The following is a 71,071-nucleotide window of genomic DNA, read 5'->3' on the forward strand; positions in this document are numbered from 1 at the left end:
GGGTGAGCCAGAAACTAGCAGCCAGGACCCAGGAGAATGAGACTAGCAGGACACTGCCAAAGACACCAAGAGCTGCCAGCCAGCAAACTGGTGCTGTGGGAACCAACACACGGGCACCGGTCACGACGACGTCCCAAATGAACATGTGTATGTACTCAAGAACGACGCAGGAGCACCAAGGAGCACCGCAAAGCACCAATGAGCTGGCCAGATGTGTGGAGAACCGGGATGACTGGAAGCAACGATGGAGGGCTCGTCTGAGGACGACCTAGAGAGAGATCGTGGCAGGTTGGCGGTCAGTGGCAGGTTGGCGGTCAGTGGCAGGTTGCAGGTCAGTGGCACCTGGAAAATGTGGGCACCGTAAAAACTGTTCAGCTCTGAAGTTGTTAATCAGAGCAGTGGTCAGTCCTCCCCACATCTCAGGTGGCCACTCCTGATTACCACTGAAGTGTGAGGGAAAACAAGAGCAAAGCCCAAGGCATCTTCAACTCAACTTGATTGGTGGCACGCATGCACGCACCCACACGCACACACACACACACACACACGTTATTTAATTAACCCAGGCCTTATTAGAGGCAATTAAAAAAATTAAAAAAAAGGTTGAAACATTGCAATAACACCAATTAAATATCACATGGTTCAATGCCTTGGCAAGTTTAGCTGATGTTATCGTTTGTTTATTTGACAAGACTGTCAATAACATAACAACAATTAGAGCTTGTAACTAAAAGTCGTATAACTCCATTAGTCCATTGGAACAGATTTTACTATTAAGCATTAATGTTGAGCTACAGTCCACCATTTGATGAGATTTAGCCTCTCAGAAGCAAAACTTAGAATATGTTTGTCATCATTGGATGAGATTTTGTCCACAATTCCATGATGTACTGATGTGCTACCATAGTGATAACAGGCAAACCTTGATCAAAAATCACAATTCTTCTACATTCTCCAATTGTGTAACAATAATTTAACTCTCCATTTGGCTTCATTTTACACTCTCAAGAGTTAAAGATCAATAAAGGTTTACCAACTGCTGCTTTTAACAATAACTGAATTGGTCCATTTGGTTTAATTTTACGCTCTCAAGAGTTAAAATACAAGGATCCATTTGGTTTACAAACTCTTTAATAGGGATGTTAATAGTTCATTGATTAATCGTAAGCCGTTAAGAGAATCTTCAATTAAACTGTTAACAATGAATTCTGCGGTTCTATCATTGGGCGGTTTTCTGTGAATGTAATGCTGTGCACAGTCTGCACACGCGTGGCCGAGGCACACACACATGTGGGCGGTTAAAAAAATAAGTCTTGTGTCTGCATTTGATTTGACAGACAAGACAGTGTACTTTACATTTAATTTTATTCCTCATACAATTACAATTTACAATTTAGGCATTTAGCAGACGCTCTTAATCCAGAGCGATTTACAATAATCAAGAACAAAAGCAATACAAAGATGCCATTGCCTGGCCCTGTATCTCAAATGGTAAAAAAAAAGAAAATAAATTAAAAGGTATATTCAGTAATTTCACTTAATTCAAATATCACTTTTTTTTTGTTTTGTTGTGATAATCCTCCCTACTATAGTGTGCGCTGACCATAAGGAGTTCCTCTCTGTCCCCCAGTTAACCCCTGGGGGTAAAAGAAATACCTTAGGTTTCGTTTTTGGGCAGGTGGCCCAGCCTTCATCCAAACAGGATAGAGAGGGGCCTTCCCCCGTAGTGCCGTGCACATCTTGTTACCGGGGCAGACCGGGGGTTTTTCCAAAACACTGAATGCTCCTTTAAGGAATAATATGCCGTTTGTATTATTTCTGTCTATCAGCAAATTGTAGATTTTTATGTTAGACACTGAGGGAAATAAAGATTCTCAGACAAAAACAAAATTATCAACTAACCGGTTAACCGATCGATACGGTTACCCATCATTTAGCTGAGGACCACCTGGAACCACCTCCAAGGACCACTGGTGGTCCCTGGACCACTAGTTGAAAACCACTGCTTTAATCCATTTTGACCTGAGATCAGATTCTAAAAATGTCTTCTACATCCTGACAGTATTCTGAGAAAGCTATGTTTCTATGTCAGTCGATTTTTCAAAAATAGCAGACCCACAATCTGCTATTTTTCAATAGCTAAAGCATATCATAATGCTAACACCAAAATGGGTTAAATTGATCCACTGTACTTAACGGCAAGGTGGTCTGAGAGTCCGTAAATCTGAAAGTTGACAGTGGTTCACAATTTACACCAAGTTGGGTAATAATTCAGTCTGTGAAGTCAGTCACTGAGGCGTTCATCTTCTGGTCCAGTGAATTAAGGCCCATATCTAGAACTTCTTTCCTTTATGCAGCTTGTTCCAGCGCCACATGTTCTCCTTCCTCAGAACTTTCCAGTATTCCCTTGTGTCTGGCTCCAGCTCGTGCAGTTTCTTAGGAGGTCCCAAGTGTATTTGGAAAAGCCTGGGGAGGAAGACAATAGAAGGGGAAGTCAGATAACGTACAGTAAAACTAATCAACGGGAGGTGTATTTAGCCCATTTAGGCCTGACGTCGAAATTAAAACAAAAAAGTCCTAAATCCTGACAGTTTTCTGAAATACTCATATTTCTATGTCAGCTGTGGTGTTCAATATTTCATGTCAAGGACCCCCAGAATTATGTGTATTTGGCCGCCAACCCCACTTTGAAAATATGTTGTTCCAGGGACCCCCCAGAAACAAAGATTTTAGTTAAAAACGCTCACTCTGAAAGAATATACATTCAAAGATTTGTGCCATATGTTCACGATTTTTCAAAAATACCAGACTTATCCTTAGTTAAAGTTAAAGTTTATTTGAAAAACAGCATTGCATAACAATATGAATTATGATGTTTATTACATTTTGAGACACAAGAGCCACACTACAAGCTTGTAGCGCGTGCTATGAGCTTGTAGATCTGCTATTTTTCAATATAAAATAATGCTTAAAACACCAAAAGGGGTTCCCGACCCAGAATGGGTTAGGGATAGAGGTCAAGTGGGCACCTTGGACATCTGGGCACCTCAATGTAAAATTGTAAATATTTGAAAGTAAAGTATACATGATGTGAACATGCAAAACTTTAAAAAAAAGATTAAAAATACTTAAACGGCAACGCCGATTAGCGCCGTTTCGCACACGATTCCGTGGTCTCCTAAAGCTGTTTTATGCATCTTTGAAACATCTCACCAACAATCAAGCGACCGTGCAGGTCTCCGTGAACAGACAGTAGGTAAAGCTGCATCCTATGGAGAGTGGAAAAACCTACGAGGGACCCTAGGGTACCGCCGTCCAAAATTCAGAAAAGGTAACCGAGGGTCCCAAAAGGGGCTAGTGGACTCCTAATATGCCATAGGCTCCTAGTAAATCAGTGTCATACATATTCTTGACATTCATTAATTGGGTCTTATCTCTTATGATCATAATATAAACATTATATTATGTAAAAAATTAAATCAAAAATGTGCCACACGGACAGGACCAAGTCTTTGCCACGGAGACATAGACATTTGTCCATGTATGGACACATTGATGACCCTTGATTGCACCTCTATAGATAGCATAGAAAGAGCATACGATTTGATATAGAGAACATATTCTTACCACTCTGGGTATTCCTCCGGGGGCTTCAACTGAGGGTCTTCTCCGGTCTTAAATATGTTTACTCCACAAGCATAAGATGTGAGCCTCACAGGGTCTTTACACACCTCTGGTCCTGTCTCTTCTTCTTTGACCATGTTGCCTTTCTTTTTGATCACTGCAGAGAGGGGGAGAGAAAAAAACCCCGATATCAGCCAGTGTATATGGAAAGCAAATGGTGGGTTATGCATTGCACCCCCCCCCCCCCCCCATCATCATAGATGCATTTAATCAATTGCGACATTTGCATCATCACTCGATCAAATACATTCATGAATCATGATATATACTGTAATTATATAGTCTTGCTCCAAGGGTGCTCAACAAGGATTTCGTCAATAATGATATTGGCCACCAATCCAAATTCCAAAAGAGATTCGGACATTAATGAATGATCATGGTGGATAAAATGCACACAATACATGTTGTCTATTCTTGTTTGTGGCAATAGTTTGAGTAAGCCATTTCGAGCATGTTTTTCACTAGCCCCTCTCGGAACCCCCTGGGTCAGCCCAATCCGAACCCTTCAGTACCATTGGGTTCTGCTTGTAGGGCTAGTTTTTCACCAGTTTCAAACAACGAGAGCCAAGAGAACATCCATAAAACAATGTCCTTACCAACTTTCTTCGCGTATCCACATGCCTGAATTCTGCATACTCTGCTCATACAAAACCCCGTTGCTGTGTTGGTTGTTTGCAACGCTGTCCGAAATAAACGGTTGTACGCCGACATTGTTACTGTAACGCCTAACAAAATACACAGATAGCATGCGTTAGTTTGCCTTTGACATTCATGGTTTTTACACTTCCTGGTCCTTTATTCCTCTTCGTCGTTATTGTTAAATGCCACTTGTGTCTGATATTGTGTTTGCTGCCCCCTCTGGGTGGGTGGGCCCACTGCAACCTGACTACAACCACAACCAACCCAGTGGGTTCTGGGTTGGGGGGACCTACTGTGTATATAACTCTATGCATACAACAACTTAGGTCTGAGAAAGGCTCTGCGCATGTATAGAACTGGTGTCCGGTAAGAACTTAACCGAGATGTCTAAATCCTCGGACACGATATCTGAGTTGTAAGGCCAAATATCCTGTCTCGCACCGTACATAAGGTGATGGAGTCTCTTACGAGGAGGGTAGTAAAATAATGCTTGCCACTCCTCTGTGGTAATAACTAGTCTACTCTAAGGTTTGACTGTAAGCTTGTCACGATGACAATGCCAGTCCATATATGGCATATATTCTACACTGACCTGATGCACTATATGTCTGTCGTCTCGTCTCCATATATGGAACTGTCGTGAGAGGGATTGAGAGCCTTCGTTGCAGTGGCATATCATGCATATGCCCATTTCCTGTTTGGTTAATTTTCCAATAGCTTTACTGATCTGTGGCCCATTTTCCAACAAAATAACGTAAGTTCTCGAACTGGTTCCGTTCTAGACTCTTGGTGCTTCCACATGAATATTCGTGCGGCCATTCTTTGGTTCCAGTTATGAACCAACTTTAAGGGTCCTGATCTTGATTCAGCATCTGTCAGCAGGGAGTGTTGGGCGGGAGGAGATAAGGACAAAGGTTCTTGTCGAATATAGCAGATCTACAAGAATCAGTATTGACATGTACTGGTATATCCTTTTCTCCGGTTAAATATTTAAAAAAGACAAACCTTTCCACTTTTCTATATACTCTTCCATTGCTGGGCAACATATATTATAGAGGATGAAATGCATGCTTTATTAAATATTAACTAAGCCTTAGTTCACATTATTTAATACATTATTTAATGCATTTCATCTTAGTTACTAAGGTAATATTAAAAGAAAACATAGTCAAAAATGAGACAGTGACACTTTATTAGCAAGACAGTCTAGCACAGGGTCCAGTGCTAACTTCAATGTATACACCGTGCCATACAGGTTACATTACTGTAGCCATGATGTGTGTGTCCATTGTTATTTGTGAGGGAACAGTTTCCTGTAGCGTCCAGAGGCGGCCACACCGATGAGCACCGTGACCATGGCCCAGCCTTCTTCATCTTCAAGGATATCCACCTCCTGCACCGTAGCCTCCTTATACAGCCAACTGTACACGCACACACGCAGACACACGCAGACAAACGCACACACACACACACATGTTTAACAACATGTTATGTCCATAAAAGAGAGCATACTGTATGAGGACACAAATATTAATTAAAGGTGCAGTTACAGGTCATATTCACAAAATCATGGCATGTGTCGCATATCACTCGGTAGTATGGGTATAAGTACTCAGTACTCTAGTAACACCCTCAATTTTAGCAGAGAACATTTATTTAATTTTACCTTCACTATGAGTTCCACTATTCTATCATGAGGTGCTATGTGCATCCCTTTGTAAGTTTGTATGCATAGCAGCCCTTCAAGATGCAAGACAGTGTTTCTGTGGTGTGTTGCAACTGGCAAACAATGGGAACACATGCGCGCACGCACACACGCATACACACGTACACGTACACATACACGTACACACGCACACACACACACACACACACACACACACACACACACACACACACACACACACACACACACACACACACACACACACACACACACACACACACACACACACACACACACACACACACACACACACACACACACACACACACCTTTTGTTGTGAGTGAACTTCAAACCCCAACATCTTCAATAACCTACGCCCCATCTCCAACCTGCCATTCCTTGCAAAAATTCTGGAAAAAACAGTTGCTTCACAGATCCAAGCTCACCTCACCAACAATAACCTCTATGAACAGTTCCAGTCTGGTTTTCGCCCCCGTCACAGCACAGAAACAGCCCTCCTCAAAATCACCAATGACCTCCTGATTGCTGCTGACTCTGGACTAGTATCCATCCTCATCCTCCTGGATCTGAGCGCAGCTTTTGACACCATTTCACACTCCACCCTCCTCGAGCGACTAGCATCAATTGGTATATCCAACACACCCCTAGACTTGTTTCACTCATACCTCTCTGGCCGTACTCAGTTCATTCAGCTCAAATCATTCACTTCCCATCCCTCCCCCATCTCCTCCGGTGTCCCCCAGGGCTCTGTACTTGGCCCTATCCTATTTATCGTTTATCACCTCCCCCTTGGACAGATTTTCCGCAAATACAACATCCACTGTTACGCGGACGACACCCAGCTCTATGTCTCCTCCAAACCCTCTTCCACCTTCCCACCCTCCTCCCTCTGTACCTGTTTGCAGGAAATCAAGTCCTGGTTCACCTCCAATTTCCTCAAACTCAACAGTGATAAAACCGAGGTAGTCCTCATTGGTTCCAAATCCACACTCACCAAGCAACCCAGTTTCACTCTCACCATTGACAACTCCTCGGTTTCCCCCTCCCCTCAGGTAAAGAGTCTGGGTGTCGTCCTCGACAGTACCCTATCATTCCACACCCACATCAACACCACCATCCGATCCGCCTACTTCCACCTCAGAAACATCAACCGCCTCCGCCCGTCCCTAACTCCCCACAGTGCCGCTATCCTGGTTCACTCTCTTGTCACTTCCCGCCTGGACTACTGTAATTCCCTTCTCTTTGGTCTCCCCCACAAACTCCTCCATAACTCCAACTAGTCCAGAACGCTGCTGCCCGTATTGTCACCAGAACCCCTGTCATCAGTCACATCACCCCTGTCTTACACCAACTCCACTGGCTCCCCATCAAATACCGTATCGACTACAAGATCCTCCTCCACACATTCAAGGCCATCCATAACCTCGCCCCCCCATACCTGTCTGACCTTGTCCACGTCAATATCCCCACCCGGTCTCTCAGGTCTGCCTCCTCCCTCACCCTGAAAGTCCTCCCAGCCCGTCTCTCCACCATGGGCTCAAGAGCCTTCAGCCACTCTGCCCCTCACCTCTGGAACTCCCTCCCCCCTGACATCAGAAACATGGACTCTATCACCATATTTCAAACTCACCTCAAAACCCACCTGTTTAGGCAGGCCTATGACTCTGTGTGACGTTCTGCTGCAAGCTGTGCCCTAGTTAAAAAAAATGTCTCTGCTTTTAACTGTGTTCTTGTACTGCTTTTAATCTGTACGGCGACCTTGAGTGCCCTGAAAGGCGCCTTATAAATAAAATGTATTATTATTATTATTATAGTATGTATGTCGGGCTAAGAATGGTGATCCCCTATTGGCTGTTGATAGTGACGTAACTAAGGTACGTTTCAAGGTTGGTATGAGGTCAATAACGGGTCCAAAGCATTTAGAACAGCAGTTGCAATAGACATTAGTTAGTAGCAGTACTTGCATGCTCTGCTTGCGCACAAGTCGGCCATGTATGGCCTACTTGTGTGCAAGGCGCAAGTTGGCACCTCGACAGAGTGCATTTCTAGTTTTTGTAGGCGAACGCCTGACCACATTCAACCCAGAAAGAAACACATTGGCAGACGGACACACACAGCCTCACCCTTCAACCCAGACAGAAACACATTGGCAGTGGTAATAGTGGTAAGGATAAATCTATCTGATAGCATCGGGGTCATTTGACGATGACATCTACACAGGGCTCACCTTAACTGGGGTGTGCTGAGGTCAACTTTCAGCTCCAGAACTTGTTTTCCAGTGGCTTTGACTATTTCCTCCTCGATGGTTCTCTTCAGTTCATCGAGGCCCTGCTCTTTCAAGGCGGATATGGGCAGAACACTGGCTTCTGTAGGCTGGTAGCTAACAGGAACAACACAATATTATTTATATATAATAATATATAATAATTCATAATAATTCATTCATACATTGGGAGGTGAAGCGGCAAACAGTCGACGCCAGCGTCCTCAGTTCCCAAATCCCCCAAATTCGCTAGCCCCTCCTATGCACAGCTTTGTGTGTGTGTTTGTACCACGGAATGTGATGATTTGATTGGCTGAGCACGGAATGTGATATATGATTTTGTATGATTTCTTTTACATACAATTACACACTGCATTCATGTCTCATAAGTTTGTATATACAATAGTAGCAGTTAAATCTACAATGAATGTGGCAGCCAACGTGGGAGCCCCTCACTTCACACAAGTGTGATTTAGTTACTTGCCAAGCAGAGCACGCAAGTACTGCGATCGGCTGGGTATGTATTCCAGTGTTGTCCACCGTATGTCGGTGTTGTCCACCGGCCAATAAGGGACCACCATTCTTGATGACGTAATTAAAGGTACATTTGGGGTGCGTTTGGAAATTGCGCACTGAGCGCACTGTGCAATGCAAACTAATAGGGTGTGCTCCGGTGCGGTATTTTCGAACGCGCCCTTGGTGATCGGCTGGGTATGTACAGTATGTATGTCGGGCTAAGAATGGTGATCCCCTATTGGCTGTTGATAGTGACGTAACTAAGGTACGTTTCAAGGTTGGTATGAGGTCAATAACGGGTCCAAAGCATTTAGAACAGCAGTTGCAATAGACATTAGTTAGTAGCAGTACTTGCACGCTCTGCTTGCGCACAAGTCGGCCATGTATGGCCTACTTGTGTGCAAGGCGCAAGTTGGCACCTCGACAGAGTGCATTTCTAGTTTTTGTAGGCGAACGCCTGACCACATTCAACCCAGAAAGAAACACATTGGCGGACAGACACACACAGCCTCACCCTTCAACACAGAAAGAAACACATTGGCAGACGGACACACACAGCCTCACCCTTCAACACAGAAAGAAACACATTGGCAGACGGACACACACAGCCTCACCCTTCAACACAGAAAGAAACACATTGGCAGACGGACACACAACAGCCTCACCCTTCAATCAGGTCCACTTTGTTGTGGACCTCGACCATGGAGCTCATCAGCCTCTCAGGGACCTGCAGTCTCTTCAGGACGTTCAGAACGTCGGCCTTCTGGTTGGCCGTCTCCGGGTGGCTGATGTCCCGCACGTGAATGATGAGGTCCTGGAATAAGAAGCAAGGAGAGACGCATGTTTTGAGCAGAGACAGAGGCGTAATTTCGGAAAGAAATACAGGTTAACATAGCTCCTTTTCTAAAATAGGAAAAATAGTGGATCTACAAGCTCTCAATGCATCGCTTGAGCTTGTAGATTAACTATTTTCACTATTTGTTCAGTGGGAAAAAGAGGAAAATGTTTAAAAGTGTTTGCCTATAATGAATGACATTCCCAAAACAGGAATGTCACGTTGAAAGTGGTTAATAAATGAATGGTCGCGTTGCAATACATCTAAATTATAACAGGTGTCACACGTAGATGGACAAGCATCGATTGCGAATCGATGAAGTCGGATTAATCTGCAAAAACAATTTGGGGACAATATACATAAAATAACTGAATGTGAGGTTAAATATGAACAAAATTTCAGGATTCAAAGAACCATAGTTACATACGAAACTTTCGTACATACGTACAATTTCATCCCTGCTGACCACCAGAGGCTGCACGGAATATCCCTTGGAAGTGCTCATGCGCGAAGGGATATTCCGTGCTTCAAGCACCGCCTCTGGTGGTCATTCGGGATTCACTTCATGCCGCGCTATGAGCTTGTAGATCTGCAATTTTTTGAAAAGTTTTAAGCGTAATCTTTAACTAAAATCTTTGCTCCTTGGGGTCCATGGAACAAAAAAATTTGACAGTAGGGGGTCGGCCAGCCAAATAATGAATACGTTTTTGAAAAAGTTTGAGATGTTTGATGTTTTTCAGAAAAATGGTTAGTATTTAGAAGCAAACTAACAAAGGAAATAGAGCATGCACCTCCACTCTAGCCCAGGTGCTAGACAAAAGGCAGTACAAGAGCCCAGGCCGTGGCGTAACGGTCTGGGCACCGGACTGGTAATCCAGTCGCAGTGTGCCGCGGGTTCGACTCCCGAGCCCGACACGGCCTTTACTGCATGTCATCCCCCCATCTCTCTCCCGTTTCCTGTCAGCCTACTGTCTGTCCCTTAAAAAATCAATAAAAGGCGTAAGCCGCAAAAAAAAAAAAAAAAAAGGCAGTACAAGAGAAAAAATAGAGTCTGCAACACTGGTATGAAAAACTCCACTGGTTTACTTGATTCAACGTTTCGATCCCTTAGGATCTTCTTCAGGAATAGTGTGACAGGGAATTCAAAAATCCTGTAGCCCTACATTTCCACCAAGCCCAACATTGTATTTCCTCCTTGAGGTATATTGGTATTGAAAGGGTCCAACTGCCACCTAGGGGTGGAGACATTGATGTTCTACTCCTTCAGCGTGAAACTTTTTGGATGTCAACCCTCAATACTGTTAATAAGGGCTTGAATGAGTCTTTCGACATCAGACCATTCCTATAATTGTACATTTATTATGAGTCTCTCAATCCAGTATACCTTTGAGTACATTTGTGGTGAATTTATCCCCTTTTTACTTGAAGGTTTTTAACATGACTTTAACTCTTGCAGTAGTACAGTGTGCATGCCCCACACTTTATTATGTTTAGGCACTCACCTGTTGTACTATTTGTATCTCACATGTTCTCTTCCTTATCTGTAGGTTGTCGGATGATGTACTCTGATGGAGTGCCCCTCCTGAAGAACTACTAGTCCTCATCCTCATTTGTTCTCAGCATCGGACACAATTGGTGATAATTAAAGTAATGGTCTCAGCTTCCTCACTAGGAGCTTTGGGACTTTATCCTCCTTTTTTATTTTCAACACCAAACAATTAATAAATTAGTCATCTGGAATTTCAAATTAGATTTTTGTTATCCATGACAATCTGTTTGTGTCCTATCTTGAAATCAATGTGTATTATTGTGCTTAAATATTGCATATTGTGTACACATTCTGTACCTGTTGTATTTTTGTATTTGTGTATATTTAAACCTGTCATGTTTATTATTATTATTGTGACATTGGAAACTGGCTAATTGGTTTGGGCTTAGGTGGCATGAGTCACCACCCATCGTTAGAGCCAATCAGTTGTACCCCTTCCTGTATATAGGTACACGCCCATTCCCTGTCACACTATTCCTGAAGAAGATCCTAAGGGATCGAAACGTTGAATCAAATAAACCAGTAGAGCTGAGTTTTTCATACCAGTGTTGCAGACTCTATTTTTTCTCTAGTATTTAGAAGGCCTCAGGTCTTCTAATTGTGTTAAAAAACTATATATATATATATATATATTTTTTTTAAAGCCACCCACGGAATGCTTGACGTCGTCCAGGGTGGCGGAGAAGGACTCGATGAGAGCGTGGGGCAGCTGGGAGAGGAAGCCGATGGTGTCGGCGTAGAGCACCGCCATGTGGCCGGGCAGCGTGCCCGCGTGCACCGTCACGTCCAGCGTGGCAAACAGCTGGTCCTTTGGCTGGAGGGCCCCGTCGCCCGTCAGCGCTTTGATCAGCGTCGTCTTCCCTGCAACGCACAACCGTATAGGAGTACAAGTCAGGGCTCAAAGGACATTTGAAATATGCAGTACCGTCGCCAGGCAGTATGTGCAACACGCCGAGGGGGGGGGGGGAAGACGACGACAAAATGCGCCAAGCTGATCCTCATAATTATAATCTTCTCTGCGGCTCTGCTGTTAAATAACGAGCGCCCGTGCATGCCTCGTCGTAGTTGCGTGCGTGCCCATATGGATCTGCCCAGAGCTGAAGCACTTCCTCGTCGGGTCTAGCAATTTTGGACTGACCTAAGTTTTCTGAAAAACTTCAAATATTTATATAGCTATATTTGAATACTAGTGTACATACTGTACAGAACCCCAAAAAGGGGTTCCCGTCCAGAAGGGTTAAAACACCAAAAGGTGGTTCCTGCCCAGAATGGGTTATTATGTGTTATATTTAGCACCAACATTAGGACAAATTAAAGTTACCAAACGGTGAAAGTATAGCCGATAACGGAGTACTTTTTCCCGTGCACCCCCCCTGCTCACCACAGTTGGTGTAGCCCATGACGGACACCACGGGGAACTCTTTGTGTCTGCGCTGCGAGCGCAGCAGACGTCTCTTCCTGCGCAGACGCTCCAGCGCAGTGCGGATCTTCAGCTCGCGCTCCTTCAGCAGTCGCTGCTGCACCTCCATCAGCGTCTCGCCTGGGGGAAAAAAATGTTTTCAATTAAGAAAATAAGAAAACCACCGATCTACACGTCCAATAAGTTGTGGCGACTGAGAACTTTAACCCATTTAGGCCTGACGTCGAAAAAAAATAAAAGGTTCGCTCTGAAAGAACATATATTCAAAGATTTGTGCCTCATTTTTACGATTTTTCAAAAATAGCAGACCTACAAGCTCGTAGCGCACCACTCGGTGGCGCGCTATGAGCTTGTAGATCTGCTATTTTTCAATAGCTAAAGTATAACATAATGCTTAGTTAAAGGGGTTCCCGTTCAGAATGGGTTAAAGGTATATTCAGTGATTTCACTTAATTCAAATATCACTTATTTTTTTGTTTTGTTGTGATAATCCTCCCTACTATAGAGTGTGCTGGCCATATAAGGAGTTCCTCCCTGTCCCCTGGGGGTCAAAAAACCTTAGGTTTCGTTTTTGACTCTCTATCCTGATTGGACGAAAGGCTGGGTCCCACAGCCAAAAACGAAACCTAAGGTTTTTTGAGTGAAATCACTGAATATACCTTTAATCCATGTTAACTGCAGAGAATTACCTGAGCCTCCGATGTACCTCGTGCCTCCCCCCTGCTGGTCCAAGTCGGCAAGTTCGTTTCTGAGTCGCGATCTATACCAGAAAACACACGTTAATTGCCGTCGCTACGTATACGTGCAATACGCATTAGGGCAACACGCCGACCCTCATAATAACAATTTTCTCCGCGGCTCTGCCTGTGTAATAACGAGCGACCGTGTGTTTGTCCTCACAAACGGCGAAAATAGCCGATCTGAATGAGGCAACACAGCGCTCTCGTCGGGAGGGGCGGGGGGGGGGGGGGGGGGGGCAGCACAAATATCCTACGAGTAGGGCAACCAAATGGTCAGCTATACGTCCCTGAACTTCAAACATATGACAGATGGAGATACAAGGTTTCTGGCCTAAACTACGAGTAGCGAGGCTTCTTCAAGCTTACGAATGGATTAAAGCAAAACAAAATCTCACGACTGACGATGTTTGTCCTAATGTGTGATTTGGACAAAAAGGACATTGTAACATTGCTATGCTAACAGTACGTCAGTGACATGTTGTTGTAGATCTGCTATTTTTGAAAAAAAGGTTACCTGAGCAGGGGGATCTCGGCCAGAGAGATCTGTAACTTGGCCTCCTTGGTCCGGGCGTTGCAGCGGAATATGTGCAGAACCACAGAGTACCTGTCAAACACCTTCACACCCCACGCCTCCTCAAAGTCCTTCTGCACACACACACACACACACACACACACACAAGCACGCACGCACACGCACACGCACACGCACACACAGATTCAAGTACACAGTTCTTCCTTACTTAGTTAACATGATAGGATGATAAAGGCCAGGCCAATTTTCACTCTGACTGGTTATTTGCAGAACATTATTTTCCCTCTATGGGCACAAGTTCCTGTTGCATTCTCCCAACAGCTCTGAAGACATCCTGAATGTTGAACTTATTCCCAATTTCCAGATGTTCCAGCATGTTCCAGGAGTCACTCAATGTAGACCCTTTGAGTCTAATACCGGAGACTCCGCCGGTCATCAAATGATTGGCTCAGGCATGCGACAAAAACAATAAAAATCTCCATGAAGCGTGTACTTGTAGTTGACAGAAAATAAGGCCACCCACAAGTTTTGGGTGAATTGTTCATTTAAGCCAGTAAGCTCACCTCTGTCGAGGGCGACAGGCGCTCCACGTTGACGAACACAGCCGTGATCCCGGCGGTTTGTCTGATTTTCTCTGGAAGACAGAAAAAAAAGAAGAAAAAAAAACAACTAAATAGAAGATCTACAAGCTCACATAACACATCACAAACCTAACCCGCAATACTGAATGCATGTAGATCAGCTATTTTATGTATTTTTGAATTAGGGCATTAGTGGATAATGTTTTGAAGGGCGCTAGCACCTCCTATGTCTAGCTTTTAGTGTGTGTGTGTGTGTGTGTGTGTGTGTGTGTGTGTGTGTGTGTATGTGTACAGACTTTGTCCTACACTAACATTGACAATGAATGGACAATTTTACGTCAACATTGAAGACAAAGGTGCCGAGGACACAAATTCTGATTGGCCGGAATGAGATGATGTATGATGATGTACATGATAAGAGCGCCCCTCACTTCACACGGGTGTGATTATTTTTCTCTCAGAATGACTTTTATTCCCAGACTGGCCCTGTCAAACTTACACTATATAAACCTCAAGGGACCACCGGTCCTTGAGGGCGTTCCAGGTGTTTATAGATTATAGATCTTTAACTCTCGAGTGTAAAGAAGTGTGTGCATGTACTTTACACTCTCAAGAGTTACATTATTGTTAAACATCTGCATTACTTAATTTACAAGAAGTCTACACAATTAGAGAATGTAGAAGAATTGTTATTTTGATCAACGTTTGCCCGTTATCTCTCTTATGGTACCAACATCAATACAGCATGGACTTGTGGACAAAATCTAATCCAACGTCAACAAAATATTCGAAGTCTTTGGGTCTGCGAGGCTAAATGTCATCAAATGGTGGACCATGGCTCAAATGCTGAATAAATAATGGACCGATATGAAAAGGGTTGAAAACCACCGACAAGAGAGACGATGGAGAGAGGGAGTATAGAGAGACCTGTGAGTGTCTGGAAGTTGCCCTTTCCAAAGATCCTCTTCCTCTCTGGTGTCTTGGTGGAGAGGATGATCTTGTCCACAACACTCCAGTTCTCCAGGGTGTTCACCAGACCCTCTGCCTCCGCCACCATCAGCTCCGCTGAAAAACACAAGCGAACACAATGTGATTTTTTCTTTTGCTGCAAAAATGTCAAAAGAACACAGTACGTCTCCAACTGGCCTGTCTCACCTCATTAAAATGATAGTGTGTGTGTGTGTGTGTGTGTGTGTGTGTGTGTGTGTGTGTGTGTGTGTGTGTGTGTGTGTGTGTGTGTGTGTGTGTGCGCGTGTGTGTGCATATCGACAAACAAGAGATCAGACAAAGAAAATTGTGTATTCATCAAGCTGGTGTCATAACATGGCTGTCATTGTCACGTCAATGCATTCCTTTGAACTTCTGACGCTGAAGTGTTTATATAATCCTTTGGTTTGATTGAATCTGCAGCAGATTTGAAATGCAAACACATCCGAGTGACGCGTCCATGCAGCATGTGGCAAACATAAACACATTATTATTATTTTTTAAACACCCCGTCGCAGGTCAGCCAACTTGCCGATATTGCTTAATTCTTACATGCGCTGGTCATGATCAGCAGTGGAAAGAGGAAGGTGCTGGAGCAATCTGTGTTATTCTAAAACCGTTTTAATAAACATGGTTAATATGACATATAAGGTATTAGTGTTATTTCTTCATGCAGGGCATGCCAACACATTACACAGCATAAGAGAGGTGATGGAGCAATCGGTGTAAATGTATGACAGCTATCATTTCAATAAACATGGTGATGACATGGCGTTGTATAGACACTACGTGTAAGTGTAGGTTCTGCCGTAGTAGAAAGGGCTGCGACGGAGAGCAGGTTTATGTATCGAGCACTGATCCATTTCCGGTTGCCGTAGCCGACTGCGTGTATCCGTCGTTGCTTAAAGTCGCTAATAATTGGGAAGGAAATAAATGGCATCGCTACATCGCTGCTCACCTGTGGTCAGGTGCTGCTTCCCGACGCCCCACTTGACGTCAGGCTGGACTATGAAGACGCGGTGCTGACCGTCACCCAGAGGGATCTGCCGGAGGAAGAGCTCGTCCACCTCACTGTCCTCCATGTCCTCCAGATCTTCATCCTCCTCCTCCTCTCCCTCATCCTCACCACCCCTCCACCCTCTACCAGTACTCAGCTTGCAGCCAGAGAATGTCACATGCCTGCAGGCCGTGGGGAGCCGCACACTCTGCAGTCTGGTAGTGGGAACATGGTACAAGTAAAAAGATTATTAAGATATTACTTAACACACTTATTGTATATTGTAACACCCCCCCCCCCCCCCAAAAAAAAACAAAAAAAGACAACAATACAATACGCTTAACAACCTTTAATACTATAGGCCTTTGAGGGGCACTAGCCACTCCTATGTCCAGCTTTGAGGGTCTGCGTAAACACAAACATTGAAGACAAAAGTGTGGAAACACAAACATTGAAGACAAAAGTGAGGACGCAAACAAAATGTGATGATGTATGATGATATATGAAGTGCGCCCCTCACTTCACACGGGTGTGATTTTCTCATAATGTCCAATCTATTACGTTTTTTGAGGGGCGCTAGCCTCTCCCATGCCCAGTATAGTCTTATAGGAAGAAGTATGAATTGTAGAAAAATGGAAATAAGTGAAGTAAAGAAAAAGTATGTACTTTAGTATAGCTTCCAGCAGTGTGACATCTGCATGCTGAACAGTCCTGCATATAAGCATATTTATATTAAATATTGTAATATTTTATATTACCTCCCAGCACTCTGAGTGACAGCTGCATATGGAGCTGCAGTCCTGCACAGTGACCTCTGAACTGGCTTCAATACACAGATGTTCTGCAAAAAACGTCTGATCACGTGACCTCTCATCATCACAACAAACGCTCTATGAACAAGTAAATACTACTCTAAGGACATGGTTCCCTGGGTTTAGGACCCTATATCCTCAAGGGCAACAATATAACCACCCTTTATTTAGGGTCGGCTGAATGCTTATCGTCACGATGATGATGCCAGTCGTCGTCCATATCCATATATGGAGGTTCTACAGTGACCTGATGTCAGCACTTAATAGATGTCTCTGTCATGGAACTAGAGTGAGTGAGAGCCTTCGTTTATATCTGCTCACAGCGGATTGTTGACAGTCCAAAAAACACATGCTGCCCTTTTTGTTTTTCGTCGCACGACAGTGTCGCGCGGCGAACACATGGCAGATCTGCAAGCCCACAACGCGTCGCGGATGCGACGCCTTGTGGGCTTGTAGATCTGCCATGTTCTTCTTCTTTCCTGTCTTGATCTTGTTTGAGCAGCGTCTTGTCGCTGCCACCTGGTGGACGAATGGAGTATTAACAACAGCTTCAAGGATACATCATGTATGATCATGTCTCAAAGTTGACTTGTCTTTTTCCAGGACAGAGAAATGATGATGACCAGTGGTGGACACAGTGCCGCATGCACTAGTGTAGTCAACCTCAAAGTATAGCAGAGCTCCTGGTCAAAATATTAATCAACTACATGAGTCTACTAGCTGCCGACTACTAATTGAAATTTGCACAGTAAGAATTGGACTTGAGTTAAAGTACAGGCCTACTTTCTTAAAATAAATCAAATGATTATATTCAAATAAAATAAAACAACATAGAATTATATAAATAAAATAAAAATAGCTTACTTAAGTTCCCGGTTCCCTGGGGAACAGATCAACAATACTTAGTAGAGACTGGAATGGCTTCTGTCCATAAGAAATGCAGTCAGTCGATGCCTTTAAAAAGCTGCTAAAACCTCATCTTCTGCATTTTGGTTTGTAATGTTGTTTATTTCTATGCATTTGTTATTTCTATGTACTGTAGGCTATTGTTTTTGCTGCCATGTTTGTAACGTATTTTTATTGTTACTATTTTAATGTGAGGCCTATGCGTTTTGAAAGGTGCTTTATACATGTACCTTACCTTAATTACCTTACCTTGTATACAGTAGCCTATAGACCAATTATTTGTTGAGACGCACAGGTGGCTGTAATCAATTCCCAACATTTCCCCAACCCTGTTGTTTTGGGGACAACTGCTATTATTATTTTTTGTTTACACAAAACAGAAACCAAACATACTGTAGTGTAGGCCTACTATGCAGTTTGTGGGGAATGGGCCCATACAGTTCTTCCAATAATAGCCTGCATGTTCTCTGGGGACTGGGACACTAGAGTTTGCCAAACTTTTTCATCTTTTTTAAATGGCCCCTGCCCTAAACATTCCCCACTGACAGGCACCACTCGACCCCAGCCCGTAGGAGTCACTAGCACATTGACAAAGATCGCCCTCCCCTGCCCGCGGCTTCCCATCCCCGGCCCCGTATAGACGACTCTTGTTTGGTTATCTCTGCTTGTAATCTATGAATAAATCAGAGTTCTTCCTGGCTCAGGGCCCGTGATGATCCTTGGCTGAATCATTGATGAACACTGTCTGTGTGCTGTACGTTACGTATCACTCAATCTTTCCATGGCGGCTAATTAGGGTGACAACCGGTAATGCTTCGTTCACGCTGAAAGCTACAAAGATACAGGCTTTACCATTCTTTTTCGATGGAAGCCAGCAGCATGAAGTTACAAAGATACATCCGACGGATTAACCCCCACAAGGGCCCCTGGGCCAAAAATTGGTTTGGGGCCCCTATAGCGTGCGTGCGCGCAAAAACATTTGTGTGTGTTTATCATCTTTGTGACAATGAAGGGCCCCAGGAGCCCTTTTCAGGGCCTCAAACCCAGTACCGCACGGCCCAATTTCCCCCGAAGGGCCCCTGCGAGCCACGACCCCCACTGTAGCTACCAAAGTGACAGCAGCTACAAAGCTATAAAGATACAATGTTAATAATACTATGTGTATCTTTGAATCTTTATGTCTGCCAGTGTGAAAGCAGCAGAACACATTCACTAAAGGCAAAATAGAAAATGCTGTTTCTGAGTTGATTATATTGTGTTCATTTTATACGGTTTTGTTAAATAATTATTCTTATTATGTAATTTGTCAAGACTTTGTCCCTTCTCCTTTGACCCGCTTTCATACCCACAACCAAAACACACACACCAGCACGCACACACAAAACACACACACACGCACGCACGCATGCATGCATGTGCACACACACACACACACACACACACACACACACACACACACACACACACACACACACACACACACACACACACACACACACACACATGATGTCACTGATGATGCTAGATTTCAAGGTCAATTGTTGGCCTTGAAAGGGGGCAAGTTTTATATCGCATTATTGCGAAAGTCGATCTCCCTTACATGGGCTTGTGGGAAACACATCATATCGGCCATACATAACCCAGCATAATTGCAGCCACCACTTCCTGCCTAATCATTGGCAAAGATAATGTGGCCGAACTGATTGATAGAAATACACAGTAGCTCCAGCAAAGTCGATTCAAAACTATTTCCAGAACGCAAAATAACAGAAGGTCTCATCAGTGGGACCACTGATGAGGAGGAAAGAAGAGACCGCTCCTAGAGACGCTGGTGTCGAATCACCGGAACCATCCGGTCTGCTGCCCCCCACCAGTATAGAGGATCTCCTGCACTCCCTGGATCTCACCAGTGCCACCAGCAGAGACAAGAAGGTGGTGACCACACAGGGAGAGAATGGGGAGCAAGTGTCCTTTCCCAGTGGGACTGACGCCCCAGGCCGACCTCGTCCATGCTCATCCAGCCCCGACAGAGAGCCGACAGACGAAGAGATTCTGTCAAATGAGATGATCAAGAATCTGGACACCGGAGAGGAGATTCCCCTGATCCAGGCAGTGGAGAATCTCCCTTCAGGAATCCACCCACTGACCCTGCACATCATGAAGAGGACCAGGGAATACAGCACCAATAGCGTACACCTGTCAGACGACGATAAGGCGTCACAGACAGACACCGACGGAAGTAAACTGAAACAGCAGTTGAAGAAGACCGTGGTGAAGTCTGTGAAGGGCGCCAAGCATCTGGCCGAGAAGTGTGGAGATAAGGTCATCACTATGATGAAGGGTGTTCGCAGTGATGTAGTCCAATCACAGCGACTCCAAAAATCTCAGCAACAACAGTCAGGGGATGATGATGGCAAGGTGGAATCTCCGGTTACAGACACGGACGGAGGAAAACTGAAACAGAAAACAACCCAGATGAAGAAGTTCATAGGAAAGTCTGTGAAGAAGGCCAAGCATCTGACCGAGAAGTATGGAGAGAAGGCCATCAACAAGGTGAAGGGTTTCCGTGACCAAAAACATACAGATGATGATGATGATGATGATGAAGAGGAGGATGATGATGATGATGATGATGATGGTGGCGATGATGATGATGATGATGATGATGATGATGATGATGATGATGATGATGATGATGATGATGATCACAAGGTGGTGGATCCACTGACAGACACAGATGGAGGGAAACTCAAACAGAAAACAACGGTGAGGAAGTTCATAGAAAAGTCTGTGAAGAAAGCCAAGCATCTGACTGAGAAGTATGGAGAGAAGGCCATCAACAAGGTGAAGAGTTTCCGCAATGACGCAACCCAATCAACCCAAGAAGAACCAGAACAATATCAGGATCAAGAAGATCAAGAAGATGGAGAACAACAACAATCAGGTCATGATTATGATCACAGGGTAGAATCTCCACTGACAGACACAGATGGAGGGAAACCCAAACAGAAAACAACAACAGTGAGGAGGTTTATAGGGAAGTCTGTGAAGAAGGCCAAGCATCTGACTGAGAAGTATGGAGAGATGGCTATCAACAAGGTGAAGAGTTTCCATGATGGTGCAGCCCAATCACCCCAAGAACAAGAACTAGAAGTAGAACAGGAAGAACATGAAGAGGAACAACAACAATCAGATGATGATGATAAGTCTGTGGGGAGGTCTGTGAAGGGGGGCAAGCATCTGGCTGAGGAGTATGAACTGAAGTCTGTCAATAACGTGAAACGTGTTCACGATGATTCCCTGCAGTCAGGAGACAATGAAGAACAAGAACAACAGCGATTAGATGACGACGATAAGGCGGTAGCTCCAGTGACAGACACAGATGGAGGAATGCTCAAACCGAAAAAAACTCAGCTGCAGATGTTTATGGAGAAGTCAGTGACCAGCACCAAGCACCTGGCTGAAAGGTACGGAGAGACGTCAGCCACTAATACGGCCCAACTGAAGGAGTTCCTGAGGAGGTCTGTGAAGGGGGCCAAGCAGCTGGCCGAGAAGTATGGAGAGAAGGCCGTCAGTAAGGTGAAGAGTGTTCACGAAGTGTTCCATCCCGACCAGGAGGATGAGGATAAGCCATACGTCGGGCCAGCCAAGTTCAAGGCATCGCACAGCTTCGAGGGTCCTTTCAAATTTGATCAGATCAAGGTCGTCCAGGACCTTAGTGGAGAGCACATGGGGGCTGTGTGGGCTATGAAGTTCTCTCTATGTGGGAGGCTGTTGGCAACAGCCGGCCAGGACGAAGTGGTGCGCATCTGGGTCCTGAAGACTGCCTTTGACCATTTCAACAATATGAGGCCGAAGAACAACACTGAAGATTTTGAGTCGCCCTCTCAGAAAAGTTCATGCTTATCTAAATCGGACTCGGAAATTGCAGCCTGTACGCCAGAAGACCCCGACATGGAGGACAGGAATGCTCCCTTCTGCCAAGTCCCCTTCTGTGAGTACAAAGGTCACACGTCTGACATCCTGGACCTCTCCTGGTCAAAGGACTATCTCCTGCTCTCCTCCTCCATGGATGAGACAGTTCGACTGTGGCACATATCCAGGAGAGATTGTCAGGGGTTCTTCAAGCACAATGACAAGGTCACAGGCATTGCTTTCCATCCCAGGGAGCAAAGCCTCTTCCTCAGTGGCTCTCCGGACGGGAAGCTACGTCTCTGGAACATCATAGACAAGAAGGTGGATCTGTGGAACGAAGTGCAGGGCTCCAATAATTCAATCACCGCCGTCAACTTCTGTGAAACCGGGAAGTATGCCATCGTCGGCACCATCGGCGGCCGCTGCATCTTTTATGACTCTGAGAACCTCAAATACCACACTCAGATTAACTTGGTGACTGGCCATACAATCACTGGCCATAATATCACTGGCCCTAAAATCACTGGAATAGAGCCTCTCGTGGGGGAGAATAAGATTCTGGTGACGTCAAACGACTCGCGCATTCGCCTGTACGACCTGCGGGACATGTCCCTGTTGATGAAGTACAAGGGATATGCCAACAGTAGCACCCGCCAGATCAGCCAGATCAAGGCCGGCTTTAGCCATGACTACTCGTTAGTTATCAGTGGCTCCGAGGACAAATACGTGTACATCTGGAGCACTTACCACAACTCCAGGAAACTCGCCTCTGTGCGACGCGACCGCAATGACTTCTGGGAAGGGATTAAAGCTCACAATATAGTGGTCACCTCTGCCATCTTCGCACCACACCCCGGCCTCATTGTCCCACAGGACGCAGAATCTAAGAGCACATACTCTGAAGACTCTGAGACTGTTACGCCTGCAGGGACCCTAAAGACAACAGACCACACAGAGGTTCTTGTCTCCGCCGACTCCACCGGTGCCATTAAGGTTCTCATCAATGCAAAAGGGAGGGAGGTAGGGTCAAGTAGACTCTACTTAGTAGAGGAACAGGAAGTTAGTTCCAGCAGATGATTCTGATCTGATCTGTTGTCTATTACGAACAAGAAAACATTGGCAACATTGCCACCCTTATTCTTTTTTCAGCATATCACCTATATGACCTATATATAGACATATAATAACTTTGTGATCATCAGACATCATCATGATATTAAGGCACTGCTCACTTCACACAAGTGTGATTTTATTCACGTTGATTTTGGTTTGCACCCTAAAAAAAACATTAAATACAAAAAACTTAAATTAAATTAAAATCATAATTGTGTGAAGTGAGGAGCTCTCTTATATCGTCATACATCATCATACATCACATTCTGTGCTCAGCCAATCGAATCATCTCAAATTCGGTACAAAAACACACAAAGCTGGCCAATCAAATCATCTCAAATTTGGTACACACAAACACAAAGCTGGGCATAGGAGGGGCTCAAAACATATTTGGAAAATTCTGTTAATGAAAGGTTCAATGTTGAAAGTGTAAACATGTGAAGTTATAACGGTCAAATTGAAATATATTCAAGCTAAATTGATATACACTCATTTCCAACCGAAAGCAAGTGTATCCAATAAACATTTGTCTTTTTGGCAATGCAATAGGTAAAAATATTATGCAAATTAATATGTGAACTGGTCTCAGGAACACTCCATTCAGCCATGTGGATATTTCACTTAAAAACAAGAACTCATCAATTATCAGTTAATTACCAGCGGCCTTAACTTCAGAATTGTGCTATGAAATGTAAATCAACACATCCATTTAACTTTCAAATATCTGTATCATTAAAAGTGTCTGTTTGTGTAGAGACGAGGCAGCCAATCAGAATTCTCATCAGACTTGCATGTCGACTAGCATGTCGACAATATTTGATATTCATTTCAGCTATTCAATACTGTTCTATGAGAATAAAATGTATTATAAATAATAAAATCAGTGGTGGAAAGTAACTAAGTGCAATTACTGTTAAGTACTGTACTTAAGTACAATTTTGAGGTATTTGTACTTTACTTGAGTATTTCCAATTTTCAATACTTTTACTTCTACTCCACTACATCTCAGAGCCAAATATTGTATTTTTACTCCACTACATTTATTTGAAATCTTTTGTTACTAGTTACATTGAAGATTTAGATTATTATTACAAGACAAAGTAACCACTTCATCCCTATACATTTCGGCCATTTGAAAGTAGCCAATCTACAAGCTCACAATGTGTTACATGTCTGTCACATAGGCCTATAACTTCTTTCTTTCTTGACAGTCCAAAAAACACATGCTGCCCTTTTTGTTTTTCGTCGCACGACAGTGTCGCGCGGCGAACACTTGGCAGATCTACAAGCCCGCGACGCCTTGTGGGCTTGTAGATCTGCCATGTTCTTCTTCTTTCCTGTCTTGATCTTGTTTGAGCAGCGTCTTGTCGCTGCCACCTGGTGGACGAATGGAGTATTAACAACAGCTTCAAGGATACATCATGTATGATCATGTCTCAAAGTTGACTTGTCTTTTTCCAGGACAGAGAAATGATGATGACCAGTGGTGGACACAGTGCCGCATGCACTAGTGTAGTCAACCTCAAAGTATAGCAGAGCTCCTGGTCAAAATATTAATCAACTACATGAGTCTACTAGCTGCCGACTACTAATTGAAATTTGCACAGTAAGAATTGGACTTGAGTTAAAGTACAGGCCTACTTTCTTAAAATAAATCAAATGATTATATTCAAATAAAATAAAACAACATAGAATTATATAAATAAAATAAAATAAAAATAGCTTACTTAAGTTCCCGGTTCCCTGGGGAACAATACTTAGTAGAGACTGGAATGGCTTCTGTCCATAAGAAATGCAGTCAGTCGATGCCTTTAAAAAGCTGCTAAAACCTCATCTTCTGCATGTTTGTAATGTTGTTTATTTCTATACATTTGTTATTTCTATGTACTGTAGGCTATGGTTTTTGCTGCCATGTTTGTAACGTATTTTTATTGTTACTATTTTAATGTGAGGCCTATGCGTTTTGAAAGGTGCTTTATACATGTACCTTACCTTAATTACCTTACCTTGTATACAGTAGCCTATAGACCAATTATTTGTTTACAAACATTGAGACGCTCAGGTGTCTGTAATCAATTCCCAACATTTCCCCAAACCTGTTGTTTTGGGGACAACTGCTATTATTATTTTTTGTTTACACAAAACAGAAACCAAACATACTGTAGTGTAGGCCTACTATGCAGTTTGTGGGGAATGGGCCCATACAGTTCTTCCAATAATAGCCTGCATGTTCTCTGGGGACTGGGACACTAGAGTTTGCCAAACCTTTTCAGCTTTTTTAAATGGTGAAAATAGCCATATCTACAAGCTCAGCTCACAATGCATTGTGTTGTGAGCTGTTTTAATTTAAATTCATGGATTTTGTTTGTGTGCATGTGAATAATTTAAAATTTCAACTTGTTTTTTTTAATTTCTCTTTTTTCTGAAAATCTTTTGATATAATAACTTTTTTTTGTACCAAATATAAAATAATAAAAACACGATTAAAATGTTTTGCTCACGACCCCTGAAATGGGGTCCCGACCTTAAGGTCTGTTTGGGGGAAACACTAATGACTTAATTTGGCCCTACCCTGTTTGCTAAACACCTCCCCCTCCCTCTCTGTCCATGTAGTGAAAAGCTGTCCAACAGGTAAGATCAGCTAGCTTTAACTTGGCCTACTACAGCCTACAGAGGAGGATTCTAAAGTGGGAAATTGTGTAGTGTCGTTGTAGTTTTCTTCTGCAGGTTCTACTTCCGCAAAGTCCCAGGTTATTTTGTCCTTGTTTGGGACAACAGTGCCAAACAAAGGCAGGAACCTGCATCCCAAAACATGCTGGAACCTGAATGACAGTAACATACCTCCTGCCTCCTGGGTGTTGATGTCAGTCAGTCGTGGGTGTGTGTAACGTTAGTCAGAGTCGAGAAATGTAAGATTGGATTTTATGCAGTATTTGTCGTCTGAGGAGGCAGAGACAGCTGAGACAGGCCATGGATAGGGAGGGATAAGGAGGCATGGGAATCATTGAAAGAAATATGGAAATAATGTCAGTCGTTTAGAGAGGAAATGGATCTGTAAATGTGTTTCTGAATTAAGGACTACTACTTTATCTCATGCATGCGCAAACCTGCCCTCTGCGATGCCTTCCTTGTGGCATTTAGGACTGCTGCTCTCCTTTCTCTATGATGACAGCGCTTGTTTGGGTAAGAGGACTCCTCACAGCTTTGTCAATATAATGGACAGATTATGAACCCGGTTGGATGTCATGTGGTTTAGCTATTTTTTGTTCCATATGAGTCTACTCTAGATACAGATGGCTTCACTGTTTAAAGGGCTTCGTATACGCTGTCGTTGGTAATAGCCGATCTACAAGCTCACAATCCGTTGCGGTTGCACTGCAATGCTTTGCAAGCTTGTAGATCAGATTGTGAACTTGTGAACTCGGCTATTAACTATTTTCGTAAATGTGTTCACGATCATTTGACTAATTGAAAAAGTAGTCGATTGAATACTCACTAAGAAAATTAACTTCGTTAAAAATGAAACAGTCTTTGAAAATAATTGACGGGAAAGTGTGTGTGTGAATATAAATCCGCTCTATCTTTCTGCTCTTTTCAGATGAAGAGTGTGTCCTCGGCATCGTCGGACATCCGGTGGTGTTGCCTTGCGTTTCGGACGGCCTTCGCCTGGACTCTGGCCACAATAACGCCTCCGCTGGGAACGTCTCCGTCGAATGGAGGACGGAGGACGAGGTGGTGTTCAGGTGGGTCTGGGAGGAGGACGGCGCTTCTCACACGGGGACGTGGAGCGTGCTGGACGACACCAACGCCACCAGAGTGTCCACGGACGCTCCGACCACGGGGAACTTCACTCTGGAGCTGTCCTCCGTCCCCGACCCCAAGGAGACCCGGACCAATTACAGCCTGTTTGTCCTCGTCTCTGGAGAGGAGCCGCGTCCCGCGCTGTGCAACGTGTGCCTCGTGACAGCAGGTCAGTGACCAGTTAAGACTGAAGATTGGTACCCCGGCTCGCTTGGTGCTCCAGGAACCTGTAGTACTAGTACTGCTAGGTGTTGTGTCCCAGTGGTTCTGTATGCGTTAGGGCCACAGACGCCCATAACTCTGAGTGCACAAATTGAACCATCATTTTTGCCCGCAAGGGCCCATTTATACACTCTTCAATCCCCCAAAAACAAGGGTTCCCAAACCTTCGAGGCCACATCCCCCCCAAAATGATCATATATTTGAACTAGGGACCCACCACCCTGACAAGCACTTGGAATTGTAGGCATTACATTTGGTTTGACTCGGTTCCACAGATAAATATTGTGAAAATAGCCAAACTACAAGCTCACAACACCTCGCGGTGTGAGGCGTTGTGAGCTTGTAGATTGGCTATTTTGTCTCTGTGTGCCTCTTTCTAATGGAATATTAGCTTTATTATTAGCTCAAATAATTGCAATTTAATAGACAATTATGTAATAATTGTGATGTATAATAATGTGTATTCTGTTCCCACCGCTCTCCAGCGAGCTTCAGCTCTCCTCTACTCCAGCGAGAGGAGCCGGAGGAGGCGGGGACGGGAGAGGAGACCCACTTCCTGTGCCAGTCCAGCGGGGGCTTCCCGGCGCCCTCGGTCCAGTGGCTCATCAACGACACCCAGGAGCCCCCCGAGGGCTCCGTCGTCAGCACCCACAAGACCCCGCTGGGCCCGGGCTCCCCTCTCTACAACGTCACCAGCCGCCTGGCGGTCACCCTGGTGTCGCCCGACACCCGGGTGTCCTGCGTCATCCACAACCTGTCCATGAACCAGACGCTGACGTCCACCAGCGGTGAGTGCAAGAGCCGTCATTTCGGGAAAGAAATAGGGGGGGCAAAAAGTTACCAAATAGCTAAAATAGTGGACCTAGAAGCTCTCGGTGTGTCGCTCGGTGAAGCACTGAGAGCGTTGTAGATCAACTATTTTCACTAAGCTTGTTTGGGGGCAAAAGGAGCAATGCAAAATTCTGTCCATAATGACATTGCCAAAACAGGGATGCCACGTTGACAGTTGTTAATGAATGGTTGCATTAAACAATTAAAGGCTTATCTAAATTATAACAGGAGTCACATGTAGATGCATGGACGGGCATCAATTGTGATGAAATCAGATTAATCTACAAAAACAGTCGGGACAATTTGCAGAAAATAACAGAATTTAATTTAAGGTTAAATGTAAACACAAGGGGGTGGCAAGTTTGGCAACTGCTATCCCCTGATGGCTGATTGTTACAAAACACACTAACTATAGATAGATAGATCGATAGATGGATAGAGTGAGAGTAGTTCCACAATGCAGTATTGATACTTTTACTAAAGTAAAAACATTTGATTACTTTTTTCCACCTCTGCAGATGGCGACCAGGTGAGGCACGTGCCGCGCCGTGCGGCGGAGGACATGTGGATCTTCAGCCTGGGTCTGTGTGTGGCGGTGGGAGCCATGGTGCTGGCCGCTATCGCGTACCAGGTCCATCTGGACCGCAACAACTACAAACACTACCCAGCATGCAAAGGTAGAAATAACTACAAAACCTACGCAACATGCAAAGGTATATAACTGGAACTTATTTGAATGCATGCTGCGACGCGTTATTTTAACCATTGTCTTGTGATTTTGCGTTTACTAAAGAGCTGGAGAGACTGAGGCAATGATTACTATCACAATATAGAGCATTCACCTTTTAACTTAAAAAATACAAAACTAAAAATATCACACCATCTTTGATATTGTCAAACAAAGCCAGTGTTACGATAGCTGACGCAACACATGCATATCTGTTACACACACCTCTGAATGATGAAGCCATTTAGTTTGTTCAGTAAGTACGTCATCACATGCCACATAAACACCATGAAGTTATGAACTACTGCTGTACTGTATATGAATTATTGTGATCTACGATACTAAGTGATGTTTACTTTTTCCATGTGCCATCTAGCGGACTATCACCTAGGGGACGACTGTGACATGGCGGACAAGATGCGTCACCCTCACAAGCATGAACACCAGGACAAGGAGCGTCGCGTGACGATAGACCTGGAGCAAGTGGACTCTCTGATCGAGACCGACGTGTAGATGTACAGACAATGAACTGGAAAACATCACCACACTGAGGTGGAAGTGGCGGCGCTCCAAAATAAGAGAATGCAAGACGAAGTAACCGGAAGGCTCGTCCCAAAACACACTCGCCACGATTTATTTTCGCGGACCACTCGCCCGCAGCTGTTCTTGCACCAAGGTTATGACATGTTTAGGAATAAGTTCATGTTTTTAGGCAACTGACGTTAAGATTAGGAATACGTTTCAGTTTTGGCATAGTTTTACTGAGGTTACGTTTAGGAATAAGGTTAGGTTCACGTTTAGTTTTACTGAGGTTACATTTAGGAATAAGGTCACTGTAGGTTTAGTTTAGGCACAGTTTTACTGAGGTTATGATTAGCAATAAGGTTAAGTTTAGGCACTGGTCTTGCATTCTCTTGTTTAGGAGTGCCGCCACTTCCACCTTTAGTGTTGTAACGTTTTCTAACTTAACTAGTGGTTCCTGTGGCCGAGCATCCACTGTGGCTGTCTGGCTGCTGCAGTTCGTTGGAGCCATGTGTGTCGACGGGAGGGCGGAACAATTTACACTCTGGGGGTGGAAGTGCGCTGGCCCGAAAGTGTGGAAGGCACGCTAAGCCACTCAAGTGACTACTGGCCAAATCACAGCGCATCTTTTCCCGGGACTTGTTCCAGTTTGAGGCCACAGACCCCCGATTTCTTATTTATTTTTTATCATCTCTGGGACCCTACTCTGCACTGTAAAACCAAATGGACCCTTACAGGTCTGTAACTCTGAGTGTGTACAAATGGAATGAAATGGACCCTTACAGGTCTGTAACTCTCTGAAATGGACCCTTACAAGTCTGTAACTCTGAGTGTACAAATGGAACCAAATGGACCCAAATGGACCCTTACAGGTCTGTAACTCTGAGAGTGTACAAATGGAATGAAATGGACCCTTACAGGTCTGTAACTCTGAGTGTACAGATGGAACCAAATGGACACTTACAAGTCTGTAACTCTCTGAAATGGACCCTTACAGGTCTGTAACTCTGAGTGTACAAATGGAACCAAATGGACCCTTACAGGTCTGTAACTCAGAGTGTACAAATGCAATGATTTTTTCATTCAACCATGTCGCTAAAATACTGTCTAACTGTCGTCATATCCTTTCAGTCGTTCATCGTTGTCATAGAAATCATCTCTCCGCCTTCACGTCTCTGTGTGTGCATGCACTGTATACTGGTTATGCAACTACCGTATGCCACAGGCTGCAGGGTGTGTCTATTGTTGCTGACTAGTAGCTTTTTTTCGACTACGAAGCTTAACCCACAACGTTCCATAACCTGAAATGTTTGAGGACACATTTTGTTTTGTGATGTTTCTTTTGTTGTGTACGTTTCCATTATAACTAGAACGTCTTTTTTAAATACAAAAATAGAACTACAAGCTTGAGATGCAACGCAATTTTCTTTTCCATTATAAAAAGTGAAATGCTGATAGTACAAGTTGGGCTCCCAGAACTCATCATTAGTACGTCTTGGGCCCTGCTCAGGAGGGGCTCAGGACCCTCCTGAGCAAGGCCCAAATATGTTAAATATGCGGCACGACATGCTTCACTTAGTTTTTGCAGTAGAAAAGAGCCATAAGGCCGTGTGTCTCCACGCAATACAATTCATGAACAGCCTTTAAAAAGGTGCTCTTTGAAGAAGGTAGTGCACGCATTTCCAGGGCCCAGGTGCAAGACGAGCAGAAACGTAAAAAGATGCCCAGAGCTGGGCATTGTGCTACAACGCTCTGTGCATGTCCGACAACACGGTCATTTATGAGCCGATGTTAACCGTTGTTTTCAGCTAGGCCAGTGGTTCTCAAAGTGCCCCCACTTTACGGGTCTGTAGCTCAGTGTGCAAATGGAACCAAATGGATTACGGGTCCATTTGGTTCCATTTTGTACACTCTCAAGACTTAGGGTTTTTATCATGTAGAGTGGCCGCAGATGACGGGATGCTTGAGCACAGCAACAGCTGACGCGTTCGAACGCTGCAGGCAATCAATAAACGCTCCTAACGAGCATCCTGGACTGTTGGGTGGAAACTTCCAAAACTGTTACTTTTCAGGAGATCTACAAGCTCAAGAGTTTCGAGCTTGTGGATCTGCTATTTTTTTTTAATGCTTTTGTATTGTCACACTGTAGTATGATCAAGTCGTTAATTTATGAAAAAAAACATTGGGATAGCCGAAGTGCTCCAACACATAAAACACTTTGTGGACACGGCTTCTAAAGCCTCATTTATACTATGTTGTGCCCCGGCGCTGCATGCCGAAAACATCAGATCTACAAGCTCACCGGCATAATAAATGTCCAGAAACCTTTTATTGCTTAATTTTAATTCAAAAACTCTACACACATCTTATTTAACTCATCTGTTTGTGTCGACAACTGAAACAATGACAATCTGGGACTCACTTTAACGAATACAAATGTTATGTTGACCAATATGTATACAATATCTGCAGTGTTTGGAGGTGGTCTCCTTACCACAGAGACATGTAGGGCCCTATTTTCGTCAGTGTTAAACCCCTTGTCCCTAAACTTTAACTTTTTTACTATTTTGAAAAACATGTTTGAATAGTTCAAACAGCCGATCTATAAGCTCACAATGTGTTGATGAAGATCGGCTGGTTCAACAGATCGGCTGTTTTTCAAAATAGTAAAAAGAAAAAAGGCAAAGAGGTTTTGGTCTAAGGGGTTTAGGACTGACAAAAACAGGGCCCTTAGACCCTAGTAGACCCACTCACCTTTGTGTCCAAGGCACACGAAAGGACAGGTAAAAATCTCAAGGCACACATGTATTCATATCCAGGAGAAATAGCCTCTGTAAACATTTGTTTTTAAAATGCCAAATAAAAAGGTTTTGAAGATAGTTTTAGGTTAGGTTTGTATGTACAGTATGTATTGGGAAATGTGTCGACACAAAGTACTGATATAAGATAATTAAAATACATTATATCGTTGCTGTTGGGAGGAAACCACCTAACTCCATTTTTGAGGACAAATGAAAAGTAATAAAAAGTGCATTGGAAAAAAACCTCTTAACTCCATTGGACCCTCAAACTGTCTGCTAAAGCAACTCAACCAAATCTCCCCCTCTCGTGCAAGTAATTGACAATATATAAAGTCACAACACCAACTTTGATGAAGGCAGTATTGCTTTGTTTTAAAAATATAAGTTTCTTCCCATGTACCGGTAGTTGTATACTGTATATTGCAGTAATGTGTGGTTGTCACACCTGGACTTGTCTCACAGCACACCTTTTAGGAACCACTGAAGTAGGACACTTAGTGGTCGACATTGTCAATAACATATGAAACTGATTTTTTAAATCATTTTGTTTTGTATGATGCGTAAAAAGAGGAATAATTACTCACGACCCATAGACTCAAACGGCTCCCGACCCAATGTTGTGGGAAACAACACTGCTCTAAATCAAGTAACAGTCACATCACAGAAGTTCACATCTTGTATATCTCGGTGGTTTCCACCAATCATGTGTCCTGAGATCTGTTGAGCACAACAGACGGTTCGATGCGGTCCACATCCTGTGTCTGGTTCGTCTCGGTGTCTGTCTCAGCATCGTGCGGTGTAGAGGTTCTGGTTCAGCCCTCCTGCACAGCGGTGACTGAATACAGGTCGGTACGACGCTGCGCTGTGATGGGGATCTGCTGCCGCACGTCTGCTAGATACTGCAGGTCTGAAAGCGCAAACACATGGAGTCACACGCCGTCAATGTCGGGGCGGAAACTCCATATCTTAAACCTTTTGAGTTTTCGTAAATTAACGGCCTCATACTACAGCATCATACGAAAGCATAAAAAGTAGCAGATCTACAAGAAAGTTTTGAGCGATGTGCTTTAGTTTAGTTGGAGGAATGTACTAGTTTGTTTGTTTCTAATTTAGTTTTCCAGGTATTATGAGGAAAAAAAACCTTGATTTACAGAAGCAGCAATAGCTAGGATGAAAGAATACACATAATGCTTGTGGAAAAACTAAAACCAAGGTCATTTTACATACAATTCTATTTTGTTAGTTTGTTTTCATTGTTTTACAGTTTTAGTAATATTATTCCTGCTCTTCTACATACTGCCAACCAAGACTGAGGTTTTAAGTTAACCGTTGCTTTTAGCCATCAGTGAAAACAGACCACGGTATCTATCTACAAGCTCTCAATGCATCGCACACAGACACTCACCAATGTCTGCATAAATGACCTGCTCCTCCGCTCCCGCCTTGGACATCACTTCTCCCCTATGACGACACATTAACAACTTTGATAAGACATGTCACACACACACACACACACACACACACACACAACACTGAGCATTCAGGGAGGTTCACACATTATTTTCATTGATTGATTATTAGAGGTACAGTTATACAGTTAACAATGCCTAAAGGCTAACCCAGAGGTCTTGTTTCCATCAGTGGCTTTCAATGACTGTTGCATTTTTAACACATTATTATATTAAACTTCATTTTTAGGGATTCAACAACCATTTTCTTAGTGATGAAATTGATTAGTTCAAACTGTTCATCTAAAGGCCGATACAGGAGTGATGCAAATGTGTTGCGACACATTAAACGTTTAGTTTTGATGATACGTGATTCATAAGTTCTGACAACTGAATCAAAAATAAATGATTTCATTCTGCTGAAAAAAAGAGGAATAAAAACGACCTTGTTTTAAAAAGAAGAAGGTCCCCAGCTAAATGATAGTTTGGAACCAAATGGACCCTTATGGGTCTGTAACTCTGAGAGTGTTTAAATGGAACCAAATGGACTATTTGGTTCCATTTGTACACTCTCAGAGTTCAATTAACATTGATTTTACAATATAAATTGAGAGTCCCAGAGATAGAAATGCCATTAAATGGGGGGTCCGTAACCTAATGCATGTCAAACTGGGAGTCCTTGAAATGAAACGGTAAAGACATGCTCTCACCATGGGCTGACCCCAGTGCAGTAGGTAAAGACATGCTCTCACCATGGGCTGACCACAGAGCAGTAGGTAAAGACATGCTCTCACCATGGGCTGACCCCAGAGCAGTAGGTAAAGACATGCTCTCACCATGGGCTGACCACAGAGCAGTAGGTAAAGACATGCTCTCACCATGGGCTGACCCCAGAGCAGTAGGTAAAGACATGCTCTCACCATGGGCTGACCCCAGAGCAGTAGGTAAAGACATGCTCTCACCATGGGCTGACCCCAGAGCAGTAGGTAAAGACATGCTCTCACCATGGGCTGACCACAGAGCAGTAGGTAAAGACATGCTCTCACCATGGGCTGACCCCAGAGCAGTAGGTAAAGACATGCTCTCACCATGGGCTGACCCCAGTGCAGTAGGTAAAGACATGCTCTCACCATGGGCTGACCACAGAGCAGTAGGTAAAGACATGCTCTCACCATGGGCTGACCCCAGAGCAGTAGGTAAAGACATGCTCTCACCATGGGCTGACCCCAGAGCAGTAGGTAAAGACATGCTCTCACCATGGGCTGACCCCAGAGCAGTAGGTTAAAGACATGCTCTCACCATGGGCTGACCCCAGTGCAGTAGGTAAAGACATGCTCTCACCATGGGCTGACCCCAGAGCAGTAGGTAAAGACATGCTCTCACCATGGGCTGACCACAGAGCAGTAGGTTAAAGACATGCTCTCACCATGGGCTGACCCCAGAGCAGTAGGTAAAGACATGCTCTCACCATGGGCTGACCACAGTGCAGTAGGTAAAGACATGCTCTCACCATGGGCTGACCCCAGAGCAGTAGGTTAAAGACATGCTCTCACCATGGGCTGACCCCAGAGCAGTAGGTAAAGACATGCTCTCACCATGGGCTGACCCCAGAGCAGTAGGTTAAAGACATGCTCTCACCATGGGCTGACCCCAGTGCAGTAGGTAAAGACATGCTCTCACCATGGGCTGACCCCAGAGCAGTAGGTTAAAGACATGCTCTCACCATGGGCTGACCACAGTGCTGTGACCCCAGGCCACGTAGGACGCCGTCTCATCTCGGGCAGGCGAGGCTGTGGCCACGTACACTTGATTGTCAAGCGCTCTGAAATAGCAGGGGAAAACAAAACAGTTGGAAAAGTAAAGAATCATCACTTCCATCCTTAACCAATCCTCCAGTTTTAATTCTGTACACACACACACACACACACACACACACACACACACACACACACACACACACACAGACACAATATAATATAATACAACCCTGTTTTTTAGGATATTTTATATTGGAAGAAAACATAGTCTTCTGTGTGTGTGTGTGTGTGTGTGTGTGTGTGACACGGAGCAAATGTAGCGGTATGTAGGTCGGAGCGTGGTGAGAACATAGCAGATCAGAAAAAGGAAAGCTCCCAAACTCTGCCCCTTTGTAAACGTAGATAAAGAAAGGGTCAGTTGTGGCGTAACGGTCTGGGCACCGGACTGGTGATCCAGTCGCGGTGTGCCGCGGGTTCGACTCCCGGACCCGACACGGCCTTTACCGCATGTCATCCCCCCATCTCTCTCCCGTTTCCTGTCAGCCTACTGTCTGTCCCTTAAAAAATCAATAAAAGGCGTAAGCCGCAAAAAAATATATATAAAAAAAAAAAAGAAAGGGTCAGTGGGAGGTACTGTACCTGGCTCTCTGTAGCAGCTCCCAGTGGACTGGCCCCGTGGTCATGTTGAAGGCTCCGGGGTACACCAGCAGCTGACAGCCTGGAGAGAGAGAGAGAGAGAGAGAGAGAGAGAGACAGACAAGACAATTATTACATAATCGTCGGATGATCACAATTATTAGGCCTACTCCCAATAGCTTTCGACATGATGCAAGTGCACAGTTACATACCAACGACAACAACTGACCTTTGCTGCGGTAGAGTTGTGCGAGCTCTGCGAACCTCATGTCATAGCAGATGCCGACACCCACCTTACAGAATGCTGAAACAAACAAACACCATTGATCACAACTGGTGGTTCTCAAATATTTTCACGTCAAGGACCCCCAAAAAAATGAACTAGCTGTCCTTACGTGTGTCGAACACGGACAGGCTGCTCCCCGGACTGAGAGTCTCAGACTCCTGGAAGCGTATTTTTCCCGGAACGTCGATGTCAAAGAGGTGGATCTGAAACGAACCAGAGGAGGAGGTGGGATGAAAAACGTCCGTCACGTTGGGACATTTTTGGGTCGCGTCTCGCGAGTAAATATCCTCTTTTTTCCTTTCCTACAATTCTATTATTATATTTTTTATTAGAAAAGACATTTAAAAAAGAAAAAAAATATGAAATTCCCTGAATGGTGAGCCAAACTATTTTCACGAGTTTGGGTCCTGGGGAGAACATTTCTGTTTTGGATCTCGAGCTCCTGTAAAACATTTTGGAACCCTTCTCTAAGACCACAGGTGGTTTAAGTGGTTAATAATGGATCCTTGCTCTACAGGGATTTCAGTGGTTAATAGTGGCTACCTTTCTGTGTTTAAGTATCAGGGCTCCGTCAGGGCCGAACACAGGACAGGTGTTGTACAGCTTTCCATTCTCCTCCTCAGGGATTGAACCTGGTTCAGAAGAATACAAGACACTCACTTTAGTTTAGGAGTTATCGTCGCTGTAGGGCAGAAACCTCTCCATAATTTTAATTTTGTGTGGTTTCTTTCTCGCAAAATGAACACCCTACTGGCCTAGTACTTGACTACAGCGTCACACAAAGGCAGCAAAAGTAGCAGAGCTGACACGATTGACAAGATTCAATTTATCAGGGACTAGGGGGGGCTCTATTAGTTAATGGAAAAATGTCAGCGCTAAAGCAAGAAACCCGGTTCAAATAAAACAAGAATAATGTGACATATTTATTGACAATGAATACATATCGTCGCTGTTGGGATGTCCAAATGGTTACTTTTCAAGTTTAAAATTCAAAAACAGATCTAGCAGATCTACAAGCTCAAAACGGAGCTTGTGGATCTGCTACTTTTGATGCTTTTGTGTGATGCTGTAGTATGATCAGGTAGGGCAAAAAAACCCCACGAAAGGTTACAATATGGAAATAAGAGGTTTGTTGTAGTGTACAAATGAGTCTCTGTGAGAGATACCTACCTCTACCATGCAAGGGGAGTGGAGAAGCATACTGTACTTGTAATACTAACTATTGTAATGTAATTAATGTACTGTATGAAAAAAGATAAATCAATAAATAAACTAATAAATATGTCATATATATACACACTGTACTGTATATATATATGCATGCCCCAGTGCGAGAAGCGACCTTGTGTGCACGCATCCGCTTGGGTGACGGGCCTGACGGCAGACTGCTGGGCGAGCGCTGGCGCATTGGCCTTGGGGGGTCAGATCAACATATGGAATGAATTCTGTACTGGCCATATATGTGTGTGTCTTGAGTGTACAGGGTTTGATGAGGTCAGATCAACATATGGAATGAATTCTGTACTGGCCATATATGTGTGTGTCTTGAGTGTACAGGGTTTGATGAGGTCAGATCAACATATGGAATGTCAGAACAGGAAGGACACGTGGGATCAACAAAATAATGAAATGTCTAAGGGTTTGAGGTCAGATGTAGAGTTGCAGGCCGGCTCCATATACGGTATGCAGATCTAGGTGATAATCCAGTCTTCTCCATGTATGTTATACAGGTTAGATGAAGTCAGTGTCGTGGCTATGTGTCACGAGGCGCAATGTCATGAGGTGTGACCATATATGGAGCTGTGATGTCATGAGGCGTGACCATATATGGAGGCATGGGGTGACTAACTGTCGGACGGGAGAATGGAGATGCAGGTTTTCTTAAACGGAAAGCAGATTTCTAAACTATAATAATCCCTCCTTACCTCCCACTAGGAACACCTGGTTGTCTTTGGCAGCCTGGGCCAGCATGCTGGTGGATTCTCCAGGGATGCTCTCTGCATACTCTGGGAAGAAGCTGGTTCCATATGGAGAGTTGAAGCACTCCTTCAATGAATGGATTAATAGCGTTAGAATCACTTATTATTTCTATGTGCTGCCGCCTGCCGACTAGGGGTACAACGGTCTAACTGACCGTTGTACGGCCTAGAACGTATCCATGATTTAAAAAATTATAAATCGATAAAATAATCGCTTTTCAAAAATAGCTAAAATCAAGATCCACAAGCTCACATCTGGATCTGTTATGTTAGCGTATAAAATAGGTCTTTGTGGTTAATCAGACAAGTCAATTTAGACGACGATGAAAACAAATAGCAGAAATAGCAGATCTCCAAAGATGGTAGATCAACTATGTTTTGGAAAGGAAAAATGATTAATGATTTCTTTGTATATTTAAGTTATTATTTAAGTATCTGCCCTGTGCAACTCGTGATTGTGAAGCCTAAAAGGCAGAACAGAAATACAAATTGTAAAGTACCAATGTTCAATGCAAGAAAACACAATTAAAAATTGTTAATCGCAATTACTTGTGTGACAATAACAGTGGTCAACTTAAAATTTGTAATGGCGACAACAACCCTACTGTCTACTCACAGACAGCAGCAGCACCAGCTTGCTGTGAGTACTGTATGTACAACCCCAACCCTACATCAATATTCCATCCATACTATTATATACTCACAGGCAGCATCACCAGCTGGCTGCCCTCATCCGCAGCCTGCTTGATGAGAGAGCTGGCTCTGCTCAGGTTGTCTGCCTTCACCTTACTGACATGTAGCTGGATCACTGCCACACGGAACTCTGAGTGCACGCATGCACGCACACACACGTACGTGCATACACGTACGTGCACACACACACACACACACACACACACGAAAAATGAACTATTACCCTATTGGCTTGAATATAAGAAGACTATGTTTTCTTCCAATGGAAATATCCTAAGAAAAAGGGTCGTATTATAAACAGGGACTAGCTAGACCATTTGACATTCAATGTTATTTTCACACAAATGAGTCTTGAAAATTGGGGTCGTCTTATAATCAGGACAATACGGTATTTATCAGTTACTATTGACACTGCATCAGCAAAGAAAGACTAAACATAATGGTCACTGCCAGCCGCCAGGTGGAAACCTTGTATATCCAAAACACTTACTTATAAGGAAATGAAGGAAAAAATGACCTGTTTCAATGGAATGTAAAGTTATTGTTTAGCCACAAGCTGTTAATACTTTACATTGGTTCAATATTCATAAAACCCACACAGACAGCTACACTTAACCATTTTCTACCTAGTGTCCCTCCCTGTGCTGGGCATGTCTTTATGGACAAAACCGTCACATCAAAATGCTATTCTGAAATATTATATGGGGTGACTATTTGCAGGCAGCAATTTGGTCTTAAGTGTACAGTACACATAACTTTTTATGCATGGGTGTTCTGGGTGAAAATACATTTTCAGGTGCTGTCAACTTCAGCCAATCAGGAGAAAAGTACCCATTTATCAGCTTCATGTTTGTAGTTTTCCAGTTCAATTGTGTCTCCCTCATATTATTTAACACTTACTGAACAAACACTCTAGAGCATGGCCAATGAGTACTAATGTAGAATAGACTCTAGATGTATTCAATAGTTATAGCCTATAACACTTATTTTATTTTAGCACATTTGTAACCACTCTGTGTGTGCAAATGTAACCAAATGGACCCTTACAGGTCCATTTGGTTATATTTGCACACTCAGAGATAGGAATTTAAGTATATCACTGCACAGTGCACAGTATACAGTACACAGTATACTCAACTGCACGCTTTCGTCTCTACAAACATTTGCCCGAATTAATGTTGCTGTTGAATGCATATATGCAATAATACATGTCATATATGTTTAAGATACTTACTGGACATTGCTCTAGTTATTGCAGACATGAGTGCAGCAGGAGCTCAATGTTCAATGTTTGCTGCCATTTATTTACACATGCAAACAGATGACTATTTCCGGGGTAAACACGGGATTTCAAAATAAAAGTGTGTTCTATGAAAAATAATAACACAGCTAAATATTGCTGACAATTCAGCACAGCTACACAAATAAACAGTGTTTTTATTTTATTTTATAAAGTGCAAATATTTGCTACATTGGACTGACATTTTGTATTGTTTTGACTTTTCAACCCTCAATGTGCTTGAGGTGAAGCGATATTTTATTGTGAAGTTTATACGTCATATCACTTTGGCCGTCATCAGCGAGCGTGGTTGACAGTTTTACCTCAAAATATATAACAATATGGTACATCTGATGCACAAGCTTGCAGATGCCAAGAATATGACGTATGACCTCTTCCCCCAATATTAACCTTCATCATTCAACCTCTGTTATATATTTGTCCAAAGTCTGACATAAAATAGTTAACATATACTACTCACACATGCTTTATCCTCAGGGATCCACTGAAGTGTCATTTTATAGAAACAATGTAGTCAGATATATCATATTCCTATAGTATTACTTCAACAGTGAACAGTGAAAGTTAATTATTCTATTGCAATATTTTGGCTATGAAGAGAAGAGAAAACACTTTTTATCTCCTCAAGTGGTCCCTGGACCACTGGTTGAAAACCACTGCTCTAGTGAGAACATAGAAATAGAATATGTTTGCAGATGATGTGGGCATGAAACGAAACATGAAATATGACCCCAAGTATATGCTTGCTACATCAACTAAAAACAACACAATCCCCATTCCCCATACCTTCTCTTTAAATAGAACATTGTTGCCACCTACTGGACATGTGCAGTTACTGCAGCATGAAACCAGTCTTCAGTTCATACTTCTGGGTTTTTGGAGTTGAAACTTGACCTGCATTTTTGCAGCTCTATCTTCTGTGGGTGAAACTAACTCACCGATGTTCTGTTGTAGTCTTAGATGCATACAATGTATTATTAGCCTATACATGCATATTACATGTATCACTAGTCCCAAGCAGAGTTGGACATCATTTCTGTTTTAGTTTAGTTTAGGCCTACTAAAGAGCTGGAGAATAGTGAATACTCATGCCTTTGTCAATGTGAACTTCAAACACTATGTAGGGTATGAATCATGCCCGGTATGATCTGTTGTTCTTGGATCTGGAAACCTTCTCCTTTACAGCTTTAACTACCATAATAACCTTCACACTTGACATTTTACTGGATCCTTGGATTTCTGGATCTGGTTCTATTGTACATCTCATTCAGGGTGACTCCAAACTGATGAACTACATTCTTACCTTGTCTCTGCGTTCTCTGCATTCTTACACCAAAAACCATGTTGAAAATATATTGAACCAATGGATAGTAAAAAGTGCTTTGGACAACTCCATTGAACCCTCAAAATGTCTGCTAAAGCAACTAACTCCACCACCTCTCCCCCTCATGGAGGTCATTGACAATATATAAAGTCACACCAACTTTGATGAGGCAGTATTGCTTCGTTTTCAAAATGAAGGTTCTTAATTTCCTGAAAAATGTATAATTAACATTTCCTGAAAAATGAACATTTTGGAGTTTCCTCCTGAGAGCAGAGATATGGTCCATATAGATGACACCATCAGTGGCTGGCGACATGAAGTCTCAGATGCACATTGGAGCCACACTGTTCCCATGTTGATCCACCATGATTAGAATTATTTTGGCACCCTAGTTTTTGAGGGGTGCTATTCCCTCTGACATCTGGCTTTCGTTATTACGTCATGTGGCAGCCAAGTCTATGGACTTATCATTAAATGGTTTGAGAAACAAGTCAACTACAGTATAGGGTTGAATAGAATTGACACTGACCAATGTGCCGCATGTGGAATGATCAAAATGGTGAATGGGTAAAGAAACCTGGGAAACCGAAGGTCTCCATTGCACCCCCAGCTAGCTCTGGTCAGGGCAAGTGTCTGTGAGAAATTACTGTTCCCCCACATTCTGTATCATGAAAGATGCCTCCTGCTCCTACATAATATTATAGTGCTGGAAAAAGTGCTCACATGTTTTTACTACCAAGTAAAAGTACCAACCAGATTGTAGAAATACTCTGTGTAAGAGTCCAGTCATCAAAATATACTTCCAAGTACCAAAAGTAAAAAAGTACTCATTATGCAGGTCCCATTTCACAGGTTTTAAAAAAAAACTGTCAGAGCTACAAGCTCACTTTGGCAATTTGAAAATAGCTGAAGTGAGATTGAAGATCTGATCAGAGCTAATAAACAAAATCTACAAAGTAACTATAACTAAAGTTTTCAAATAATTAAGATCATCATTTGTATCACTCCCTCAGCTCTTGTCCAAAAATGAGTCAGTTGTTCTGCATACTGCTGGATTTATTGAAACCAACGTTGAACTGGTAACAAACACAAATGCTTATACATGGCATAAATATAATACAGCACATTATAAATGAAAGAAAAATTTGAAAATACATAAACATTTGTCAAGTGACAGGTGTGCACCTATGTCTACCCATCTACCTGACACCAGACGTCCATATAAAGGGTTCCGCATTAGCCAAAACAACGGCACTGCCGGCCCAACTTTGACATGCATTGAATAAGCATATGAGCAATAACTGAAATTAAATACAAAACAAATTATAGCAGTTACAATTTGCCTGTGAGATGTAGTGGCTGTGGAGTAGAAGTAAAATACTCAGTACGTCTGAAAGACATTTTCAATAATCTCAAAGTTCACAGGCCAACGTACAAAAATAGCATAACTCTGGTAAGTGCTGTTGGGGATACAGTAGTCTCTCATAGCCAGACAACTATTCCACAATCTCCCAAAGCTATACATTTGACAAAAAAAAAACTGAAACGGCTACTGTTGATTTAAAGGAGCAGAATATCTGACTTTCAACTGTAGACGGACATTTCAAAGGCACCCGTACAATGTACAGTCAAGTGAAACTGTATAACTAACAAGTACTGTAGGTTATGCCAACCTGGTTACAGGGTTCCCCGTTTAAGAGATACAGCCGGTTTAGGACACAAACTTGAGTCAGTGAGTCCTTGTGAATAATGCATTCATACAGGGACATCCAGAAAGAAACACTAAACACACAAACAGTATCAGCAGTCCGTTTCTGCTCTCAGCGGCTTCCTGGGTTGAGGACAGTTCAAGGATGTTGTTCAGACGTTCTTCTTCTGTCACCTGACAGACAAAACAGGATATGGAAAGGTCAGCAATAAGGCCTGGATTAAACATAACGATACATTTTAGTAACCCTACGATTCTATACATACCGTACAAGCAAAACTTTGTTACAATAGAAGTATTTTAATAAACAAGCACATAGTTGTGTCTATCAAGTACATGAATTCAAGACGACAAGAGCCTTTGTACACCCGTTGCTGAATAACTGGTTCTCAATAGCCATGATAGCAAAAATACAGGACTATTGTTTTTACATGAGGGGCCATTCTAATAAAGCCTAAAGCCTCTGCTATTTTGACTGCTATGAGCTTATTGTGTACGGTACTTAAACATAAATATAAGGCAGTCATCACTTTACAATGTTGCAGACTACATGATTGCAGGCCGTTACCACTATAGAGGAGACAATGAAATAACCTTATGCAACATATAACATCTGAATGTTCTCCTTGCTTCAAGTACAATTTATACTTTCCAACAAGAGAAGCAAACCAATATACAGTAAAATAATCCTGTCTACTTTGGTTTTTATTACTGCATTTTAACCCATTTAGACCTGAGGACGAGCCTACCTTCTAAATCCTGACAGAAACGACTGACATAAAAACATGGGTTTTTCAGAAATGTTTCATGTCAAGGTCATCCAAAAATATATGTAATTGGCTCCCCACCCCCATCTGAAAATATGTTGTTCCAGGGACCCCCCAGAAGCAAAGATTTGAGTAAAGAATGTTCGCTCTGAAAGAATTTATTCAAAGATTTGTGCCACATTTCACGATTTTTCAAAAATAGCAGATCAGTGATGTAAATAGGTTTTCAATGTAATGGGTCCCGGGACCCAGGGGTGGTCTTTTAGATGCGTCCCAGGGACATTTTATGAGTCAAATACTTCAATGACATTAGAGTACAGTACTGCATCCCAGGACCCCCGGAGGGTGCACAATTGCGTCCTGTCGGAATTTAGTGAGTCTAAATGACCTGCAGTATGCAGGGCAGGCCATTTGCATCCCCTGGACCCCTGGATCTTATTACACCCTCTATTCAGTAAATATGAACAGGAGTCTGTTATATTGTTTTTTTTGCATTTTGTCTATTAAACACTTACATACTTTGTCCTTACATAATTTTGTCCCACCGACAATTAGCAAAGATCTATAAACTTAACACATCACCCCGTTGTGAGCCTGTAAATCTGCCATTTTTGGAAAAATGTCACCTACAGTATAATGACATGTCCAACTCCAAACTAGGGATGCCAGGTTGAAAGTTGTTAATTGCATCCCGGTTGTTCAATGCAGCCTACAGAAGTAATAGTGTGTTTTACCAGATGGTTCCAGCACCAAGAGCTTTAGAGATGTAGTGAGTCGTCCATGTCTTTGGTGAAGAGCAGCTGCCAGGCAGTCTCTCCACATCCTCCTCCAATGTCTTGAACTTCAGAATCTGCATCACTGGACCAAAGATCTGCAGACAGTAGAAGCCGTCAAATACACTCTAATTCTCTCAGAAGTTTAAGAGCCAGTTGCACCACCTCACATGAAGTTCAAACTTAACATAGCCATAGCGCAACCCAAGGCCGTTGAAAAATAGCAGATCTACAAGCTCATAGCGCAGCACCGAGTACCACGCTACGAGCTTGTAGATCTGCTATTTTTGGAAAATCGGGAAAACGTGCACAGAGGTTGTGGTTCATATACTGGCTCAATACATTTCACCATTGTCATGCCTTATACGACCTTTATTGATCAGTTCTCAATCTACACTGACATTTTTAATTGAACTAATTTAGTGTGGCCGTCTCTTTTCATTAACCCAATATTGCCCGAGCCCGATTCTACAAATCCCTTCTAAATCAGTAGTTCTCAAATTGAAATGCATTTGGCCGCAGACCACAAATCAAGATTTTTCAAAAATGTTCACAAATAGCAGATATGAGCTTGTACATCTGCTGATATCCAATGCAATAATCTAAAATTACTCTTTGACGGGTTTTAATGGGTTAACAGTGCACTGGAAGGATAGAGAAAAAGATATGAAACTACTTGAGAAAGGCAGTGTGTGTGGGTGGGTGATTTACCTGGGGTCCCTGCTCAGTGTGTTGTAGAGATCTCCCACCGCCACCACACCTCCTAGCATGCTCCACGGTGGTGTCTCGGATACCCTTGTAGTGATTTCTGTAACACAGGTTTGTTCTAGCTATGGATTGTCCTTAGTTGATCCCTTACCGTTCGAACTGACAGTCCGGCATGTAACTGCCATGACCTGCTCTCTGGGTAAGAAATACATAAGCTCCTCCGCCACGTCAAGGCGTCAATCCATGGGAGGAGAACCCAATTTAGTCATTGCCAATTCCCAATTGCCCCAAGTGTCCTTGAGTCCCTGTTGCTGGCAGCACCACCCCCACAGCTGGGGAGGTATAAACTACTGTGTGCATCCTCCCATACACACTTGCAAGTAGCTTCTGCAGTGCAGCAAAAGGGACGGTCACTTGATCCATCACCAGATTAAGTTCCCACCCGTAAACACGGCCAATTGTGTTTGATGGAGCGCCAGGCCAAGTTGGAGGCACCGCAGTTAATTCTGCAGTGGTGGGCGAGTACTTTACCTCTTACCACACCCAGACGCCCCATAGACAGACGTTTCTAAACGCTCAGGCGCAAGACGCAACCTAGAGCCTGGCTCCGCAAGACGCCAAAGGCCAGTGATCATCACAGGGTTGAAGGGCACCTCAAGCCAGCCCACCAGACGCGAGGCCAACTGACTGGTGACGACTCAGTCAGTAGAAACCTGTGGACAAACAGACAGGCAAACATACAGACATTACTTTTTTTGTTGATGCAATACTGCTCCATTCTGCTGCTCTGTGGAGAGAGAGGGGGTTTTATTTTAGTTTTTTTAAGACAGTGTCAAGTTTCTCTGTGAGGCCTAGCACGTGGAGGAACATGGAATGCCTACAAGATCCACTTCCTGCTGAAAAGGCACCAAACCAACCTGTACCAGAGGTCCTCAAGAGCTGCTTGTCGTCTAGGAAAGGTCACTTACCTGGTCGATCCTCTCATGAAGTACTACTAAAAGCATTCCGTATTAATCCACACAATTCTATAAGTGTAAGGTATGAAATAAAAATGTCTGGCCCTCAACTTAGCTGCATGTCCAGAGATAGACGGCTCCTTGATCAACTTGATGCACCCCCGTAGGAAAGGAAAGACCCTGTGCATGCAGCTGCTACAATGACCAGCGCACCCCAGGTCTGTCTGAGTTACAGTCTTAGACCCGTCTTGCTTCGAGGAGGGCCTCTGTCGATGCTACCAATATCATCGACATCGGTCTTCCTCTTCAACCCCCCCTCTTCAGTCACTTCTACCCCGTCACTAAAGACTATACGCCTCCTTACAGTTTCAGGGAAGCTACAGAACACAGACAGCTGCATCTGTCCGTCTGACCTATAGACAGTCACTCTCCACTGCCTTTGGACTGGCCTTCCACCCAACTCCCATGTGGCGGAGACGCCAGAGATGACTCTGGCCAGCTGCTGACCGTTCACCTCCACGAGGTCATAATGGCTGCCACAGCGGGCGTTCCAACACCTGAAGGGGGGCGTTAGTGTGTCAGGGTGGGACGGAGTCACCAGGGAACCAGAGAACTCCTGGAAGAGAACGTTGCTCTGGGTAGTCACCACGGCTTTTGGTGGCGTGGGAGGGCGGACTAGCACCCACGTCTTAGTACTGGGGACATAGCGCTTACAGAGACACCGGGTGACTTTACGGATAAAAGCTGGTCTCCACTGCTTTCTACGACGGTCATACCAAGGAAGCACCGGCCTCCACTCATTAGTACGCTGGTCAAAGTAGCATGCACAGGGTCTCTCCTCAACAACGGGTGTGACATCCTTCGGAGGTCTGAGAAGCTGCTTCTCAACTACTACTAGTGAGGAAACGTCACTTACCTCGTCGAACTGGCGGTACAGTTCAGGGACACACTCTGTGATGGTGGCCAAGTCGTCAGCTGTCAGGGCACGATTCACCAGGTTGTCCACGCGGACGTCTACCTGCCTTCTGAAACGAGCCCTCAACTTACCTGCACGTCCAGAGACAGCCGGCTCGTTGATCAACCTGATGCGATACTGCTCCATTCTGTGGAGAGAGAGAGAGAGAGAGGCTGCTGTGCCTGGGGGGGGAGAGAGAGAGAGAGGTGCTGCTGTGCCTGTGGAGAGAGAGTACTGAGACAGAGAGAGTACTGAGAGAGAGAGCTGTACACCTGTGAAAGAGAAATGTAAAAGAAAAAGAGAACAGATCTAACAATGAGTATTATTTATGCTACAAGTGGTGTAGCAATTTGAGTTAACTTTTAAATGTAGGCCGCCTAACTAACTTAAGTTTTAAACCCAGTACAACGGTAATAATTAAGACGGGAACCTGACGGTGCAAAAAACAAAACGTTATCGAGGCAACGACGATACCGACAGCCCAAATGATTACAAACGTATTTGAAAAACAAAACTACAGTTTTCGACGCAACACGATACAGCCCAAATGATTAGGATTACAAACGTATTTGAAAAACACTACAGACGTTGACGAATCCGATACCGACAGCCCAAATGCTTACAACCGTATTTGAAAAACAAAACTACAGACCAAAACGACAGACGTTATCGACGCAACGACGATACAGCCCAAATGCTAACAAACGTTATTTGAAAAACACAAAACACAACTACAGACGAAACGATACCGACAGGCGGCAACGGTAACAGACCGTTCCCGGCCCTTAACCGTTCCCAAACCCAACGTACGAGTAATTCGGGGAAAAAAACTCACTGTAACAGGAAAAGCAACAATAAACACTGATTCCGTTCGTTGTTGTCGATGTATCCTCACTGTAACTGTGTGTAATGGTGGTAGGCAAGTGATGTCTCTGTGGCTGTTGAGCAGGTAGTGGTAACTGGTAATGATGCTGTTAAGCGGGTTGGTAGATGCGACTGTCTCTGTTTAGGATTCAATGCATCTGAGGTTGAAACCGTGCGACTCGGCCTTTTATATGACGTGTGCTCGTCCCCGCGGCGGCGCGGCCCGCCCCTCGTCCGTCATTGATTGGTTGACTGCTGGGCTGTCGGCTGTCGCTTGCTCGTTGATTGGTCGGTTTAAATGTCAAACTAACTTTTCAGTTAAAGTGTAACTTTAGGATGCGTTCGGAAATATCGCACGAGTGTGCTCCGGTGCGATTTTTGCTATCGTTATTATTTTTGTTTAAATTCAAGTGACCTTATGTTACGTTTAGAGGAGAAAATATGAGTCGTTGATTGTTGAACTTGAACCACCACTGCAGATCAATGAAATTATGTATTTACATCAGCCTTGTAGCGTGGTGTAGCGTGTGTGTGTGTGTGTGTGTGTGTGTGTGTGTGTGTGTGTGTGTGCAGTGTTACGGTGAAATTGGTGACCTGACACCAAAATTTGTGATCATCTTGTCTTTGACTCATGGCCTAAATACCGCTAGGTTAGACTGCTATAAGTGCTAATAAACAAACAGCAATGATTTACGTATGGAATGGACACTGACGTTATATGTGTTATATCATATGACCAATTTCAGCAGGTCACCAATTTCACGGTAACATCGCCATGCTGGAATGACCCAAAAATAAAATTGCCTGCTGGCGGATTAGTGTGATTTGAGTCTATTAGCCAGACTAGGAATGACCGAGACTCGGCAGAGATTTGGGGTATTGTAATTCAGCGTTTACATACATGACATCACGGTGTCAGATCACGTTCAAGACAATTAGCAACCGTTCTGTAGCTACTGTCATGTCGGCCACTGTTACTGATTTACATAATGAACCGAATACCCCATTAGTTATGTAAATGTAGCCCACATGACAGCACTCTATTGATAGTAAACTCATCTGTTCAATACACAGTAACACCCCCCTGTTGTTGTGTATTGAATAGATCTACTCGAGTAGTTAACCTAGTAATAACCTTTCGACTTTTGTGTCGAAGACTAAAGTTCAAGGCCTTCTGTCTTGAACTTGACCATAGGAAACCTGAGGTGGTTCAGGGGAGTCCCTGCAAAATGTGCATATTCAGAATCAGATCACAGAAGAGAAGACATCAAGTTCACTTTAAAAATTTCATAGTTTACAATACTTGTAGACCGGCTATTTTCAATTTTGTATGACACTGTTTTACCATATTTCAACGTTAATTGTTTTAAAATATTGAATAATGGAGATACCAACATAATCCATCCATCCACCAAACAATGTGAAGAAAATGTGAAGTGATGATCCAACCACACATGTGCAACAGCTGCAGTTCTATAATCTCCATTTATTTAAAAACAAAGTGTAGTTAGAAAATAATATTACAACAGTAAGGTGCAAAATATACAGGAGACATTGCAAAGATAAATGTTGGGTAAATTTGACTTGTGGCAAGGTGTATGTGTGGCATCGTCATCAATATCTGCCTATATCTGTCAAAAATAACAAAAAAGAAATGTATCCACAGTTTTAAGACTCATTTCAATCAAGAATATTCCAGTGAATAGAACAATACTGAACAATTAACAAAATGACTAATTACAACACAATGCGTTAATTATACAGGAATGCCATGAAAAGCTAGTGTGCCTGAATGCCTCCTTCCAAAAATAACCGATCTATAAGCTTGTAGATTAGCTATTTTTGGCACAGCATCATAAATCAGGCTTTACAATTTGTATCGTCTCATACAAAGAACGCAGAGATGAAAGTTAACGCGCCCTCTCTGGAGAAAAAGATTGACGCAGCGCTTTTGAGAAAGGTGATAAATCAATGTAATTATTTTGGTAGGTTTCAATATTACCACAGCTGCCTAAAGGGAATTTGACTCGTGCTTCAACGATCTACATCTCATCTGTAGTGACTGTTTGAAAATGGATTCAAATTGAAGTCAGCAGGAATGGATATCACAGAATTGTCAATAAATCGCCTTCATCTTACATTAGATAAGGCAGACAAGAGCAGCTAGGTTTTCAACAAAAACTATACAAAACAATTGCACTATTCCTATGCCAGTTGTTGATTTATACAACAAAAAAAACTATCTTTCAAGGAGTTTGGGACCTATTAGGCCATGACCTACAACAGCAATGCCAGCCAGCAGCGGGGAAAAAAAGATGACTTTGAATTGGCCAATATAAATTCAGTTAAATATCACATTCACTCGAATTCTTCCAGTCATACTAGTGTCCAGAGAGGGCGAGGAACATTCTTCTCCTCAAAGTCCACTGCACTGCTACCATTTAAGTCAGCGGCTCTAAAACCATTATTTGTTTATTTTTTATTTCAAGGACCCCCAGTGGGATGCATTAGGCCAGGGACAACCCCCCATAACTCTGAGTGTACAAACTCTTACAGTTACAGAGGTGTAACATTCCATTTGGTTCCCTTTGTACAGTCAGAGTCACGGCGCTGTAAGGGTCCATCTGGTTCCCAAATATCCGTCACTTAGCGGGGGGTCCCACTTTGAGAACTGCTGATTTAAGTGGGTTTATTGGATAAACATACATGAGAATCACCCCCCAACACACGCACAGAAACTGCAAAAGGCTTTAATGTTTCAAGACCTTCCAAACCATGTAGTAAGCTGGTTTCAAAGCCACTTAAATATCAACCGCATACTCCTCTCCTACTATTTGGATAGCATGTTTGTTTTTTGTTTTTCTTTCCAAATGCTGCAAATAATCTGCACAGCTTGTAAAGCCGTTTTACACAATATATTATGTACATATTTATAAACAACCCTCAAATAATAATCTATTTAAGGCTGTGTTAATATAAAATATAAAAAAAACTGTTTTGTTTTTGTGTTGCGATGGAACGTTCCTGTCGCATGCCACCACACTACGGGATGCAATGCGCATCGGCCTCACATTTGGGGTTCAATAAAGGGGGCATTTAACAAAAAAAAAAAAAAAAACTTCTTTGGGGTCATTTTGACGTTTACTCTGGCTTTTATTTTTTTCATTTTCCAAGCAAATTATAAAAAATAAAAACGACGAAAAGATCAATTGAATAAACACAGCCACCTCACACATTAGGACACAATCAGTCACCAGAAGCAGGAGCGTGTGTTTTCAATGAGTCTAAAATGGTCAAAAATGACTTTGAAGTGCAATGGGGCCTTTTTATACAGGAGGGGTTGTTGTATCACATAAAATGACAATCAAACTAATCTAAAGCAGCTTAAAACGTATCTGGGGTGAACACAAAAGCCAGACTGGACGTTAGTAGAATGACCCCAGAGGTGTTTTAAAGTGACATAATAAACCAGACACGCTTTCTGACCCACAGAGGCATCTAATATCAATACCCGCACGCCACTCAATGGCCACAAACAGAACTGCAATGTCTGAACGCAGAAGAAACTCACAGGCTGTGATCTAGATTCTGGACAGTACAGCAGTACTATTCCAGTAAATACAAGTACGTTTGTCATACGTTTCCTCGTGTCTTGTCTAGCGTCAATTGTATACTCCTTAAACAAAAAAAACAGAGAGAAACGGTGCTGCTTTCCCCCCCCCCCATTTCCAGACCTCTTGTCCTAAATGTTAACTCTCGTTTGTCTAAATATGACCACTAGTGTCGCACGAAGGTGGCAATCCGCTTTAAGGCTACAGGAAAACGCTTTTTTTTAATTTTTATTACAAATAAGCGTCATCCAAAGATACTGGAGGGGGGTGGGAGAAAACGACTCCTGTCATAACCTAATGGTGCTTAAATTACTTACGAGGACAACTGCAGAGCACCTAAAGCGCCGTTTATACTTCCGCCATGCGGCGCTACGACAAAGTATAAATTACGCTCGAGTATGTCAACACACACGCAGTCTCATAGGTCATCATACTGTAGGTCATCAGTCAGTATCTACTGTAAACCCTTGTATCTCTCACACACAGACAGACAGGCCTGTCCACTCAACACTGTTAGCTGGATGTGTCCAGAGAGAGACAGAACTAGAAAGAGAGAGGCTGTGTTTAGGCGCTCTCCAGAGCGTCCAGGACTTTCATGATCTGTTGCTTGATGACTTTGGTTGCGTCGCCTGCGTTGGGGATCACATATCTGGTGGACGAGGGAAAAGAGACAGACTTTTATTATCAGAGATAAACAGCACCCTCAGGGCAGCTAAAACTATGACAAACAATGTTCTTCGACTACCTTTTTCACTGACGAAAACTACATAAAAAATAAGCTATGACTAAAACGTTGACTAATGTATTTCATTAACAAATAAAAGCTAGACTAACATGTTAGGGACAGACTAGTGGAGAGGAGTTCCAGTAGAAATAAGACAAGTCAATACTGGTCTATTTGCACACTCTCATAGTTATGATGGTCCTTGCAAAAAAACCCATTTGAGAACCACCAGTACTAGTGGACTCCTAAATGAGTAATTGTGTATTACTAGACCTGTACGTGTCCGTCGGGCTACTGGCCTACTTGAGAACGATGCAACTTGGGAACCTAATAATAACTATTATTAACTGTTGTCAACTAGCATTTATAGTAAGATGATCAAAATAAGAACATTCAAATGGTGTGTAAAACAGAAAATCTAAACTTTGCCACGGACAAAGACCAAGTCTTTGCCACGGACACATTGTTGAACCCCGGTACAGTACCGCTCCACTGCCGATATCTCCACCCCGGACGTGTTGTTGTTGCCGAACTTGAAGGTGATGAGCTCCGGGTGCTTCTTCTTGGAGGTGATCTTCACCACACTGTTGAGCGCCTGTCTGGACTGGATGTAGGAGAAGCCCTTCCTGGAGGCGATCTCACGCAGGCAGTACATGTGGGTGGCCGTGATCAGCAGGTGACTGTACAAGCACAAAGACAATCAGTACATGTGGGTGGCCGTGATCAGCAGGTGACTGTACATACACAAAGACAATCAGTACTCCTTCACCTCGTTAGGATGTGGTCTACAACTCACCTGGGGAACATGTGACCCGTCTCCTTCACCTCGTTACAGGGGATGTGATGCTTCACGTCAGGCTTGTGGATCCACGTGTTGATGTTGACCACCTCCTTCCTGTCGTCGTCTGACGTGGACGAGCTGTCGATCTCGTCTGGGGGGAGAACAGAGAGCTCGGCGTGTCATTAAGTTAAGGAGACGCCGAGTTACACTGGATGTTGTACCCCAGGACTGTTTTTATCCTTTTAGCCTTAATGTCTCTCGTGCTGTTTACATTTCATAAAGTGTTCAATAGGCATGTAACGATATATCGTTATACCGGTATATCCTGACGATATGTATCGATTTATTAAAAGTAAAACTTTTTTTTTTTTAGGGGGGCCGCTAGTGTGTGATATGAAATGTGAGCTGTAATCATATTCCATCATATTCACATGCTTTTGGATAGAAATGAGACAGACTCCATGCAGTCACTTTCAGTAGTAGAGGCCTGCAGAGGGGAGCTGTATGTCACTGTGACCAGGTGATGGTTGTTATTGATGCTCATTAATACATCAAGAAAGGCAATTATGTTTCTGCACTGTCAAATAGGTCTACATCTATCCTAAGATGCCATCAAAGAAAACTTTTTTTACATGTTAACTCGAGCTAGGTTTAAACATGAAAGCATGTTTACAGTTGTTGCACAGAAATTAAGTAATTCTACATGAAAAGTAATGCTACTTTTGCAATGTACGGTAGTTAAAAAGTATTGTGAAAAAAGCTCAGGCTAGATATTCAAAATAAAACCCTTGACTTTAACATGTAAACAAAATGAATCTGTTGAATCTGGCTTTATCAAATTTTCTGATTTTGATTCTGGAAAGTCATGTAAATTCAGGCATATTTCTCTATACAATGCTTAGTAAGCATATTTAAATGTACAATTTCAGAAAACTTGTAATCGAATAAATCGTTGTCTTCATGCAAGTAATCAACTGGGGAAGTTATATGGTGATTCTTAAATTGTTTCATCCTATTCACCTATGTATATAGGTGAAAATAACAAAATGTGTGCTAAATAAATTATGAAAAAGCTACTCCTGTGAAAGGGTTATCATCATATATTATATTATTATCATACCTGTATTGTCCCGAATATAAGACGACCCCCATTTTTCATGACTCATTTGTGGATATTTCCATTGGAAAAAACGTCTTATATTCAGACAAATTGGGTATGTATGGCTTTGCCCACTCATTTGATAATCATAGCCTGATTTTGGGGCTCTGACTCATGGACCATTGGTTTGTGATACGGTGTTACGCAGGCGTATGAATCACCTGTGTCGTACTCCTCCTCGTCTCCGATGCTGAACACGGGCTTTACTCCTCGGTAAGCCTTGCCCACGCGGTCGCTGCTACTCACATGCCTGACAGAGGAGAAGCCACAGGGCAACGTTTACTTTACGGCCACACTCACCCCAACACGGACACAGAGAGGAGGCAGCCCAAGGGTCAGTCAGTCAGTCTCTCACACACACACACACTGACACACACACACACAGAGCAATGGCACTAAGGCAGTTTGGCATCTCTATGCAGTTCCACTGTGAACCTCCTACAAGATGAAGTCTTGTAGATCGGCTATAGTTAGTGACGCTAGGGTCCATCATGTTGGTTAAACAGGCCAGGCTGTCACCTTACAGTGAAATGGAAAGACAGAGAGTGCACCGTCTCAAAGCAAAGCAGCAGTGAAGGTTGTGAAGTTCACCCTAAATGGCGTCTGGAACCAGTACACAGTAGAAAGGACTAGCTCCAGACAGTGTTGACAAACTACGGACACAAAGTGCTCAATGTTGTTAGTGATAGCGTGAAGAGAGACAGACCTGGAAAAAAGAACAAACAAATGCAATTGGTCTACCTTTACACACAAGTCACTGCAATGTAGGGCCGCAACTATGGATGAAGTGCATTTTGTTTTTTCCGAATGATATCAAGATATCAATGGATAAACATGAAAGAAATTCAAATTGATGATCTAATTGAAATTCTAACATATGTTTAACCACTTAAACTCTGGATTGTCTGTCAGTGGAAACCAATGTCCAAAACTGTTTTACAGGATTTAATGAAAAAATAAAACTATCTTCTGGATCACATAATGGCAGCCCTGGCGCAGCATGTGTTGCTGTTAGAATGTGAGTGAGTGGTTCGATGTTAAAGCATGCCCAGGCTGAGTGAGGTCCCATCATGAGCATGGTGGTCCTGGAGGCTGAGAGCAGACCCTCTACAGCATCTATCTTCCCTTTGGACTAGTGGAGGAGAGGGGGGGGGGGGGGGGGGGGGGGGGGGAGTGGAGGACCCTTACTAGAGCTCTTCATGGGCCCACCGATTCCGAAAATACCAAAGGACCCGAAACCCGTACGGGTCGGATCAATGTTTTATCACAATCACTCGGAGCCGGGTTCGGAATCAGCCGTATATCCCGCGGAACTCGGGTCTGTCTGTCATTATGTGTAATGGATCCGAGAAGACGCGCAGCACCGTTGAAAGAGAAACGCAATGAAGTGCTGCTGTTTAACTCATGTGATGTTTCAGGCTGGTTTAGGATCAGCGCAACAAAAAAGGTTGAGCCACGCATAGCATGCATAACGTACCATGCCAGCTGCCACTTCCTGCCAGGCCGATTTGAATGTGCCAGCATACAATCATGGATTCCATCGTCAGTGTCTTTAACATTTTGAAATAATAAATAAACGGTTCGGAATCGGACCAAATTGTCAAGGGTCCACTCGGGGCTCATTTGAAAGAAATCTCAGAACGGGAGAGAATCGTATAAAATGTCACGGGTCCATTTCGGGTTCGGGACCATTTGTTTTGACCCGTGAAGAGCTCTACTTTACTATTGGAGGAGGGGGGGGGGGGTGTGGAGGACATCACATGCTGGTGGTGAGAGAAGAACAGCTCATTGTTTGGTGGTGGTCTTACCGATCTGGAAGCACCTTCTCTGGCCAGGGCAGAGTGAAAGACATTCTAGCAATAGGAATATAAGGCACAACAAGGTACTACTGTGAGGGAGAGGATATTAAGTCTTAAAAAGGTTAAAGAAGAGCAGGAATTTATAGCAATTAAAGCAAATAAATACTTGTCGGTTGAAAAACAACAGTCTCAGAAACCATCCTTATAAAATGTGTTTATCGACAATGACTTGGTCATGGTGGAGAGGCTGTTTAAAATGTGGCCCAAAGGATTGGATACTCGATTTTTGGGGACTGATGCTGATTTTGGAGAGTCCTAGTCCGTGTGTGTGTGTGTGTGTGTGTGTGTGTGTGTGTGTTGAACAACTTTCAATCTGGTGTCATTAATTCTGGCATAGCTCTTTGTCATTGTAACAGGTACAGGTACAGTACAAGTATAACGAAATTGTGATGTGCTGGGAGTACAGAGCCGCTGCAGATGTGTCCCCCCTCCTTGCATCTCAGGCGACCGCCTTTGTTGAGAGCAAGCAGATGCCATGATAGGCCAACATTTTCAAAGGTTTTCTTTCACAATAACACGATTTACATTACACTTTCTGACAAAATATTCGTCAAAGCTAGGGGTGAGGATTCTCCAAAATTGGGATCCGACTATGGCATTTGACTCTACACTTCACTGTAGACTTTTATTAATTTATTTTTGCCAGTCAGGATCATTATGTTTAAGTGCACCAAGCGGGAAGCTCACCTGTCTACAGGCGTGGACGTGTTCTCGATGAAGCTGATCATCTTCTCCTTCACGTTCACAGATTTGGACTTGAGGGCGAAGGTCATTTTGTTGACCAGTGATTTGACTCCTTTGCTGTCCCCAGCGCTGCCCAAGGCCTCTCCCTGTGGAGGTCAGAGACAGACAGCTGTCAAAGTCTGATTGCTCGCTTGGTGTAAAACAACAACATATTAGGTCAAAATGTTTTTAATCCATTAAAACCAGGAAAGCATCTGTGTCATTTTATAATCTGGCGATTAAAACATAACAAATATAAAAGCTCATAGGAGTTTCTAGATCTGCAAAAAAAAATCATTTCAGCAAATCTTTGAATATATAGAGAAGGGCTGTGGACAGTTCAGAACCCTGCCTACCAGTGTCATCATCGAGCAGGTTTCAAACAAGATTTCAACCTTTTTCATTTATTTTTCTTAAAGCAAGAACAGCTTCTATTTCAGCATGCTTACTGGATATATATATATATATATATATATATATAATGGATATATATCCATTATGAGAAAGGCTGCAGTTTCTATTCTCTTGGAATCACCATTGATGGGGTCACTCACTGGTAGGCAAAGTTGAACTATGGAGAAACCAGTAGGTCCACCGTCCTTGAGGGGGTTCCAGGTGGTCCCCAGCTAAAATAATGGTAACCGAATGGACCTTTAACTCTTGAGAGCATGAAATGAAACATATTATGGTCCACATAATTGTTAAACATCCGCATGACTTAAAAGTTTCCACAATTAAGAGAATGCAGAAGCCAGGAAACAGCAGTGGTTCTTGGTGGAGACTCACGTCAGCGGAGCCGTGGGAGCCCGAGGTGCTGACAATCCAGTGCACGTAGGAGGAGTCCAGGCCCTCGATGTGCATGTCCACTAGGTGTTGCTGGAGAGCTGCCGTCACACAGACACAGGTCAGCTGAGATCATTCTGACCTGAGATCTGATTCTAAAAATGTCTATTACATCCTGACAGTTTCATTATTAACCCATTCTGCCCTGAGATCAGATTCTAAAAGTGTCTTTAGATTTTTCAAAAATAGCAGACCTACAAGCTTGTAGCGTGCCACTCGGTGGCGCGCTATGAGCTTGTAGATCTGCTATTTTTCAATAGCTAAAGCACGACATGATGCTAACACCAAAATGGGTTCCCACCCAAAATGGGTTAATCCACAGGTTCACAAACTATAATGTGACTAACCAAAAACTACTCCGTTTGGGGTCACGAGTAAATATCAAGTTTTTTTTGTTTCGTAATTAGTGTGGTTACCTATAGATTATTGCACTCCAGCGCTTAAATAGTTCGAAAACGTTTAAAATCGTGCAATAACTATTCTCTCCTCCGAATGGCCATCGTTTCGGGAACTCTTCCCAAGGCATTAGTGCGCTTTGCCCTCATCCCGACAGTATACGGTGACATACCCAACTCAACTTAGGTAGAATAGGCAAACCACACTCCTTCTAGTTTATTTCACCAAAAATCTATAAGTCTATCGATTATCTATTATCTATTACTGAATCCACTCACCCATGAATCCACCTTTGGCGATGCTGACGTACTCTTTGTTTTTCTAGAACAGAAAGGCTTCGATTATTCCAGGTCATGATGTTCAGCAAAGTTGCATGCATTTGAATACATACAAAAAGACGAAATGTGAAGATGGAGCCGTTTCTGCTCGACAGTGATCATACAATTCAGTGGTTTTCAACCAGTGGTCCGGGGACCACCAGTGGTCCTTGAGGGGGTTCCAGGTGGTCCCCAGCTAAATGATGGTAACCGAATGGACCTTTATAGATCTTTAACTCTTGATAGACCCGTATGGGTCCAATTAGTTTCATTTTATGCTCTCAAGAGATACATTAATGTCAAAACATCTGCATTATATTACTCCACAATTGGAGAATGCAGAATAATTGTTATTTTGATCAACGTCTGCCTTTTATCTCCCCTATGATACCACACCAATACAGCATGGAATCGTGGACAAAATCTTATCCAACGATAACAAAATATTAAAGTTTTGGGTTTGAGAGTCTAACATCTCATCAAACGGTGGCCCGTGGCTCAAATGGCTGAATAAATAATGGAACTCGATATGAAAAGGGTTGAAAACCACTGATATAAATATATTGCAGTGAGAGAAATTCTAACCTGCAGGAAGTGAGCCAGCACCATGTTCATGTACATGTCCTCCTCCTCTCGACCACTGCCCATGAAACACAGGTGTTCTCCGCTGGCGATGGAACCAGACTCCAGGGACTGCTTCTGGGTCTCTAGCAGGGACTTGACCGACAGGGAGAACTCTGACGGGTTCTGCAGCATCTGAACACCACCAGATTAACAAAAGGTGAAAATGTTTAGGCGTTATCACTCTGAAACCTATGTTCTTGCTGTTCTGCCAATTATCAATTAGTCTGATCACTCATTTATGCACCATTTTCTGTTTTCACTTATTTTTTTATTGAGAAAAAAGTAAGTCAATGACAAAAAAAAACACACACACACAAACACACAAAGAGTAATTTTTTTTTACAGATATTACAGACTAATATTTGAATTCCTCATACAATGATCATGGGCTGGAGAAAGAGATCCCACTTTTCCCACTTTTTGTGAAACTTATCCTATTTTCATGTATAAATAGTGGAAATTGCAGATCTACGAGCTCAATGCGTCGTGACACGTTATGAGCTCGTAGAGCTGCGGTTTCTGGATATCTTTTTTACATTAAAATTGACATTGTTTGCCCCACTTTTTATTTTATTTCTTTTTTTAGTAACCCATACATTCAATCACAATTCCTTTGCCCGGGAGTGGAATGTTGACGGCGGTATAAACCACCCCTGGTTTATACATGGCGTTCTGAGGGTCTCACCAGGTCAGAGTCCAGGTGGAAGGCGGTGGCCAGATGTCCAGCGTTGTACTGCTCCGCCGGCCGACAGTCCACCACGAAGAATCGCACCCCATCCTGACAACAAGCACAACCATGAAGACATTTAACACCACGAAGAAACGCACCCCATCCTGACAACAAGCACAACCATGAAGACATTTAACACCACGAAGAAACGCACCCCATCCTGACAACAAGCACAACTATGAAGACATTTAACCCATTTTGACCTGAGATCAGATTCTAAAAATGTCTTCTACATCCTGACAGTTTTCTGAAAAAGCTATGTTTCTATGTCAGTCGTTCTTCGATTTTTCAAAAATAGCAGACCTACAAGCTCATAGCCCGCCACTCGCTTGTAGAGTTGTGCAAACAAGCACAACCATAAAGACATTCGTCATCGCCAAGTTCAACGTGTTTCTGCATGGCCGGGTCAGAAGTAGATTGACAACACTAACTGGTTGTTTGGTCTCCCTGATCTTCAATTGAGACCTTTAGATCTATTCTGGTGGTCTGGTAGGACACCTACTGGTTGACAAGTGGTACTGCATGAAGGTCTTGCTCCATAAGCTCAGTGGTAAAACGTTTAATACAATATTACAGTACCGTTACAATGTAGATATCGAGCCATTTGATCAAGAATGTCGTGATATTTCATCTCTCTCAGGCGGAAATCCAAATAATCAGTTACTTTTCAGGAAATGGATGTTCCACTGGATCTAATGTAGTTATTATTTAGTCACAAGCTCTTGTTAATACATTTCATGGCTAAAACATTAATTACACCCACAGACACACGGGGGCAGGGCTCCAGCGTGCGACCTATTAGGTCGCATATGCGACTTAATTTCTTATGGTGATACTTAAAATTGAATGAGGCCGCACCGGTGATACTTGGAAATGTGCGGGAAAAAAAGAAGAAAGAAAAACGATCCGTTTATTTATTTATTTTTTACTCTGTCTCAACACTGAGGCACGGGCGCCGGGCGGCTATTAGTTCAATCGAATCCCCTCTCTTTCTCGCTCTCTCTCTCTCTCTCTCTCTGCCTGCCTGCAAAGTCAATGCAAAGACGATAATTGCGCAAACAGGCGCAGCGCAACCTGCCGCGGTACAAACTGGACGAACCGAGGAGAATATATATTCAGGTCTGAACGCAAATTAACTAATCTTTCTCAGCTGTACAATTTCACTGGAGCGCAGCGCCCATATCTAACTGCATGATGATCAGTCATGATCTACACAGACAGCCGACTCCCGACCATAGACTGTAAGCTCCCGACCCAAACAATAACTTAAATAAGTGAAGAGGTAAACTTGTTGTTTGATTAAACATATGTGCCACGAAAAATAGCTTCCAAAGCTCGTTATGTTTGCATCGAGGAGGTAGCCTGTGTCCATACATGATGATCGGCCAACAAAAGACATTAATCTCCCTCCCAGTGAGTGAAGAGCACTGATGCCTGATTTATTCTTCGTCGTACAAAGTGTGTGCTGAAAATGGCTGATCTACAAGCTCACAACGCGTCGCGTCCGCGACATGTTGTGAGCTTGTAGAGCAGCTATTTTCAGCACGCGGAGATTTGCAGGCTCTGAGAGCATTTAGAAACTTTTGCCTTCACAATAAAAGTATGCAGCTTTCACAAGTTGGCCAAGTTGGCCCATGAAGACAAGGAAAAGGATTAAGAATTCGGTGGCATTTCACATTGCAAAAGATTTTTTCCAAAATGTAAAAATATTATAACAAGGAATTAATTTGGATAATGGTAATGGGATATTGTACAAATTGTCACTTTATTAATCCCAAAGGTTTGGACTGCATTTTCAACACAAAACCTTAAAATGACTTTCTGTGTGTGGAATATAAATATTGCCTTTAGTGACTTTGTGTTGGGTTCAAACCATCTACAGTGTTTTGAAGTATAACCAGGTACTAAGGTAGGTTGCTGTTTTTTACACAGTGACCTTTGTAGGGGGTTTTATGATTCAAACCTTTAATACAAAAATAAATGGCGCCCTATGTGGGGGCATGATAAGATCATGTAATAATACCACGCTATACAAAGAAAAAAATGGTGCTACCTAATTTCTGGTGGCGCTACCAAATGAAAAGGTAGGTGGCACCAGTGCTACCTGTGAAAAAGTTAGTCTGGAGCCCTGCACGGGGGGTGGACGCTTTTCAGACAGGGCATTAGTCCGACATTCATCCGCATGTCGGACTAGCGTCTGCTCCCGTGCTTGCGGTCATGGTTAGGTTAGGAGATGAGGTGGGTAGTCATTTGTCGGACCAATGACTTGTCTGAACTACATACTGCACCCCAGACACACTTAACCACTTTCACCTGTCAAAAGTAGTAAAACTAGTTTTTTGCAGTAGTAGGGCATTCATTCACAAACCGCTGACCTGCTGTAGCTGGTTGGCCTGCAGGATCTCAGGGACAGACACGGGCAGACAGAGCGCCTGGCTGAGGTCCATGTCCTCCTCTTTCAGAGCCACCAGGCTGCTGCCAAACAGGTTCTGGTTGTCCTGGCAAGGCAACGGACATTAGGGAAAACCGGGTTGAAAGTGGTTCAAAGACAATCGGGACACACACCGGCTGCATAATTGCATTGATATGGGTCTGTCTGGCTTTAATGTTCAGCGTCCTTACCTTCCTGAGAGATAGCGGGGTTTTGCTCTGGTAATACTGAGCCAGGGAGAACAAGTCTTCAATGTCCTCAGCTTCCAGGAGAGAGGGCGATTCCTCCAACATTTCTGACAGATTACAAAACAGGGAAAATATATATTATTTTGGTCCAGTGACAGCATTTCTTGGGCATCATTTACACACCCCACGAAACGTTTCGTTTCCATCGCATCCCGTTACAGTGAATGAAGAATCCCAAGATATAGAAAATACTTGATGAATGGAAGAAACTAGGGCTCCAACATTATCAGAATATTATAATAAAAAAATCTCCCAGCTACTCTCACAGTACAGTCTAATGATCTCTAATCTAATCTGTCTTGTATCCAGTCATATTCTCAGTGTTTCCACAATACTGAGACAATGAAGTTCGGTCAACGAAATTCATTGCGTTTAAGTCAGTGGTTTTGAACCCTTTTCATATATTTTCATTATTCATTATTTATTCGACATTTGAGCCACTGGACCACCATTTGATGAGATGTAGCCGCAGACTCAAAACTAAAGAATATTTTGTTATCGTTGGATGAGATTTTGTCCACAATTCCATGCTGTATTGATGTTGGTACCATATAGGAGAGATAAAAGGCAAACGATAAAAATAACAATTCTTCTACATTCTCCAATGGGCTGTATTGCACACCCGCCATTTTGGAAAGAACTTGGGCGCCTTCCCTACTTCCTTCACACAGGTGTTACCGATGATACTAGTGAAGGCTCTTTTCCATGCTCAGAGATCTGTAAGGGTCCATCTGGGTTACCAACTCTCCATCATTTAGCTGGGAACCACCTGGGGGCACCACCTGGAACCCACTCAGGGACCACTGGTGGTCCCTGGACCACTGGTTGAGAACCACTGGTCTAAGTGGATAACCAACGTGATTATTAATGACATCCACCAAATACTCACTGATGAGGTCTTCTCTGCTATGCACTTCTTCTTGTGCTAGGACGCTTTCTCTGGAGGGGGACGGGAACAAAAAAACAAAAGAAGAGAAATGGTCATGTCTAGAAGAAGCCAAGATGGTCGCAACAACACGTGGAGAGAACCTTGTGGCGGAGGAGGTGTGACCTACTTGGCGTTGACCAGGATGACCAGCATGAGAAAGAACACCAGGAAGGGGTCCGTCTGCTGGAGGTAGCTGTCCCACACGGCCTGCGTGACGTCTGGGAGGCAGTGGCTGGAGAACACACTGCCCAGCTAGAGAGCGCACACACACAGGTTTGTATTAGTACACTGGGTGACGTCTGGGAGGCAGTGGCTGGAGAACGCACTGCCCAGCTAGAGTGCGCACACGCACACGCACACACACACACACACACACACACACACACACACACACACACACACACACACACACACACACACACACACACACACACACACACACACACACACACACACACACACGTTTACTTTCAACCTGGTATCGCTATTAAGTCATGTCATTAGTGTAAAAAAAGAAAGCTCCTTAATTTTTAGACAATAGCAGATCTACACTGTGTATAATATATAGGTATCTGCTAGTCAGAAGCGTAGCGAAGCGGGCCACTCGGGCAATTGAGGTCTTGCCCAGTCTAGCTTGTAAAAGATGGGGGGCGAAAAAACCCCAAGAAAACAGTAATCTTGCGTCATCAGACTTTCCACCTCGGAGCCGAGGAAACATTGGCCGCCACCGGGGGTTTGTTAATGCACCCGGCAGCCCATCACCCCTGTGCATGCACATTTCTGTTGTAGCCAGCCACAGCAGCCCAGCCCCCATTAGCATGTCGGCAAAAACTAAAAATCTGCCGGAGTTGCGGTTATAGAAAACGCACCCAGCTCATGGCATAGGAGTGAGGCGTGATCTTTTTGGTGTCCAGGAAGGAGCAGAGCTCTGGCTCGTGGTACTGCAGCAATAGCCTGAACAGGTGGAAAGGCCGTCCGTTTGGTACGCAGTCCCTGGAGGGAGAGAAAACAAATGCACATGGCAAAGAGGAACCGTCACCATTCAACTCCCCTGGTCACAAGCAATAAAATACTTATTTTCATTGAGGTCCTCTTACAGTTAATGTTAGAAATACACTACAATACAAAACACATGACAGTAACATACAGTACATACATAAAAACTCCCTCAAGTACTCCCTTATCTTTCCCTAGAATAATGGCCCTCTGTACTAGTCCATTATGACCTGAGGACGATTCCACAAATGCCTTCTAAATCTTGACAGTTTTCTGAAAAACCCATGTTTCTATGTCAGTCGTTCTCAAACATTTTCTTGTGAAGGACTCCCAAAAATATATGAAATTGGCCGCCGACCCCCATCTGAAAATGTGTAGTTCCAGGGAGCAAGCAAAGATTTGAGTTAAAAACGTTTGCTCTGAAAGAATATATTCAAACATTTGGGCCACATTTTCACGATAAAAAAAAGAATAGCAGACGGACAAGCTCATAGCGCGGCACTCGGTGCCACGCTATGAGCCACGTGTGGCCCAAAAGTAACATAATGCTTAAAACACCAACGGGGGTTCCCGCCCAAAAATGGGTTAAGGGACCTTTTCTAATAGAGGGTATGTGCATGAATAAATGAGTGGCAAAGTGAGTTTAACATCATTTAATGCAATCAGATAGGACTTTTCTCGGATATGGGCTTTGAAGACCAGTAAAGAAATACACTCACATAGATAGATATGCCTTTGTCTGCCGTTTAAAAGGCTGGCAGTTGTTACACCGGTTTTGAGGTTGTCCTCCTATGTTAACTCATACTCAACTTGCTGCTGGTGTCACCCCCTGAACCCCCTTTATCCTCCCTCCACCACCACTCAGAGTGGAATGGACTGACTTGTGCTCTTCTGAACTGATCACTTGAACTCTCCGCACTTTATTTTATTCACTATTCTTTGCACTGTCTTGTCCTGTTTTGCACTTGTCCTAATGTTGTTGCAACTGCACTCTTGATGTCCCACCAAACCAAATTCCGAACATGTTTACATGTCATGGCAATAAAGTCTTCTGATTCCGATGTTAAGTAAATCTGGGGAAGTATTCCTTTGCCTGCAAAAAAAGACCTCAGATTGGTCGTCAGTTTGACACTGGGTCCGAGGTGACGCTCGTCCCACCGCGTGCCTCCTCCTATGCAAGTAAATGAAGGCTGGCTGACCTGGGGAAAGTATTCCTTTGTCAAGACCTCAGTTTGTAGTTACACTGGTTTCGAGGTCGTTCCACCGTGTGGGCTCCTGTGTTAAAGTAAATGAAGACCGGCTGGACTGACCTGGGGATGTATTTGTTCATGATGGCGTAGAAGCAGTTGTAGAGGTCGCTGCGGGGCAGCTGCAGGCCCAGCAGTGGTTTGAGCAGGTGAGGCCAACCCAACTCGGGGCTGAAGCTGATGTTTCTGGACTTGCAGTAGAAGGTGACGACCGACTCCACGTCAGACACCATCTCATCCCCGTCTTCCTCCGACACGCCCAGCTGGTCTACGCACACACACACACACACACACACACACACATTGGGGAAAACGGCGTTTTGTTTTAGTGCCCCAACCACTTGGAATGACGTACAACTTAACCCATTCTGACCTGAGATCAGATTCTAAAAATGTCTTCTAAATCCTGACAAAAAAAAAAGAAGCTATGTTTCTATGTCAGTCGTTAAAATATATATTAAAATAGCAGACCTACAAGCTCGTAGCACTCGTAGTCGCTCTGGATTAAGAGCGTCTGCTAAATGCCTAAATTGTAAATTGTAGCTTGTAGATCTGCCATTTTTCAATAGCTAAAGCATAACATCTACGATCAGCTCCCAGTACTTTCCGCACGACTTGCTGCACAGAGTCGTGCTACTCATTCGCTGGGTTGGCGGTGCCCGGGATCGAACCCATGGACTTGTGGTCCAAGGTCGAAAGCTCTACCGACTGAGCTACCCGGACTGATTTGATTTCAGACCTAGCCACAAGTGTCTGCAATTGCTTTTAAACTTGTGTTGTATCGCACGATGGGGAACCTTTTCTGTTTTGATTTGATTTGTTTTAAGGGAAATTGAGTCCCCATTGTTTACAATGGGAAAGCTGCTTTGCAGCGCACAGCTGCACCGTCCGGTCTGTTGTTGTGGTCGGCACTTTAAAAAATATCTTTCAACACTACAACAAGCGATTACACCGTTTTAAAGTGGATTTTCATGACAAGCAACTCAGACAATGTAGCAACTGGCTGTTCAAAGGTAACTTTAAACATAGGCAGTCTAGCCTGAAAGACGGCCGTAAATTGTCGGCATTCAACCTCATCGTGAAAATAAAACAATTCTCAATGACATTGCATTCCTTTTCCTCCAGTAACTCTGAGAGCGTACGGGTCCATCTGGTTCCATTCCTGGTTCCATTCCATTTAGAATTAGAACGCTGAGGGACCTCACTTTGAGAACCACTGAGTTAATGGATAGAGTTAAGCCCGGGTTGCGTGCGGGTGTGGCACGCCATAAAATAGCAGATCTACAAGCTCACATACTTGTAGAACTTGTAGATCTGCTATTCATGCTTTATAGGGCAGTGGAGAATGACAGCCAAGGAGGAAGTAGAGAGAGGCGGTGATTTCCACCATTAGTCATGACTAGTATAATTCTTTACAGTTTTACAGTACATACAAAGCTCATTTCTGAATTTTGGTTTTGTAAATTCAAGGGACACAATTGTGAGCAACTCCTCTCTCATAAACATTTGCGAAGGCTGAGGCTGGCCGTCGTAGCTTCATCGACTAGCTTCGTGAAAACAAACAGACAGTCATGTTGGTGTTTGAGATTTCAGTTCCCTCTAGCTCATTATCAGTTCAATGTAGACTGGAAACGTCTAGTCAAATGGTTCGTCGTTGGTTTGTCATAAAATGCCTTTTCAAGTTCCCTTTCTTCACCATCACTGCACATCGTTGTTCATAGACACTCAGTCGGCGCGGAACTAATCAGAGTCACTGGGTCTGAAGATGGTGGAGATAAGAACTCAATCTAAATACTGTGTGTCAGCAGCAAGGATCCAGAGCAGAAAACTGATATTAGTTGTCGTTTTGTTGGGGCACTGGGGCAGTGTGGGCCAGGGCATCAAGGCCAATGTGGCCTCGGCACAATGTTTTGAGGGGCATAAGGCAAAACTGAGGAGCCACTACGTATATGCACAGCAGTAGCCTCGGAAACCCAGACGTTTTTATTTCCAGGGAGAAGGAAAACAAAGTCTGGGACCGAGTCCACTTCGATTCGGCATAGAGTAGCGCAAACGTCGATCACTCTCTGCTGATTTCTGACCTTTGTTAAATTGGTGCACACACGCACACACTCCTCTCTCTCTCTGTCACTCTAATGAATTAGTCTCATGTCGCGCAGCTGCGTCTAGATTCTCCCGGCGGATCCTGCCTATGCCATATAAAAAGCATAGGTGGACCCCAGGCTAGCACAGCAGCAATATTGGTAAGAAGTGGGCCTCTTCCTTACTGCCTTCACAGGTATTACCAATGATAGGAAAGAAGGCTCTGTTGTTCCGTTCTGGTCACACAGAGTCAGGGTGCATGTTGGCTCACTGGAAACACTCTGCTTCACCAGTGGGTCTCAAAGTGTTGTCCAGACCAGGACGGTACCCTCCTGGTTCCTTGAGGAGTTCCAAATGACCCATTATTACGGGTGTGTAACTCTGAGAGTGTACAAATGGAACGGGTCTATTTGGAGCCACCGCATCACTGTCATTATAGTTTGTTTGGGGATCACATTCAAAACCAGCAAACCTTCCCCTCTGTCTATCTCTAGTCAGTATTCATCAGTCCTTCCAGCACGGCAATCAACATCAACTCTGGTCAACAAACAACAAGGTACACAGACAAATCAATGAAGTGCTACCAAGTAACTAGGAGGATCAGTAGTAAATATAGCAGCTAGAACTTAAAGACAACAAATAAAAACCACACCTCGGGCGACAGTTGAAGCACAAAACGTTTTCGCCATGTGACACCGGCAAGACGATGGAACCATAAATTATTAAGCACTAGTCCTTACCCGTTCTGAATATATGAGCAGCAAATGATGTTCAGTGTGGGTAATGTGTTAAATGCTGCAGTACAATCATAAGTATACCATTGATACAATTGGTATTGTGGCTGCTTTGGAGAGGTTATCCTTTAACATGAATAATCAGTTGGATAAATATGATTTGAAGTGGAACGTGTTCCTCAGTCATGTTGCAGGTCCTTTGGTGTGATCCATGGTCAGGCAATGCCCTTTTGCTTGTTTATTGTATTAATATACATAGTCCTTACCCGTGTATGGACTATTGCCCCCCATAAATATATTTAATTGGTCTTCATTTTAACTTGTATAATATATTTGTGTCTTTTTTGTGTGAATAAAAACAGCACTATAACATGAAAATATTTGTATAAATGCATGGTAGGGAAATGTTTTCATGGCAAGGACTGTAAAATGTACACTTATTAGCCCACAGACCCCCATTTGAAAAGTATGAAAGACCCCAGTTTGACATGCAGCACAGAAAGTATGGGCTGTGGCACAGGTATTCCCAAATGTACAGTGTGGGTCTGTGTCCGTCCCAACATGCATTTCACTGGTGACACTGGTGACACGTGATTTGCGGGGAGATGAGTTGTTCAGTACCCCCCCTGGTGGCCGCGGGGGGTACTGCGCCCTGGTTGCGGTTGGATTATTATTTCATATAAATGGGTGATGTAAAAACAATATCTGTACAGTAAATACGACAGTTGCGTCGGTAAAAAGTAGCCTAGCTGGATTGTGGGAGCGTGCAGATTTATTTTGGCATGGAGAGATGTGTGCTAATAGTGTGGCTCGGTCGGAGATAGACCACGGACAAATAAACGGGTTTTTATTCACTAATAAATTCATTATTAATCTTATTGGAAAAATGGCTTCGTTAAGACCTCCATATTATTATGGTCAATGCCTGTGTGAAAAGTGGGAGCGATTGGTGCAGGCAATGAGGAGATAAGTGTTTGTTTCTGACAGACAGACAGACAGACAGACAGACAGACAGACAGACAGACAGACAGACATTCGCTCGTTTATAGTATGATTAGACCACGGCTATATTTGAGTATCTGCGCCTAGAACGGCATGCCAAAAATAGTATAGGGACGCCAGGGATAACATTGTCTGTCAGGTGGAAACCTCATTTGTCCAAAACTGCATACAAAGTAGCAGATCTACAACTAAAGATCTGCTACTTTTGACGGTTTTGTGTGATGCTGTACAGCTGTAGTGATCGAGTAGGACATTCATTTACAAGTGACAATATGATGTACATGAGAGTACACAATACACATGTGATTGACCAGGGCTTTAGCTCAATCCGATATCACATAGATGGCTCTACAACACATCATGTAAAGGCACTTTCAGCATTTCCCTGATTCGCTGACATGCTACTGTCATCATGGAAGCAGTTCTGTGTGCCTGTTAATGCATGTACAGTATGGTGTGTGTGTGGAATGTGCACCGACAGGATGACACGACAACGGCGGAACCCATTGTAAAAACAAACCAATGGATGAGGGGTGGATTTGAAAAGGTCACGCCATTGTTCTGGCACACCAGTGACACTAACAATCTCTCGTGCAGGCTGCATGACTCAATGTCCTGGGTGGGAAGGGTCTCCGTGCTACTGACTAGGTGCTGTGTGTGTGTGTGTGTGGGGGTAAGAAATAATGCTAGGGACAAGCAGCAGGTTAAATTAACATTCAGCGCACAGACTTCAGGGGTCGTTTGTAACCTGACGATCTACCTCGGCTCTGCTTGGAAGAATAGTGTTATGGATAGGCTGTGATGTGACTAGACTACCATATTATTGCATCTTTACATTCACCTTCCAGATAGCAACTATTGAAGGCCAGCTGATATCAGTCTCAAATTCACACGTTATACGGTTATAGATTATAGTGTACATTTAAATCTATTGATTGAATATATGGTATATGTTTGTACATATCTCAACTGATTTTATTTTTAATTCTGTCTTGTTCTTATCTCTCTACCTGTGTCTGTACCTCTGTGTCTGTGTGTTTCATTTCTCACTGCTGTTGTTGCTGCTGTGACCTCCCCAATTTCCTCATTCACATCAATAAAGCTTTATCTTATCTTAATAAAGGGTGGATCACAAGTTACAAGGAATGCTCTGTTGTCCGTGCAGAAGGTCAATGGTGTTATATGGTGGCATTATTGTCCATGTAAAAAAATATATATATTGTACTTTTTTATTTTAAAATCATAAGATATTTTGTGCTGCTAGCTCTTGTATCGAGACATTTAGACCGTGTAAAAAAGGACACGTCACACCTAGACACAGACAGATCTGACACAAATTTGGACCTGGTGGTCAAGATTCAATTCCTCCCCTGAGCAAGCAGGAAGGCTCTATTAGCTCCA

General features: G+C 43.4%; 6 protein-coding genes across 8 annotated transcripts in view; 2 read left to right on the plus strand and 4 right to left on the minus strand.

Annotated features, from left to right (window-relative positions):
* Positions 1-2,153: 2,153 nt before the first annotated feature.
* On the minus strand, positions 2,154-4,475 carry mrpl54 (mitochondrial ribosomal protein L54). The gene is made up of 3 exons (XM_083767459.1): positions 4,281-4,475; positions 3,628-3,781; positions 2,154-2,466 (listed from the first exon to the last, which is right to left on the minus strand). The coding sequence occupies exons 1-3, from the start codon at positions 4,393-4,395 to the stop codon at positions 2,334-2,336; spliced, it is 402 nt and encodes a 133-aa protein (XP_083623585.1). The 5' UTR covers positions 4,396-4,475; the 3' UTR covers positions 2,154-2,333.
* A 1,034-nt stretch (positions 4,476-5,509) lies between these two features.
* On the minus strand, positions 5,510-17,581 carry gtpbp6 (GTP binding protein 6 (putative)). The gene is made up of 11 exons (XM_083766555.1): positions 17,190-17,581; positions 16,393-16,646; positions 15,375-15,512; positions 14,430-14,500; positions 13,849-13,979; positions 13,284-13,354; positions 12,556-12,714; positions 11,827-12,035; positions 9,456-9,604; positions 8,239-8,391; positions 5,510-5,744 (listed from the first exon to the last, which is right to left on the minus strand). Exons 1-11 carry the CDS (start codon positions 17,306-17,308, stop codon positions 5,615-5,617), a joined length of 1,584 nt encoding a protein of 527 aa, XP_083622681.1. The 5' UTR covers positions 17,309-17,581; the 3' UTR covers positions 5,510-5,614.
* A 2,362-nt stretch (positions 17,582-19,943) lies between these two features.
* LOC310859854 (WD repeat-containing protein 44-like) lies at positions 19,944-23,141 on the plus strand (the record flags this gene model as incomplete). The annotated part of the gene is made up of 3 exons (XM_083766621.1): positions 19,944-20,339; positions 20,538-20,702; positions 21,729-23,141. The coding sequence occupies 3 exons, from the start codon at positions 19,944-19,946 to the stop codon at positions 23,139-23,141; spliced, it is 1,974 nt and encodes a 657-aa protein (XP_083622747.1).
* Positions 23,142-26,135: 2,994 nt separating this feature from the next.
* Positions 26,136-29,751, plus strand: LOC310859709 (uncharacterized protein). Of its 2 annotated transcripts, none has more exons than XM_083766401.1 (5): positions 26,136-26,360; positions 26,776-27,147; positions 27,686-27,988; positions 28,550-28,708; positions 29,135-29,751. In XM_083766401.1, the coding sequence occupies exons 1-5, from the start codon at positions 26,297-26,299 to the stop codon at positions 29,269-29,271; spliced, it is 1,035 nt and encodes a 344-aa protein (XP_083622527.1). In that variant the 5' UTR covers positions 26,136-26,296; the 3' UTR covers positions 29,272-29,751. The 2 variants fall into 2 exon arrangements, with proteins under 2 accessions (XP_083622527.1, XP_083622526.1); XM_083766400.1 differs by having other exon boundaries at positions 28,550-28,744; positions 29,135-29,279.
* Positions 29,752-30,949: 1,198 nt separating this feature from the next.
* nit2 (nitrilase family, member 2) lies at positions 30,950-40,206 on the minus strand. The gene is made up of 10 exons (XM_083767555.1): positions 40,115-40,206; positions 38,892-39,010; positions 38,134-38,254; positions 36,752-36,840; positions 36,318-36,411; positions 36,152-36,226; positions 35,926-36,004; positions 35,253-35,351; positions 33,487-33,542; positions 30,950-32,988 (listed from the first exon to the last, which is right to left on the minus strand). Exons 1-10 carry the CDS (start codon positions 40,140-40,142, stop codon positions 32,894-32,896), a joined length of 855 nt encoding a protein of 284 aa, XP_083623681.1. The 5' UTR covers positions 40,143-40,206; the 3' UTR covers positions 30,950-32,893.
* A 9,495-nt stretch (positions 40,207-49,701) lies between these two features.
* Positions 49,702-71,071, minus strand: part of tbc1d23 (TBC1 domain family, member 23) — a 25,433-nt gene continuing 4,063 nt past the window's right edge. Inside the window, exons 4-19 of one of the 2 annotated variants that reach the window (XM_083767538.1) lie at positions 65,916-66,120; positions 64,479-64,602; positions 63,737-63,861; positions 63,571-63,620; positions 62,625-62,728; positions 62,378-62,500; positions 59,958-60,050; positions 59,234-59,404; positions 58,610-58,652; positions 57,879-57,976; positions 57,057-57,199; positions 56,319-56,363; positions 54,672-54,760; positions 53,367-53,502; positions 53,056-53,250; positions 49,702-52,495 (exon numbers count right to left, since the gene is read on the minus strand). In XM_083767538.1, the coding sequence (XP_083623664.1) occupies positions 52,411-52,495; positions 53,056-53,250; positions 53,367-53,502; positions 54,672-54,760; positions 56,319-56,363; positions 57,057-57,199; positions 57,879-57,976; positions 58,610-58,652; positions 59,234-59,404; positions 59,958-60,050; positions 62,378-62,500; positions 62,625-62,728; positions 63,571-63,620; positions 63,737-63,861; positions 64,479-64,602; positions 65,916-66,120 (1,829 nt within the window). In that variant the 3' untranslated portion in view covers positions 49,702-52,410. The remainder of the gene's footprint in view (positions 52,496-53,055; positions 53,251-53,366; positions 53,503-54,671; positions 54,761-56,318; positions 56,364-57,056; positions 57,200-57,878; positions 57,977-58,609; positions 58,653-59,233; positions 59,405-59,957; positions 60,051-62,377; positions 62,501-62,624; positions 62,729-63,570; positions 63,621-63,736; positions 63,862-64,478; positions 64,603-65,915; positions 66,121-71,071) is intronic. The other variant, XM_083767539.1, reaches the window with a different exon arrangement.

The sequence above is a fragment of the Protomyctophum parallelum genome, assembly GCF_964188405.1.
Source record: "Protomyctophum parallelum genome assembly, chromosome: 6".
NCBI classification, from domain to species: domain Eukaryota; kingdom Metazoa; phylum Chordata; class Actinopteri; order Myctophiformes; family Myctophidae; genus Protomyctophum; species Protomyctophum parallelum.

Excerpts from the sequence above, each read along its gene's own strand:
- mrpl54 (XM_083767459.1), bottom strand. The coding sequence starts at position 4,395 with ATGTCGGCGTACAACCGTTTATTTCGGACAGCGTTGCAAACAACCAAC. Across the intron at positions 3,782-4,280 it reads TGGATACGCGAAGAAAGTTG|TGATCAAAAAGAAAGGCAAC; the intron begins GTAAGGACATTG and ends CCCTCTCTGCAG. Across the intron at positions 2,467-3,627 it reads CCGGAGGAATACCCAGAGTG|GCTTTTCCAAATACACTTGG; the intron begins GTAAGAATATGT and ends CTTCCTCCCCAG.
- gtpbp6 (XM_083766555.1), bottom strand. The coding sequence starts at position 17,308 with ATGATGAGAGGTCACGTGATCAGACGTTTTTTGCAGAACATCTGTGTA. Across the intron at positions 12,715-13,283 it reads GAGGTACATCGGAGGCTCAG|GCGAGACGCTGATGGAGGTG; the intron begins GTAATTCTCTGC and ends TTTTTCCCCCAG. Across the intron at positions 9,605-11,826 it reads TGGACGACGTCAAGCATTCC|GACCTCATCATTCACGTGCG; the intron begins GTGGGTGGCTTT and ends TTCTTATTCCAG.
- LOC310859709 (XM_083766400.1), top strand. The coding sequence starts at position 26,297 with ATGCCTTCCTTGTGGCATTTAGGACTGCTGCTCTCCTTTCTCTATGAT. Across the intron at positions 26,361-26,775 it reads TGATGACAGCGCTTGTTTGG|ATGAAGAGTGTGTCCTCGGC; the intron begins GTAAGAGGACTC and ends TGCTCTTTTCAG. Across the intron at positions 28,745-29,134 it reads AACCTACGCAACATGCAAAG|CGGACTATCACCTAGGGGAC; the intron begins GTATATAACTGG and ends TGTGCCATCTAG.
- nit2 (XM_083767555.1), bottom strand. The coding sequence starts at position 40,142 with ATGTCTGCAATAACTAGAGCAATGTCCA. Across the intron at positions 39,011-40,114 it reads AATAACTAGAGCAATGTCCA|AGTTCCGTGTGGCAGTGATC; the intron begins GTAAGTATCTTA and ends GCGTGCACTCAG. Across the intron at positions 36,227-36,317 it reads CCTGTCCGTGTTCGACACAC|CATTCTGTAAGGTGGGTGTC; the intron begins GTAAGGACAGCT and ends TGTTTGTTTCAG.